This window comes from Drosophila bipectinata, chromosome 4 (genome assembly GCF_030179905.1).
Source record: "Drosophila bipectinata strain 14024-0381.07 chromosome 4, DbipHiC1v2, whole genome shotgun sequence".
Classification (NCBI taxonomy): domain Eukaryota; kingdom Metazoa; phylum Arthropoda; class Insecta; order Diptera; family Drosophilidae; genus Drosophila; species Drosophila bipectinata.
This window is the reverse complement of record NC_091740.1, coordinates 3,876,633-3,948,721: the sequence shown is the minus strand read 5'-3', so window position 1 is coordinate 3,948,721 and position 72,089 is coordinate 3,876,633. Positions and strand designations below refer to the sequence as shown.

At 38.2% G+C, this 72,089-nt stretch overlaps 1 long non-coding RNA gene across 3 annotated transcripts; it reads left to right on the top strand.

The window, feature by feature from the left end:
• Window positions 1-42,645: 42,645 nt before the first annotated feature.
• Window positions 42,646-45,078, top strand: LOC108121515 (uncharacterized). Of its 3 annotated transcripts, none has more exons than XR_001773147.3 (6): window positions 42,646-42,758; window positions 42,810-44,151; window positions 44,219-44,329; window positions 44,384-44,552; window positions 44,647-44,695; window positions 44,806-45,078. It is a non-coding gene; the product is annotated as an uncharacterized lncRNA (long non-coding RNA). The 3 variants fall into 3 exon arrangements; XR_001773139.3 differs by having other exon boundaries at window positions 44,613-44,695; XR_011443532.1 differs by having other exon boundaries at window positions 42,682-42,755; window positions 44,613-44,695.
• The last annotated feature ends 27,011 nt before the right edge of the window (window positions 45,079-72,089 follow it).

The following is a 72,089-nucleotide window of genomic DNA, read 5'->3' as shown; positions in this document are numbered from 1 at the left end:
CTTGAGAAATCAGGTTAGCGCAAACACTAGAATTGGAGTGATCTGCAGTTAAATCAAACTGCATACATTTTTTTCCCATTTGTAAATAAAACTCTTAAGTAACGTGGTCTTTTGCTTCCTACAAAACGAGGCTTTATAATGTCCGTGTAAATAAATATTGCACCGCATTCCATTTCATTGGTACCGTTTTGTATCGAAATGTTTCATAATTTACTAATTCTTCTGATTTATTTTCTTTTGTTTCTCTCCTTAACTTTTTAGGATTTTTTCGAAAAGAATTATTTAAATATATAAAACTCGTTTTGAAAAAACATTTAAAGCTCTGCAGTTAAGAATATGAGATCCAATTTAATTTATTTTTACCAATTTGGATATGGCTTTATTTGCGGTTTGCCCTTTGCAATTTTTCTAAATCACTTATTTCTCTGTTTCAGTTTCTTTTCAGTAGAAGTTCCTTTTACAATTTTTTTTTTCTCAACTAATGATTTTTTTAAAGTCTTATCTTCTGTGAAAGAAGTATCTGCGAGTTGTCGTTTATTATCAAATAAATTTGAACTTATTTTTCAGATGATTGTTCTTCTTCATCGCTGAGTAAAACGGCTAACCCCTCTCTTTTAAATGATGACTCGTTCTTATATTCTTTAGAAGTACTGGCAATGGAATCTTTCCGTGAAAGAAGTATCTGCGAGTTGTCGTTTATTATCAAATAAATTTGAACTTATTTTTCAGATGATTGTTCTTCTTCATCGCTGAGTAAAACGGCTAACCCCTCTCTTTTAAATGATGACTCGTTCTTATATTCTTTAGAAGTACTGGCAATGGAATCTTTCCAATCATCTATAGCAATTTATAGGAAATTTCTCTGCCTGAGCTCTGCCACACACACACAGTGTAAATGTGTGAAACGTCATGCTCACAGCCTACTTTCTGCTATTCGGAACTAACACTAATGCGTTAAAATCATATCAATGTATTGGGGTGCCGACCACTGATCTATAGTGTATGTTTGGGTTCCTACATTTTGATTTAATGAAAACGGGGATTTCGATACCGATTGATGAAAAACAGCTTTGTTTCTTTATACCCTTGCAGAGGGTATTATAATTTTGTCCAAAAGTGTGCAACGCATTGAAGGAGACATCTCCGACCCTATAAAGTATATATATTCTTGATCAGGATCACCTCCTGAGTTGATATAAGCATGTCCGTCTGTCCGTCTGTCTGTTTCTACGCAAACTAGTCTCTCAGTTTTAAAGCTATCGACTTGAAACTTTGCACACACCCTTCTTTTCTTTGCACGCAGTATATAAGTCGGAACGACCGGGATCGGCCGACTATATCCTATAGCTGCCATATAACTGATTGATCGGAAATGGTATAACTTTGGGATTTTTTAGAGACTTCAGATTTTGTACAAATGCTACTGTTAGCAACATAATACGACATACCAAATTTCATAAGGATCGGCCGACTATATCCTATAGCTGCCATATAACTGAATGATCGGAAATGACCCAACTTTCGTGTTTTTAAAGATAGAAAGCTGGAATTTATTACAGATTCTATTTTTGGTCAGTTGATCCAACCTACCAAATTTCATAAGGATCGGCCGACTATATCTTATAGGTGCCATATAACTGAACGATCGGAAATGACCCAACTTTCGTGTTTTTGAAGATAGAAAGCTGGAACTTGGTAAAGATTCTATTCTATATTCCGGTTTTAACTGCAAGGGTATATCAACTTCGGCTCCGCCCGAAGTTAGCTTTCCTTTCTTGTTTTATTTTGGTATGCAAATTAACTTTCCTTAACTCCTAAGCGAGTTGGTTAAAAAAATTTATTTTTTATTTAATTAACTTCACTTATCACTAACATTTCATAGGCTTTATTCTTATTAGTTCACTGCTCCGATCTTTTAGTAATTTCACTTTAGTTGTACTTATTCATTCGGGTCTTAAAAACGGACTGACTGCCATTGGGCTCAATGATTAATAATCAAACCTCGGCTTAAGATATTTATACCCTTGCAGAGGGTATTATAATTTTGTCCAAAAGTGTGCAACGCAGTGAAGGAGTCATCTCCGACCCAACAAAGTATATATATTCATGATCAGGATCACCTCCTGAGTTGATATGAGCATGTCCGTCTGTCCGTCTGTCCGTCGGTCCGTCTGTCTGTCCGTTTCTACGCGAACTAGTCTCTCAGTTTTAAAGCTATCGACTTGAAACTTTGCACACACCCTTCTTTTCTTTGCACGCAGTATATAAGTCGGAACGACCGGGATCGGCCGACTATATCCTATAGCTGCCATATAACTGATTGATCGGAAATGGTATAACTTTAGTGTTTTTAGAGTTAGAGAGTTCAAATGACTTGAGAGCTATTTTTGGCAAAACAATACGACATGCCAAATTTCATAAGGATCGGCCGACTATATCCTATAGCTGCCATATAACTGAACGATCGCAAATGACCCAACTTTCGTGTTTTTGAAGATAGAAAGCTAAAACTTAGAACAGATTATATTTTTGGTCAGATAATCCGACCTACTCAATTTCATAAGGATCGGCCAACTATAGCTGCCATATAACTGAACGATCGAAAATGTTTTTTGGTAGAAATACCAACTTTGGTATTTTTGAAGATAGAAGTTTTGGACTTTTTTTTAGATTTTATATTATAATAAATTGGGTAGTATTATTTTATTCTCATAAGGATCGGCCAACTATATCCGATGTTTGCGATATATATACGGTTTTAACTGCAAGGGTATATCAACTTCGGCTCCGCCCGAAGTTAGCTTTCCTTTCTTGTTTATCTTCAAATATTGATTAAGAGAGTGACTCAAGAGAGTCGGCAAAATAGGATGATGAAATTTGGCAATTATATCTGCAATCGAGATTCTGCCGGAAATCGGTATTAACATTATCGAGCTTCGAGGGTCGCTTAGGGGCTCCGATGTTTAGAATATCGGCTGAGGATGTTTACAAAATCCGTTCAATGCGGAGTGTGAAATGATATGGGTGGGAACCACTCGAAGGCGTAGTTGAATAAAATAGCTGACTACGGGTTTTATCTCGGAGTCAGTTCTGACTAATTCGGAAATTGGGCTTAAACTTGTTTATAAATCGGATAAGAGGCCCTTGTAAAAGTAATGCGCTATATAACTCCCCCCATCTTAAATTGAATAGTCCCGATTCATTGGAACTGAAGGGTATATTGACTGTAATTGATAAGTCAGTTCGACAATGATATTTTCTTCTAGGGTATTCTCATTGTCGGGAATATTGGTATTTTCTTTTTCGGGGTATTTTCTTCATTAATTTCTATATGGGTTTGCCATAAAGAAAAATTTTTAATTGAATATTAAACATTTTTTGTATTTAATTATAAGCATAATCAATAAATATATAAATGTGAATATGATCAATATTAATAAAATTGGTATTTGAGTTTGTTTGATTTGAATAAATGGATTTAGTATGTTGATATTATCGAATGAGAGTTCCGAATTATTTGAAATTATATATTCGGTTACTAAGAAATCGGTATGTTTACGGGCAGTGATGTATTCCAATATCTTATTTTCTACATAAGTGTAGGTAACATTATTAATAATGGAAGTGCCATTAAAAGTTACTAAATAGGGCCCTTCTAAATGGGTGTCATTGATTACATTATTTCCGTTCACAAAAATGGCTCCTTCTTGGATTACATCTACATTTTTATTTTTTTTCTGATTTTTTTACATTTTGTTTTTTTTCCATTTATTAAATTTGTAAAACACGATCCTTCTGAATTTATTGTCCCAATACTCCACCCTACCACCTCTTCTGCTCGTTGCTCCTGAGCCTCTGCATTATCGCTGCAGCAAAAGATGCTACTGCGTCCTAGAGCATCTGATTCTCCAGCATTACCTTCACAGGGTTTTCGGCGGCACTCGAAGACTACGTGCTTGCTACGTAGTTGCAGAGCATCTGATTCTCCAGCATTACCTCCACAAGGTTTCGTGGATGGATTGAGTGGCCACCTTCGTCCACCTTCCAGTCGGAGGCGCTCACGTGCAAATCGGCGGCACTCGAAGACTACGTGCTTGGCGTCCTCGACGATAGTTCTTCCACGCTCCGGGCACCAGTCCTTCTCCGCGTGGCTAAAACGCTTCAGGTATTGCCGGAAGTAGCCATGTCCACTCAAGACTTGGGTCAGGTAAAAGTCAAGCTGCCGGTGGCTTCAAAGCACCCACCTTCTAAGGTCCCTTCCCCGATGTGTCCCAGCGATCCTGCCAGGCTGTAAGCGACCTCTCTTTGGCCTCTTCCCTTGTAGGTGTATCGAGGGCGCCGCCATCCCCCCAAAAGCGAGCGCGAGTTTAATTTAGCTTCTTGAGCTCTCGAGCGCGCTCTTTCAGCGGGGCCATCCTCGCAATGACCAGCTGTGAGCTGCAACCTCAGGATCCCGTCGTACATGACGTTCCAAAGCAGTGGTCCTAGGACCGATCCTTGGGGCAATCCGCCGTATTGAAAGCATTCAGACCTCCGTCGGAAGGGTCTGCTGCTCCTTCTCCCCGGTTTTGATGTCGGCTGTCTCGCATCTGGCGCACACTGGCTTGGGCATGATGGCTGGTCGCGCATGTGTGCATGTACATATGTATGTAACGCCTATGTTCATAGCTGTACTCAGCACAAAATTGGTAGCTCCACTTATAGGACTATATCTTGCATTCTCGAGTTATCCTAGATATAAACGATTTATCAGAAGTTGCGGAATCTCAAAAGCTATCTTTAAATGAAAAGTGATTTCAATCGTTAGGCCCAATTAAAAAAGTTTTTAAAATTTTGGTACGTAATCTTAAGGTATTTAAAAAAAGCATTTTTACCATTTATGAATATAGAACACGAAACTTTAAGGATATACCTTCAAAATAAAGATAAAATTTTTTTTCCTTCCCGCCCACATTACCATACAGTTGAAATTTTCTTTTTTTTTTTTTTTTTTTTGGGCTACAAAATAATACAGCATGCCAAATTTCATAAGGATCGGCCGACTATATCCTATAGCTGCCATGTTAATGACCCAACTTTCGTGTTTTTGAAGATAGAAAGCTAAGTGTAGATTCTATTTTTGGTCAGTTAATCCGACCTACCAAATTTCATATCAATCGGCGGACTATATCTTATAGCGGCCATATAACTGAACGATCGGAAATGGTATTTGGTAGAAATACCAACTTTGGTATTTTTGAAGATAGAAGCTTGGGACTTTTTTCTAGCTTTATTGTAATTAATTGGTTTTATTATGATATTCTCATAAGGATCGGCCAAATCGGCCAAATGTATCAGATTTAAGAGATATATATCCTGTTTCAACCAGGGACCGTAATTGTTATAATTTTTAAAATAACAAGAAAGGAAAGCTAACTTCGGGCGGAGCCGAAGCTTATATACCCTTGCAGTTAAAACCGGATATATATCGCAAACATCGGATATAGTTGGCCGATCCCTATGATTACATCATAATAAAACTAATTAACTAAAATAAAAAATCTAAAAAAAGTCCCAAACTTCTATCTTCAAAAATACCAAAGTTGGTATTTCTACCAAAAACCATTTCCGATCGTTCAGTTATATGGCAGCTATAAGATATAGTCGGCCGATCGTTGTAAAATTTGGTAGGTCGGATGATCTGACCAAAAATATAATCAGTACTAAGTTCCAGCTTTCTATCTTCAAAAACACGAAAGTTGGGTCATTTCCGATCGTTCAGTTATATGGCAGCTATAGGATATAGTCGGCCGATCCCGGTCGTTCCGACTTATATACTGCGTGCAAAGGAAAGAAGGGTGTGTGCAAAGTTTTAAGACGATAGCTTCAAAACTGAGAGACTAGTTCGCGTAGAAACGGACAGACAGACAGACGGACAGACAGACGGACAGACGGACAGACTGACAGACGGACATGCTCATATCAACTCAGGAGGTGATCCTGATCAAGAATATATATACTTTATAGGGTCGGAGATGTCTCCTTCACTGCGTTGCACACTTTTGACCAAAATTATAATACCCTCTGCAAGGGTATAAAAATAAAAATAAAAATTATGATTCGCCCAAATATATCAGATTTTAGAGATTTGAAAATAAGTGTTACAATTCAATTTTTATTATAAAAATTGAAAATAAAAATTGAATGCGAATAACTTCTGAACCGAGTGGACTATCAAAAAACCGCTTACATTTTTATGATCTGTGGCGCAGTACCTTTCAAATGATGTATCGAATGTCCTTAAAGGATATAATCAAGGATTCCTCAATTATTCAATTTATTTAGTTATATTTCTAGTGTGGGTCAACAGGGGTATATTGGGAATCAATGTCCAATACTATCGAGACCACCGCATTGAAGTAAAGACGCTTGGCGTGATTGCGCTCCATGAAGCATGAAAATTGAAAATGTGCTGCACATGTGAGCACATGTTTGTGTTGGCAAATCGGTTTTAATTTTTTGCATGAGTCCATTAAGCCAAGCTCGGTCGAAAGCTTGAGTTACTTCAAGTGTTACGTAGTTACATATTCTCGCTGTTCGAAGGCTGAGCGTATTTTATTTATTTATTTCGCCAACGGATAAATCCTTACATGGCTACATAATAATAACTTACAAACTAATAAATAATACTACAATACTAATAAAAACTTAATAAGTGCACATATTATGCGCTTAAACACAACCTTATCATAGCCCCACACAATTCGGAGGCTAGGCGGCAAAGAATTAAAAATAAGAAAGAGCCCCCTCAATCGGCTCATTTAAAGTTGGCAAGGTAGTTGGCCCTGCGACACTTGATCCGAAAGGGGGCAAAGTTACGAAGGTCCTTTGAGGGACATGAAAATTAATGAGTAAAACCACCACAGTAAAAGGTAGTTGGCCCTGCGACACTTGACCCGAAAGGGGGCAAAGGTAAGAAGGTTCTTTGAGGGACATGAAAATTAATGAGTAATAAAAAAGGACAATCAATGTTATCACCGACTACATTGTTGAGAAAAGTTAAAGCTGCCAGTATACGCCTATTCTCCAACGTGCAAACATTGAGAAGAAGGCTCTGGTATGAAGGTAGATAATCCTGAAAACTTAGAGGCAGAATAGCAAATTTTAAAAATTGTTTCTGGAGTCGCTCAATTCGGTTGAAACGAACTTTACAATCCGGATTCCAAATGATTGAGGCATATTCCAGCCTCGACCGAATAAATGCAGCGTAGACATTATAAATTATAAATCGTTTGTAATGCTTATCCCTTCTATTCTTTAAGTTTTTTAAACCTTTTGTATACCAGGGAAGCCTATAGGATCTTCGTAACCTCACAGGGGCATAAGTATCAATAATATTAAAAAGGGAACCAAAAACTTAGTATAACAATCATCGATTGAGCCATCCGAAAAAAGGGAAACCCAATCAAAGGCTGAAATTGAGGCATTAATAAGTGACAAGTTAGTATCATTCAGATGATAATATGGAATGGATGAAGCAGAAGGCAAAAAACTATAAAACTCAATATGAATTACTAAAGGTTTGTGGTGCATATCACAAGGACTTAATGGTACATTGTGTAACGAACGCGTACAGTAAGTCATAAAGTTAGGTACAGTTATTTATGGCGCCCAACGTTGGGGCGGGACAAAGGCAGGAATCCGTCAGGATAATGCCAAGCGAATGCCCAGACAATTTTCCCTTTTCCTTTCTTTTGGCCACTTCCCAAATTTAATATTTAAAGTAGAGCAGCGCTTGTGTATGTAGACCAGTGGATTATTGTGACTCTGAGGATATCGGACACAGACCGTGGATATACAGTACGCAAGGAAAACGGATTCCAATCGAATCCAAATCAAAAGGTGACTGGGACAGGCATAGGATTTTTATTATTGAGCCTAATTCGATTTTATACCATGTCAGTCTAGTTTCTTTTTCTTCTTCATTTGCGAAAACAAGAGTGAGATTGTCTATATTTGGTTCATATCGAAATAGTACTCCTCTATTTCTCGTATATTTTTTGTATTGCACTTAGTTTAAAATATATCTCTACTGCCCTAAAACTTACTAATCAATGCCATGTAAGAACCGAAGGTAAGCCTCTAAAAATTATTATCGATCATATTATTTACGTCTTGAATCTTGATTAAGATTATTATCGTCAATTTCCGTTATTATAGCTTCTGTGAAGATGTCTGTTAGAAGAAGTACCGAAAACATAGCAGCCACTCCGTTGGAGAGCCAGGTGCTGTGTACCATTTGTAATGACACGAACCCTAGTGATAGTATTATGGAAACCCCATGTAAGCACAAGTTTCACAAAGCATGTCTGTTAGAATGGCTTGAAACAAACGATACCTGTCCAAATTGCAGGCAAAGCTTTCCGCGAGCTTTGATGATAGATAGAAAATGTACTCCTTCTGAGCGTAGAATGCCTAGTAACTTACAGACTGACCAGGAATCTAACCCAAATCATTCCGGAGCCATTCCAAGATCTCGAATGAATACGAGATCACAGCTCTCTAACAACCCAACTACAAATAATCAGCGAACAAGAGCAGGTAGCTCGAACCCCAGACGCGAGACCGTACAGGATAGGATTTCTAGGGAACAAAACTCAATGCAAGAGGAACGTATTCAGCAAATTATATCCAGCTCAATGGAAAGCTATAGAGCAAGTATTACAGCCTCCATTGGAGACCAAATAACTACAGCGATTAGGAATTTGAATATATTCTCTCGAGACCCGCGAGAGGAACCCCAACTTGAATGGGATAACGAATTACGAGTCGAGCCAACGAGTTCGACCACCAAATAGCAGGTCAAGTGATATTTCACTAGAGCAACCAGATAGGATTTCTAACGTCATTTCCAATTGGCGTATCAAGTTCAGTGGTACGACCAACGACCTTCCAATCGAAGATTTTATTTACCGAGTAAACTGTTTAACTTCTCAGTGTCTTAATGGTAATTTTCCTTTGCTAAGTCAGTTTGGTCATCTTCTATTTGCTGGACCAGCACTCTCATTCTATTGGCGTATCCATAGAACATCCGAACACATGAATTGGTACGAATTGTGCAGTCACTTGCAGGAAAGATACCAAGATCAGAGATCAGACCGAGATATTAAAAATGCTATTAGACGCAGAAAGCAAGGAGCGAACGAGAGTTTTGATGAATTCCTTGACTCCATCTTATCAATATCCGATTCATTGCGCGAACCAATGTCAGATGGCGACATCGCTATCGAAGTTAGGAACAACCTAAGGTCAGACCTTAAACTAGAACTACTACATGTAGACACCCCAGATTTAGCTAGTCTGCGAAAGGAGTGCCATAGGCACGAAGAATTTTATCGTAGCTTTCGAATGCGGTCAACCCGACCCGTCATGCGTAAGAATTTTGTGGAAGCACTGTATGCCCAACAAGACTCTGAAGAAATTTCCGTCGAGATCGAAGAGGAATTTCCAGGTGAGGTTTTGGCCATTAGATCACCTGAGAAAATAAAATGCTGGAATTGCGAGGAATTAGGTCATCGGTATCATGATTGCCTTAAGTCACGGCGAATTTTCTGCTATGGTTGCGGTTTGCTTGATACGTACAAGCCGAGCTGCCAGAAATGCAACGCGAATTCGGAAAACTCCGCCAGGGATGTCCGCCGCAATCCGAGAGGGGATATCCGCCAATAGCCTCGGACCCAATAGATACTCATTCCAGTGTCAATAGGCCACAAATCAGTTCTACAGTTTCAAGACAATTTAAGCCTTAGAAACGTAGAAAAGAAATATTTAATAATCCATATTCTTCTACAGGAAGAGCAAGATCATCTCAACGTATACGCGATTTTTGGAACCAAAAGAATAGTTTGCGAATCTTTACCATTTCATCTATTGTACGAAAGGGGGAAGACATACGACCATTTACCACACTTACCGTTCTCGGAAAGGAATTTTTAGCCCTGCTAGACAGCGGAGCTAACAAAAGCGTTATAGGAGGAAGCTTAGCACAACAAGTTCTATCGCGAAACCCTTTTCCTAGTAATTCAAAAGGTGTAGTTCGAACCGCAGATGGACAATCACAGTCCGTAGCAGGTCTCATTAAACTTCCTTTAACGTACAACTCCATATCAGCCGATTTCACATTTTTAGTAGTTCCTTCAATTAAGCAAGACGTGATCTGCGGAATAGATTTTTGGAAACGATTTTGAATATCCATTTTACATTCCAGTAATCTAAATGAAATTTCCGTACAAGATTCCTTGCAACCGCCTCTAAGTCTCAAACAGCAGGCACAACTAAAGACAGTTATCCATTCTTTTCCGTCGTTTGAAAAAGAAGGACTAGGATATACCTCCTTGATCCTTGATCCTCCTTGATCGAACACAACATTGAAGTCGCTGACGCAAAACCAATCAAACAACAATTCTACCCAAATTCTCCCGCTAGAGAGAAATTGCTGTGTGACGAAATAGATCGCATACTTGAAATGGACGTAATTGAAGAAGCGCCAAGTTCACCATGGTCTTCACCAGTTATGCTTCACGTCAAGCCAGGCAAAGTACGTTTGTGCTTGGACGCTCGAAAACTTAACTCAGTAACCGTGAGGGATGCCTATCCTATTCCTATTATGGAAGGACTCCTCAGCCGTCTCCCACCGGTTCACTGCATCTCTAAGATTGACCTTAAAGACGCCTTTTGGCAAATATGCCTCGATAAGGATTCTCGAGTAAAAACAGCTTTCACCATACCGAACAGACCATTGTACCAATTTAAGCGGATGCCATTCGGATTGACGAACGCACCTCAAACAATGTGTAGGTTAATGGATCTGGTAATTCCGTACAATCTTAAGCAGAACGTATTAGTTTATTTAGATGATCTGTTGATCCTATCAGATAGTTTTGAATCCCACTTGCTGCACTTATCCGAAGTAGCCACCCAATTACGTAAGGCAGGACTCACTATCAACATAAACAAAAGCCAGTTTTGTCTTAAACAGGTAGACTACCTGGGTTATATAGTTGGGGAAGGTAGCTTACGAGTAAACCCAGACAAAATATCCGCTGTTAAAGAATTCTCGATTCCACAGAATCAGCGACAACTCAGGCGATTCCTTGGAATGACTGGTTGGTACCAACGTTTCATTCCAAACTATTCCACAATCATATTTCCCTTGGCCGAACTTTTAAGAGGCACTATTGCAATGGAATCCCATGGCCCAAGCAGCTTTCGAAGAAATCAAAAAGCAGCTGTGCTCTTCTCCATTTTTGAGTCATCCAGACTATGAAAAGCCATTTATAGTGCAGTGTGACGCATCTTCATATGGTGTAGGAGCTGTCCTAGCCCAAAAAGATGACTCAGGATGCGAACGTCCCATAGCATATATGTCAAGGAAACTAAATAAAGCTCAGCGCAATTATACCGTGACAGAACTAGAATGCCTAGCAGTAGTTTTAGCAATTCAGAAATTCCGAATGTATATCGAAGGACATGTGTTTGAGGTAGTCACTGATCATGCAAGCCTAAAGTGGCTCATGAACCAATCCGACTTGAATGGGCGATTGGCCAGATGGGCTATTAAACTCCAAGGGTACGGTTTCACAATTGTTCATCGCAAAGGAAGCGAGAATGTTGTGGCAGACGCTCTTTCCCGAACTTTTGAAAGTTCAGCTGCAGATACAATCTCCGCTCTGGAGTATGAAACTCTTCCACAAATCGACCTGGACTCAGAAGCATTCAAGTCATCCGAATATACTTCATTAATAGAGAAATTCAAGAACGCCGATTTGCCAGATTATCAGGCTATTGATGGTTATATTTATCATCGAACGGAGTTTTCGGAAAACGGCCATGTTGATGATCGATGGAAACTTTTAGTTCCCAATTCACTGCGAGTCGGAGTAATATATGCAGCACACGATCAGCCAGCTTCAGCCCGGCGAAGATTCTATTGGCCCAATATGGTAGCAGACGTTAGGAATTATATCAAAAATTGCCAGGTGTGTCAAACTACTAAAGTGCCGAATCGACCTTTAAAACCACCAATGGGAGCTAAAGTGACATCTGAAAGACCGTTCCAACGTCTATACTTAGATTTTATAGGACCATTTCCACGAACAAAGAAAGGTAACATAGGAATACTGATTATCCTCGATCACTTCTCAAAATTTACATTTTTGAAAGCAGTCAAAAAGTTCACATCAAGGGTAGTCATAGACATCCTAAAAGAGGACATATTTACATGTTTTGGAGTACCCGAAACCATCGTCAGCGATAACGGTACTCAATTTAAGAGTCGCGAACTAGCTGACTTCCTTTCTAAATATGGTGTGCAACAAATCTTTACAGGTGTATACGCCCCACAATCTAACGCAGCAGAGCGCGTAAACAGGTCTATAAACGCAGCCCTTAGAGCATATATCAAGGCAGACCAACGCGAATGGGATACCTTTTTGAGCAGCATAAACGCCGCGCTTAGAAATTCCATCCACCAATCAATAGGAATTTCACCTTATTTTGCAGTTTTCGGCCAGCACATGCTTAACCACGGCCATGATTTTAAATTATTGCGAAATCTAAACCTCCTATCCGAAGGCAATGCTAGATTACCCAGATCTGACGAATTTCAGCAAATCAGATCGAGCATCGAAAAGTATGTTTCGAAAGCCTACGAACGAAACAAGCGTAGCTATGATTTGAGATGCCGACCTCGAACTTTTGAGGAAGGGCAAATTGTTACCAAAAGAAACTTTTTACTAAGCAAAGCAGCTGATCATTTTAACGCCAAGCTTGCTCCAGTTGGTATGAGAGCCCGAATCAAAAAGAAGTTAGGCCAATCTTGTTACGTGTTGGAGGACATGAATGGCAAGGAAATAGGTAAATATCATGCCAAGGATATTTGGTAATGGTGCACTCTCCTAGTGTTATCCAGTAGTGTTATTCAAACTGTAGGGGAGGGGTGTGTAGTGTGCACCCCATTCCAAAACCAAAACAAATATATAGGTAGGCCAATATTTCGTTCCTCGACTGTATCCGCCCAATAGATGGGAACAGAATTGCATATGCATGTGCAATTCCCCCCCACACTTGCATGAACGGACCAAAGTAGGTAGAAAATCATACGATTACTCCGTTAGGTAGGGAAGTTTCATGGAAGCATGGGAATGCTCAAACTCTTGGCAGTTCTTAGCATTTATTCTTTCCTGATCTTTGGCCGAGTAAGAAGTTTCCATCAGCGTATTTTACAAGCGATAGGAAATTCGGCAAACAAGTGTGGTGATTAATTAAAGAAGGAAAACCCTTGTGCAGCGAAGGCATTCGGCCTAAAATAAAATTAAAAACTATAGTTATCGTGTTGGGAAAACTAAATTTACTAGGTGAGAAAGTGTAAATAATTCCAAAAATCCCACATGACCAATTACTCGTCAGGTGGCACAGTGTACTACGATTCCGACCAGGTGCAGCCTGATAGGCTTTCCCATTGGGAATTTGGCCAGTGGATCGGACGTAAGACAGAGCTGAACCAGTAGAACCCCCAGTAACCCCCCCAAAATGGAATGAATGGGACACCCTTAGCTTGGTGATCTTCGCAGGGACCGCCGATAGAGTGACGTAACCAGCCGAAGGAGAAGCCCAAGTTAGCGTGCATTAGGGAGGATCAGGATGTAGAGGAGAAATAACAACAACAACAAATAACTGTTGCCCCTGCAGTTCAGTTTTGTTTATTTTTATGCTTCAGCGAGCAGCCAGCCACTTGTTAGTGACAGTTTCTGTATTTTGGACAATTTTCTTTTGTGAGCCTGAATAGACCACATATCAGTACTACACAGTGCAAAAAAAAACATTAACCTTGCCTGCGAGCATGTGTATGTAAACACTTTCGGAAATATTTAATTGCGCAAAAATATTCCAAAGCGAACCTCGATAGCTGCGCCAAATTAGTATTGAATCCCACCTCAACTGAAATCTTGAGTATTCTTTAACTTAACTTATTCTTAATTTTCTTTAACTTAATTCTATAAATTCTTAATTTTCTATATATTGCGTCAATGTAAACTCTAAGGAGTATGAAATTTAGCCTAGGACCTTATTTTAAGTAGTTTTCATAAGCAGACAAAATCAGAAGTATTGGCCAGGTATTTCCCCAATGTATTCTTTCTCCTTTTAATTAAGTAAACAGCATAAAGCACCTCATCTTCTTGGGCCCAACGATCGATGCAGAGTCGGAAAAGCTGAGTGAGTAAACAAGTAATTGCCGAATTCGAATACAATGGGAAATCCATGCCATTTTCTTTTACTTTTCTATTTAACATATTAGTTTAAATTGAATTTTCCTTAAATTGTATTTTTCTATGGATTATATTTCCTTATTTTTGATTATATCTAATTATATATAATGAACATGAGATAAATTCTTTTATTTAGATCACTTCGGATCAAACATGGCAGTTGAATATGGGTAGACCCCACTGTTTAGTGTAAAGTCTACATGGAAGGGAGGGTATAGACGAAGGACAACAACATCTAGTCTTTCATACAATAGGGTCAGTAGTATAAACCACCCAAAGATCGGCCGACTCCTACCGCTTTCCTTTTCCCAATTCCTTATCTCTGTCTACGACAAATTTCCGTAACGTACACAGTCTAGTTTGCCGTGCCCATACCCACGCCCCGTTCGACTGAGCCAAGCCGTCCCCCAAGTAGACAGAGGGACGCGGTAGAGACCACCCGTGCAGTGTTAGGGACAGTTTACAATTGCATAATTCTACTTAACTATTAACCAAATTATTTAAAAATATAAGATCAAGAATTTTGGATAAATCATTACAAATATTATTTACTTGGAAGAGGCCCAGACTAAAAATATCATCTAAAACTACAATTTCATGACTCTGGTGAACATTGCTAGGTAGCATGCAGGGAGATTCCGCGTCCCAAGACCAGACAATGGAGCATAAGTTAAAATCGCCAGCTACCATCAAAGCGGTAGGGTCCAACGGTAGCACAGACACTAGTGATGTTTTCCATATGCGCATGATATATACTTAATGCGCTATTCGGAGGGATGTATGATGCAATGATGACGAACGGGCCATGAACTCTCTGGATTGAAACCAAGAATTGAGGAATACCATCCGGGTCTTGGTTCTCATTCCCGATATATTTTGGAATATAACTTTTAGGCTTTTATTGGGGTCCGAGGACGACGAGTAGCTACAGTCCAAACTGGGAATTGGACGGCAAAGCTTGCAAAATAGCCGACAAGAACCCATAGAAATTTTCATTAGACTCATTAGTAGACCTGCGAGAGTCCAGTTGCAAGGCAAATCCAGAGCCAGGTGAAAACATTGAAGTTCATAGTCAGACACATCCAAACGCAGCAAAGATCCACTCACACGTCCAAAACGTAAATAAACATCTTCCGTCGGCGAAAATAGATAAGATGAGCAGTCTTGTTGCTGCTGGGCATCCACAAGTGAAGATAAGAAATAAACAACGCGCCTTGAAAAAAGTTGTTGTTGTTGAAGAATATCGATCAGCAAACGAAGCAAATTATTGGAGGAATTGAAGACAGCGTCAACCGTTACCATTAACGCTCACGCCGTTTGTTGTTGGTAGCGCAGCAGAGAACAATCGGGGTGACAAACTGAAGCTTGAGAAGAATAAGAAGTAACGGCGGTGCCGCTTACTGGGGGTTTTTTGAAGATTGCGATTGCGGTAAAGGTAGAATCGCCAGGAGGTCAATAACCTTAGCAGGCTCTCTATGGACAAAACCGGCTGACTTTTACCGACATAGGTAACTCCACGACAAAGGTAACAAGCTGACTCCACGACAAAAATCATCATTGAAGACTGTAGGGAAATGTTGCTCCGGAACTCCCAATTTAAAGTTGACGAACTTGAGAGCATCTTTTTTGATCAGCTTAGCACAGGCTAAATCACTCGGCTCCACGTTCAGCTTATCTGCGACAAACTTGAACAGTGCATCTGGTTGGGTAGACGTCGCGAATTTACCAACATGAAGGTATTTTAAGGTTGGAAGCACTTAAAGCTGAGCGCAACTGGGTGCTTGTCCCATAATGCGCCTATTAGGGTTGATTCGCTTCTTTCTCGGGACAGGACCCTTAGATGCCGTTGGGGCCTGGCACAGTGTAGTCTTTTTGCTCCCAGTGCTGGAAGGCATAGAAGGGGGAGCAACAACAAGCACCCCAGCCGAAGAGACGCGTCCAGCGGGTCCAGCCACTCCATCTACCAGGGCATGATCAACTTTGGCATTAAGGCTTTCGAAAAGGGATTCTAAATTCAGAACCCTATGATTAAGCTCATCAATTTTAAAATGCGAATCATTTCCAATAACGCAGCTATCACATTGCCACATTAGGTTCGGAATGTTAATAAGTAGTTTTATAGTCTCCGAGGGAAAATCCACACAAGCGGTGTGGTAGGCACGCCAGCAGATCGACGCGCACCGAACGGCCTCACACCCACGAAGTTGGGTAGCTGTAACTTCTGCAATGCACTCGGTGTAAACGAGAGGCGACATGAGCGAAAAAGTAAACGTCCAATTCAAAGAAAGCTAGATGCAGACTGATCTGCAACCAGATTTTGGTTGTTAATCTGTTCACTTGCTCGATGGTTCCATGGTTTCTTCGGAAGCCGAATTGGTGTGCCGGGATTATATTAAAAGCTTATATATGGGCAATTCTCTGATGTCGAACGCGACATTTGTACGCAATCAAACTGAAAAAAAATGTGCATGGTTTGTTTTTTTTTTTCTAAATGCGAATCTTAAGGCTCTTGCTTAGCACTATAATTTGTGCTAAGATAAATTTTGGTCAATTGTTTGTTATCAAGATAATCATATAAATGTGAGGCATTCGCACGCGACCAAAACAGAAGTCACTTTTTCGAAAACCAGTTCAAGCACTGATTTCAGCGAAACGTGATGGGTAATTTTAGTGCAATTAATTTTAAAATGTTAAGTATTGATTGTTCTTAATAATGCATTTTGTTTGACTTAAAAATATGAAGCAGTTTTTTTCTAAATTGAATTTGAATCACTGTCGCACGCCGCATGTCGCACGCGAAATTTTCTTCCACCATACTTTTTGTGTTGTTTTTATTTCTTTTTAGGTTCTTTTTTTTTATTTCAATGAGAAGTGCAAAGGATGCATTTAAATTATTTTTGATGGATCAATATTTTTTTTTATTATTTTTTACATAAATTTCAAACATAACAAAATATCTTCAATAAATTCAATAATTTTTGTTCATTTTTTTTATATTTTCTCGCCAATATTTGAAGTTGGATTTGATTTTTTCGTTTCCTGCATTCGTTCACACTAAAACTAGCACATAAAATAATAAATTAAAAAAAAAAAAATTTTTTTTTTAATTTTTTACATACAATGTCGCACACGACAAACTTTAAAAGAGTTCCTAACTCGAATTGCTGCTTATATTGAACCAAAATTTGTTTAATTTGTTTAGCCCAAAAATCTACGTTTGGGCACGATATTTGGTGCTCCTGGGACAAAAACCTTGAATGCACTGATAACAAATATTCTTTTTCACTGTCGAACGCGACATTGGTAAAGACAAATAAGATCATAAGCAATTCGCCCTTATTAGTAATCGCATCGTTTTTTTTACATATTTTTCATATTCTTTGAATAATAATGGAGATTTAGAAAAGCGAATATCAATTCTTAATGACTCTCTTTAAGAAAATTATTTAAAACAAAACGAGCATTAGAAACGCCAAAAGTAGAACTTTCGCACTTGGTCTACTTTGCATTGAAATATTACAAAATTTGTTATGAGTAAACATAAAATTGGCTTACATTAGTTACATTTAATAAATACATTGCACGAATATGCAAAAAAAACATACTTTTATGAACTTTGAATTTTTTGGCTGCGGTTGACCTTTCTGGAGAATTGCCCATATATGGTATTATGCGATTTAACAATTATTTTTCAAACAACTTACAACAACTTCGGTATGATGCGTGGATTTCTTCTTTTTTTATTCGGAACTAGCCAAGATTAATGATCCTATTAAATAGTTAACAGACGACCTCTATAGCGCATTTTGGAAGTTCGATCACTTGAGCCTTTTTTGGTTTTTGCCCTCTTATAACTAGTTAGTAGCTTCTGGCTGAATTAATGGGAGGAGAAATTAATTCGAGGCAGGATTTGGCTGGAAGACACTTTGAAGATGTATAGCGAATGTTTTAGCTCTGTTTTCAGCCCAGCATTCCAAAGAGTTTCTTATCGGGGGGGTCGTTTCATTTGGAGCGCTAAGATTTGGGTGGGAAAGATTCTGGATGTATCTCACCTGTGCATTTTCTTCATGATGGTGAAGAGCCTGGTCAAGAGTTTGGATTCCTTCCTTAAGGGGTTTCTTTGAAGCTGGCCATTTGTTTTGCCAATCAAGACGGTTGCGCCTCTTTACTCGCATGAGAGGTTTGATTTGCTGATTGGATTTGTAGTATCTGTTTTGGTCTACTTCATTCCCTTGAGGGGTAGGGATTTTAGCTGCCGCAACGAGTACTTCTTCCAGGGTGCTCGTAGTGTAGTCGATGTCTGATTTTAAATTAAGCTCCGGATCTAGTTCGATGTGGGCACTCAGGACGTCAGGCTGAAGGGGTGTTCAGTTATGTATGGGCTTTAAAGAAGCGTAGCACGAGTGGTCTAATGATAAGCCCAAGACTACTTTGGCACTTATTAGATTGCGAGGTATTTTTTTTGTCACAGCAAAATAAATAAAGTCTGGGAGCTTGCGTGGTTCTGTTGGCCAGTTTGTGGGACTTCCAGCGGAAAAATAGTTCAGTTTATTTCTCACATTTATAATTGCAGTGCACAATTGTCTACTTATTTTGAGTCACTAGATTGAATCCCCAGTACGTATGATTGGGATTGTAGTCTCCTACGACTATGAAACGCACCCCAAGTGAATTATAAAAGTCCATAAATTTTCCTTTCGAGATTGAGAAGCGAGGAGGGCAGTAAATGGCAGCGATTGAAAGGATTCCGTTGCTTGACTGAATTTGCATCGATGTGGCCTGCAAGAAGTTTGTTGTAAACCTTTTGTGAAAATGGTGTTTAATGCGTTCTCTGGCTAGAACTCCAGTTCCGCCGTGGGCTTTCCTATCTGGATGATTTGTGCTGTAGATTGTGTAGCCTCTTATTTGAAAGTTGTATTTGCTTGTAAGATGCGTTTCCACCAGTAGCATAACGTCAATATGGTTTTCGGTCAAGTATTGTGACAATCCTAGTTTGTACCGTGAGACACCATTTTCTTACGTGGCTTTTCTGGGCCCTGTTTGTGAATTAGGCTGAATTGGATTTTCCATTCTAGATCGTAGAGCATCGTCAGAGGAGAAGCCGTTGGTGGTGTTTAGGGACCCGAATGAGGACCTCCCAGCTTTGGCGAAGAAGACGTCTGGCATAGCTTTTGACGCAATGTACACATTCTATGGATTTTGATTGCGGGTTGCGGTCGCTTGTCGCATGCGACTCTTCAACACCTTGTACACCACACATCCTCTAAGGTTTTCCGTATGGTTGCCTCCGTAGTTTCCACATTTCTTCACGCTATTTTCCTTGTTTGTAGTGCAGTGAGCGGAGTTGTGGGCGTCCCCACAGACTACACAGACAGCCTGAAGTGTACAGTTTGACCTAGTGTGTCTATACTTTTGGCAATTAGTGCATTGCACTAATCCGTTGCGAATATGCGTCTTTTCCACAGTGATATTCCAATGCAAAAGATATTGCAGCTTTTTAATTGAATGGACTTTGTACTTCTTCATCGACCTGCTTTTTGGCTGGAGCTCAACTTGAAGAGAGGTTGTGGCTTTTTATCTTTAAATAGAATATTTATTACATTCTTGCGGAAACATCGGGTTCGATTCCCTTTACGGGCTCTTGCTGCTTTTTACTAGTAATAGTAGTAGTAATGTAATAGTTTTTATTAGCGTCGTCCAGATATTGGGACACAATACTGAAGTGCTCTTCAGTCAATTTTTGCACCATTATTTCATGGATGTTCCCTTTGAAAATTGTTACCGTACCCGATTAACGCCACAATTTGGTTGACCAGGGCATAAGAGATTTTCTCCCTGATACAAATTGGAGGGGGCTTGGGTGTTTTTCGGTATCTTGCGCTGGTTGGTTTTCCTCAACCTCCGCCAGTAGGGCAAATCTCCGGTAGGGTTTTATTGGCTACCGGATTAATTTGCGGGCTAAGCTTGCGCTTAATTTGAATGTAGCGCCCCATTCAAGTCTGTGTGGCCGGGGCTGCTTTTTCACTTTCCGAAGTTGTTATTTTTGTACTCGCTGTAATCGTTGACGTCCCGTATTTTTTATTGCAGTAGTTGTAGCTGTGGTGTCAGAAATTGTACACTCAAAATAAAATTATCCCTAAGATTTAGAAATTTGCCCTATTTTTGTCTTCAATGACACCACACAATAAAATGTAGTGTAAATTTTTCTAAAATTAATGGCATTCCCTTCATAAATCTAGGGCAAATTGTTTTAGGGCAGAAAAAAAGAAGAAAAAAAATTCTTAAATTTAGGGTTTGTTTTTTTAGGTTTTAGAAAGTACTTTTCTAAACCTAAGGAAAAAAAGTCTTGATTTCATGGCGACTTTTTGCTAAGCCCCAGGGCAAGGCGCCCTAAGAAAAATTGAGGGTTGAGAACAATTTTGAGAAATTAAGAAAACAATTTCTACAATATCTACAAAAATCCTTAAATTGAGGGTAAACTTTTCTAAATACTTAGGGTGACCAGATAGCTGAAGTGGAAAATACGGACACCACCGTTTTCTCGTTTCCTTAAAGCATAGTACTGAGTTGACGAAAATCCGCTGTTGAAATTCGCATAGCGATTTTGGACTTTATTCAACTACCGAGGTAGTGTGAACAAAAAAATTAAGAAATAAGGTAATACTGAACAGTTGGTGTTTGTAAACAAAAAACAAATAAGCCAAAATGAATTCAAAACGATTGGAAGTTGGTGTTTTGTTTATGTATTTCGCCGCTAAGGAGCTGATTAAGAAATAGAAAACTGGGTCAAAATCAAAATCATAATCAAAATCAATCACAAATCATTTCAATGCCATTTTATGACTATTTTTTTGTTTGGCCAATTGCCACACCTATAAAAATAAATTCAAATATTTCTTTTAACTCCCCCCTTTTAACACGATTAAAATCGATAACAAAAATTTTCGTCAACTCAGTACCCGCAAAATCTAGAAGGCAAAAATTTCTTTTTCTTTCCTTTTTTACACCGTTTTTTTTATATGGAGTTTGACAGCTGTCACTCGTTGGACAGCGGATTTTCGTCAACTCAGTACTATGCTTAAAACTTAAAAGTATTACTTTTGAAATGTATTAAAAAATGGCACTGTCACCTTGAGTAAAATAAAAGGAATATTTTTTGAAATTGAATTGAACCAAGATTATACTTTTCAAGTTTTTGAAAACCAAATTTTTTTTGTTCGTCGCTCCATTGAATATTAACAAGTGAAAAAACGCGTTCGCAATTTGCGTTGTGACAGGGAATCGCAAAGAAATATTGAGCAATTTTGAGTATTTCAGAACATGATTTAAGACAGCTGTTAGCAGAAAGAAAATCACAGACTTTTTCATCGCTACTTTTTTTGAAAAAATCATCTCTTGCTTCTTTTTCTCGCTTTTCTTTTTCATTCAAAAATTTTTTTTTGTTAACAAACTGGTTGAACAATTTTGAATAATCAATTTGAATATTTTTGGATGCGAGAAATGCAACAGATTTTTCAACAGATTCATACCTCAAATCTTTTCCTGGCTTGAAATTTAACCATTCGAAGTCTTCCAAATAACTGGCTAAATATAAAATAATGACTGGCTCCATTTCAACAAGATCTTTCATAACACTACAAGCATGGATTCTGTAAAGTTTTGACACTCAGTTTCTTTACCTCAAAGTCTCCCATACTTCGTCAATGGTTTGCAAAACTTCTAGAAAAGAATTGTCTTCACGTTCGATGCTTTTGATTCTATTGTGAAAGACATTCATAAGTGAACTTATAAACAGCAATTGCAATTCCGCAAAATCATCTTTGAAAAAACTCTCTAAAATAATTGGCGGATGGTCAGTAGATAAAAAAAATGCCTCCAGAGCTGGAAAAATTTGTAAAATTCGATCAACGCTTGGCTTGAGGGTTAGCCATCGTGTTTTGCTGTGAGATAGCAGTTTCCTGTACTCCACATCAACGAAATCGCAAAAATCCTTCAATTGATTAGTCCGAACAGTGTAAATCGAGAAGTGATTGAAAATTTTCATTACAATACATTCAATGTCGAAAGAACCGAACCGATCTATACCATGGTGGTTGATTTCACGCCTTAAATAAGTCAATACCTTTTCTCCTTCTTTGCCATTCAGCCCGCCAAACTTTGTATTGATATTATCGCCTCCGTATGCGACCAGTTTCTCAGTCAAAACATGTTTATCCAATTTTGTCCAAAAGTGTGCACCGCAGTGAAGGAGACATCTCCGACCCTATAAAGTATACATATTCTTGATCAGGATCACCTCCTGAGTTGATATGAGCATGTCCCTCTGTCCGTCTGTCTGTTTCTACGTAAACTAGTCTCTCAGTTTTAAAGCTATCGACTTGAAACTTTGCACACATCCTTCTTTCCTTTGCACGCAGTATATAAGTCGGAACGGCCGGGATCAGCCGACTATATCCTATAGCTGCCATATAACTGATTGATCGGAAATGGTATAACTTTGGTGTTTTTAGAGTTAGAGAGTTCAAATTTTACATGAGCGCTATTTTTGGCAAAATAATACGACGTGCCAAATTTCATAAGGATCGGCCGACTATATCCTATATCTACTATATAACTGAACTATCGGAAATGACCCAACTTTCGTGTTTTTGAAGATAGAAAGCTGGAATTTGGTACAGATTGAATTTTTGGTCAGTTAATCCGACCTACAAAATTTCATAAGGATCGGCTAACTATATCTTATAGCTGCCATATAACTGAACGATCGGAAATGACCCAACTTTCGTGTTTTTGATGATAGAAAGCTGGCACTTGGTACACATTCTATTTTTGGTCAGTTAATCCGATCTACCAAATTTCATAACGATCGGTTGACTATATTTTATAGCTGACATATAATTGAACGATCGGAAATGGTATTTGGTAGAAATATCAACTTTCGTATTTTTGAAGATAGAAGCTTGGGACTTTTTTTAGATTTTTTATTGTAATTAATTGGTTTTATTATGATGTAATCATAAGGATCAGCCAACTATATCCGATGTTTGCGATATATATCCGGTTTTAGCTGCAAGGGTATATCAACTTCGGCTCCGCCCGAAGTTAGCTTTGCTTTTGTTTGTAGGGGGGCGTTGGTTCCGCAAAAGATTCCAGGATTAGGGATGAAATGATAAGTCGGGGGCGTCTTTCGGATGGTATAACGCGGTCAGCTTTATTCGGCTGCTTACATGAGATTAATTGCTTAAAAACTAGTGCAAAAAGTAATAGAAAAACTACGATCGACGACGGACGGCGAAGGAGCGAGAGCGCAAAGAGGGGCGAGCGCGGATGCGCTCTTCAGCGCGGGTGCGCTCTTCAGTGCTGGTGCGCTCTTCAGCGCGGGTGCGCTCTTAAAGCTGCGGCACACCGGCCCCTCACGTAAACATCCTCCCCCCCTTGCAATCGCTTGGGTTGCAACATATCCCTCGTCGCTAGCTATGCGTCACTGCAGCTAGAGGGCGTACACGGTCGATGAAGGCCCCCGTGTCGAAAATCCGGGTCCCGATGTTGACACTGTTCCGTCTCAGCAGCGACGATAGGGTGGGCGCAGCGAGCGCGTCCTGCGGGGGCCCTCGAGGAGAGGCGGAAAGTTGCCTAGGCGCGGATGACGCGGGCGGAAGAGCGGTGGACGGCACCCGATGAGTGGCGGACGAAAGCAGTGGAGCGCTTGACGACTGCCAGCCAGTGGCGGAAGAATGCCGAGGAGTTGCCGACGAGCGCCGGGAAGTCGATGGCCGTGGATCGGCTTGTGAGTGCCGGAAAATGGCGGACGCAGGGCGAGAAGCACCCGAACCGCGCCGGGAGTTGGCGGATGACGGCCGACGAGAGAGCGAGACACCAGGTGTACTGTCTCCCGTGGGCGGTGACCGGTGCTCCTTGGTCCCGGGGTGCAGCAGCGTGTGGTGATCCTGACCACACGTCTTACAGCCGTCCCCACGCCGACAGGATCCGTCGGAGTGCTCGTGGGCCAGGCAGCTCGAGCAATAGCGGTTCACGAGAACCACTCGGAGCCGCTCCTCGGCACTAAGGCGTAGGAAGCGCCGACACTTCTTCAACGGATGACTCCCATTGCAGACTCGGCATCGGTAGGATAGTGTACCTCGAGTACATCTGCTTTCCAGTGACGGGGCGTTGCGTGGGCGTGGCGACATCGTGCTGAATATGACCTTGGAATCTAGAATTAGACCCGGACCAGTCGGATCATCAGCTGATTGCCACCGTGCAGCGTGATGCGATGTGTAAATCGAAGAAGGAGTCGTAACAGAATTATGCTCGCATCCGGAATCGAAACCCTGAACCAGTGAGTCACCGAGGCTGCGGGCAACTCGTGCGGAAAAAACAGACACGCTGCGGGGGTTGGCTGGAGATAATGGGCCTGTCAGCACCCATCCGAAAATGGTCTCCTGACCGAGAAGCGACCCGCAGATATTAGCCTTGGAATTACCGAGGAGAATGGACGGAAGAATGTCAGCTCCTAATAACACATCGACTTGGGAGCTCTCAAAGAAGTTGGGGTCCGCCAGGGTAATATTGGGCAGCCCCCTGAAACGATCTCGCGAAATCGGACATGATGGCAGATTTCCTGCCAACTGCGGAAGAACGTAAGCCGCAGTCTCTAATTGTAGCCCGGGTCTTGACGGCGACCGAATAGAGAAATGGCACAATTTAGTAGACTGCGCGGAAATGGTTTGATTAAGGCCGGAAACTTGGGCTTGAATCGTCTTGATGGGAGGCTTGACGAGGTTGAACAGTCGTTCCGTTATGAATGTCGCTTCGGAGCCTGAGTCTATCAGTGCTCGTGCTTGGACGGTGCACCCCAAATGGCACACGTTGATAAGGGCCGTGCCCAGTAGGACGGCTCCTGACCCGGAAGCGAAACACACCTGCACATTCGACTGATCCTCGGGGCCGTTTGTTGACGTAGGCGGACTTGGAGCGGTAAGCTGCGTAGGCGGACTTGGAGCGGTTGCGAATGGATTGCCGCGGTGCAAGAGGGTGTGGTGTCTGCTGTGGCATGTGGAGCAGGTATGGGCGCTCGTGCAGTCTCGCTGCTGGTGCCCTCGGGCAAAACAGTTTAAACATAACTGCTTCCTCCTTATGTAGTCAGAGCGCCCATTTACATCCATTTCTAGGAAACGCGGACATAAGCGAATGGGGTGGTCCTCCCTCGAACAGAGATCGCAGCCCTTTTGGCCCGGAACCACTCGAGTCTCGTATGAAGTGAGCCTCCGAGCAGGGGTAGTAGGAAGTCCCGACCTTGGCGGAAATTGCACGGAGCCACTAGGCCTGACGTCGTCGATGGCCTCCAGAGTGCGATGGCGCTCTGTCAGGAAGTTATCTAATTCCTTCCATGTTGGAATCTCGGCCTTATTATGTACGGATTGCTCCCACATAGAAAGTGTGACCTTGGGGAGCTTTGACGAAATCATAAATACAAGGAGACAGTCCCAAGCCTCAACATTAACGGAGGACATTTCTAGGGCTGTCAAACAACTCTGAATGGTAGCTTGCAGCTCCTTCAGCGCGACCCCGGACTCTTGAGAAATAGCCTGGATGTTGAAAAGGATCTTCAACTGGCTGTTGACCAATAGCCGCCGGTTCTCAAAGCGGTCTGTGAGGCTTTGCCATGCGGCGACAAACCCCTCATGGGTAAGCGGAGCCTTAGAAACAATGGCGTGGGCGTCACCACTTGTCTTCGACAATAAGTGGAACAACTTCTCTACCGGGGTGAGCCGCGAGTTTTGGATGTAAATGGCCGTAAACAAGTCTCTGAAGGTGGGCCACCGAAGATAATCACCCGCGAAGACCTCGGTATCCACCGGAGGTAACCGGCAGCCTGTAGGCGCGGGCGTGTGGACAATGACGGGAGCCTGAGTGGATTGGGACGCAATTTTCTCCCGAAGCTGGGCAATACATCTCGAATAGACGGAGTAACAGTAGCTGTACTTCGCTTCCAGCACTGTCGAGGCGGCCGCATTGTCGTCGGACACGGCTAGCAAATCGGAGCAGCTCTCATAGCTCTTCTCCACCTTCTCCCATAGTGCCTGAATTTGGTCCCGATGAACTTCGCACATGTATTGGGAGCCTATTTCCGTTTCTGGGGCGCCCGGAGTACTTATGTTAGCCTCAAATTGGATAATTCGATCTGTTGTGGCGATGAACTTTTTCAACGCCACTTCGACCGCACTTGGAGCCATTTTTGCGACGGAGTGAGTCTGCCTCTGTGAAGGACCGGGGGTTGTATTGACGGATTCGTCACTCCTTGCCCTTGGACTGGCACTGGTAGCCTTAGGCTTCAAAAGAGGCGTCCGCGGAGATGCGGATTGAGATCTGTCCAAACGGATGGCTGGGATCGAACGCGGCTTTTTGTCGTCTCCCGTGGGCATTCTCAGAGTCCAATTCGCTGATCAGCGCTTGTCGACTGACTCGCGCAACAGGTGCCCCGTACGAAGTGGTGGCCGGTCGCACTAATGTGATGAGAACGGTGAGATCGCGGATGAAAGGCAATTACAAGGAGCAAGTGCGAACTAGTGGCGCCGATGTGGAAAGGAAAGTCGTGTGCGGCACAATTCGAATGTGGAAAGAAAAACTTCAGGCACCAGAAAAAACCCAAAAGGAGACGAGGTTTGTTCGGATTGTAGGCGGATGTTGCCTGATGCGGAGTAGAAGCAGAGTTGGAGGCACGAAAAAATGGAAAAGGTACCGGAAAATTCGTGCTTGTTCGGAAAAAAATGATGCCGGTCTATATATGTATGTATATTTCGACTTGTGTGGTTCGTACTGAATTTAATATATATACTGAGATATTAAATTCTTAACTATTTTTGAATTTGCGGAGCCGGAAGGTGGACTTAACTTTGGCTTGAATTTAACACACAAAAATATAAATAATTAATTTTTGGCTAACTGTCGGATTTAAATATGATGGAGCCAGAAGATGGAATTAAAAAACCGCGGCTCTATTCGGACAGAAGGTGGATAATTAAATTAATTAATTATAATTTTCCGATAATTAAATCTTCGACTTTAATTATTGAGTGGCCGGAAAGGTGAATTAAAAAACCTGGCCCTTTGCTCGAACGGAAAATAAGAATTAAATAAATTTTCGTAGTTATAATTATAAATAAATAAATTTATAATTAATTGATTTTTTAATCTATTTTGTTATGCAGCCGGTTATGCCGTCGGCACCCTGTACGTACCTCAAAGAAAAATAAACAGAACCGAAAAACACAACACGGCTAGGTCGAGAATTTAAGCGACACAATCACGGATTTGTAGTGAAATGGCGGTTTATAATTGTTGGTTTTAGAAAATGTAAAATATTTTTTAAATTTTATCGGCTATATATTTCCTGAAATTGGAGGCAGAAAATATTTGGAAATTATATGGACATGCATGCAAGTAGGGCAAGGGCATGTGGGGCATATGATGGTACAGTAGAGCTTCGATAAGTGGACTGTATATGTTAAATTTTATCGGTTATATATTTCCTGGAATTGAAGGCAGAAAATATATGGACATGCATGCAGGTACGGATATATGCAAGGGCATGTGGGCATATGTTGGCACAGTGGAGCTTTGATAAGTGGACTGTATAATTGGGGGAACAGAAAAGTTATGTGGTGTAAAAAATGACACTGATTGAGGAAGATAAAAACAAATATTACGACAGCGGCGGACTGTTCGGTGAATTTGGAAATTCCGGAACTAATTCACACCGGTGGCCAATATTAATTATGCCTTCTTTTTGTCACCACACAATTTCACTGTTCACTTGCGATTTTTTTCGCGGATTAATTGCACCAAAAAAAATATGTATGTGCGTATGTATGCATGCGGATGCACATATGCCTCGACCGTTGGCAAGCGAATGAATAACGGAGATGCCGAACACGGCGAGGAATATGGGCAGCACACAAAACGGAGACGGATAGAAAAATTTGCCGAATTTTAAGATTATTATAGATTATTAGAAAATCTCAACCTGCCGTTGTGTCGGAAAACTCGGACTTGGAGTTGACACGGAGGGAAAAACAATCTTGCAGCAGTGTGAACGAAATTTAATGTTCGGATCACTGCTGAAGACCGGCAGAGAGATGGGGACGGAAAAATGTACTTATCTTTTGGCGGAACAATGCCGAGAACTGCTGGCAGAAGAAAATCCAGTAAATATCCGGCTCGAAGGACCAATGTTTGTAGGGGGGCGTTGGTTCCGCAAAAGATTCCAGGATTAGGGATGAAATGATAAGTCGGGGGCGTCTTTCGGATGGTATAACGCGGTCAGCTTTATTCGGCTGCTTACATGAGATTAATTGCTTAAAAACTAGTGCAAAAAGTAATAGAAAAACTACGATCGACGACGGCCGGCGAAGGAGCGAGAGCGCAACGAGGGGCGAGCGCGGATGCGCTCTTCAGCGCGGGTGCGCTCTTCAGTGCTGGTGCGCTCTTCAGCGCGGGTGCGCTCTTAAAGCTGCGGCACACCGGCCCCTCACGTAAACAGCTTTCTTGTTTTGAATGTTTTGGCGTGGCGAGGTGTTTTTCCAGCGAGGTGTTTCCAATTTCACAAGAGCAATCAGGCGATATTTCATGATGTAATTTTACAACGATGAATAGCTAAGGTAACCTAGGTAGCACTTTTCTTGTTAACTCTGAGCAATTAAATGTGAATTTTTGGCTTGCAATCTTCGCATTTTGTTACAAACTTTTTTTTACAACAAAATTAAACACATGACAGTTTTAATATATAAACTTATTCATAGAAAACATAGAGAAAAATTAAAAAAAAATCATTTTTACTGTCAGTGACAATACATGTTATTTTTTGAATTTTATAAGAAATTAGTAATTCATGCATACATATATATTCCATTTTATAGATTCATTAAAAATATTCTGATTGTATAAGTGCAACGCAATCTTTATTTTGAAAAAATTTTATAATTTCTGCAAAATTTTTAATGCAAACAATTTGCAGGAATGTGTGCTACCAGGCTCAGGGAATGTAAAACTTCGACAGCTCATGCCAAAACGCAAAAATACTTCTCAAAGCTAGGGTGACCAGGCGTCCGTATTAATACGGACATGTCCGTATTTTCAGCTCTGTGTCCGTTAGTCCGTATTTTTTTTGTAAAATGTCAGTATTTTTCGCGTTTTTGACGAAAAAACAGGTTGCACCTGCAATTTTTCCGAAATGAGTTTCTAGACTTAAACATTCGAAAGCGCCCGCGCTCGCAGTTGACGTAGAGGACGCGCAATCAATTTAGCACGCGTTATACGGTAAAATTCCCTAGAAATATGGGACGATTGCGTACGGTTTTTCGGTTTGCTATGTATGCATACTGTCGCGTACATACATTGCTTATAGCGTTGTTTTGTGTATTTCTGTAACAGCTGACTTTTTTATTCTCAATCAGTTATCTTTAACAAAACAACCAACTCGTAAGTATTCTGAATGTTTTATAAACGATAATTAGTTGAAAGCTTTATTGTAAAAAAAAAAGTGTACTTGTTGTTGCAGATCCTGGAAGTTCAGGTTTCATGTAATCGAATGGTCTGAATGTTTTCAACACGAAATTCGGTAAAGCAAAATCTAAACTGACACCCGACAGGGAAAACAAGCTTGTGACAATTAACACGGCATAATGTCCGAGTCATCCGATCACATACGCTTGAAAACCACGCCGAATTCAACCAAACGCAAGTGTACATTTACAGAGGAGTTGAGAAAAACTTATTCTCGTAGTTTTAGCGATGGGAAATCTGCATATTTTTCAGGGAAATGACTTCTCTGCGTTTTTGAATCGGTACGGAGTCCAACACCGGTGCACAGCAGCATATGCTCCTCAGTCCAACGCTGCAGAACGAGTTAATAGATCTATTAACGCGGCGTTAAGATCTTACATTCGGTCAGATCAGAGGGAATGGGACAAGTACTTGAGTAGCATTAATAGCGCCTTGCGAAATAATCTACATCAGTCGATTGGAATGCCCCCATATTTAGCCGTTTTTGGACAAAACATGATTACTCATGGTAACGATTACCAACTTTTAGAAAAATTGGGATTAATTAATGAGGGATCCACTACCCTTAATCGATTAGACAACTTTTCCAATATTCGAGGGGACATTCAAAAACATATGCAGAAAGCCTATCAGACCAACAAACGTACGTATGATTTGCGAAGCCATCACCGGACATTTAATATTGGCCAGATAGTAACGAAGAGAAACTTTAAGCTAAGCAATGCCGCAGGGAATTTCAACGCTAAGCTAGCGCCTATTGGAGTAAAAGTCCGAGTAAAGAAAAAGTGCGGACAATCGCTGTATTTACTAGAAGACTTATCAGGAAAAGAATTAGGGACCTTTCATGCTAAAGACATCTGGTAAAGATCACCCTTTTTTCAGCTTTAAGCCGAAAAATAAATTTTTCATTCCAACCTGTGGGTGTGAGGGTGATTTTCACGAGCAAATTTTAAGACAAACAATTTCAGATGTGTCCCATTGTGCAGATTGCAGTAGTCTCCAAAAGTGCACACTTGCCGTCCCCTTCGGACGAGGAGAAGTCGGACAATGAAGATGATATGCTACTCACCCCCAGCGATGACGAGAGCTTGGACGGCGCCAATGAAAGCGAGTCGGAGTTCTCTGTGTGCAGCTTCAACCAGAACGGAGTCGGTCGACCGTCGTTTCCTATGCCTTTTTTTTAGAACCGTTAAAGCTCCCTGGCATGTGCAAGTAGGTTCGTTTTCGTTGCAAAGATAAGCCCAGTTTCACTTTCAAATCGTTCTTTGACTCAAGCGGATTGACCTAAGATTTCACCTTTTTAAGAATAAAACACGTGGAAATATCTAATTACACGTGTTCCGCAATCATTATATTTGAATTAAAGTGAATTTATGAAACTAGTTGCAACCAAACAAGTGCGAGTTTCAAGTGCAATTGAGAGTTGCTGTTTAATTTTCCCTGTGGGTCGGCCAATATCAGGTGAGAAAAAGAAACTGCAATGCTTGGGGAAGTTCTAATGGCCATAAATTTCGCAGAGCCATGGTGGCCTGGTATTTCGGCCGAGCACATATATAAAATATATATAAGCCTGAAACGCAGGAATCCGAGAGGAGGATTTAGAGCTATTGAGGAGCTTTTTGGAGGAACAGTAACGGATCGTCATGAAACCCCCCCCCCGCTGTTCCCTAACATTACATAAGGACCACGAGGTTTCCATGAGGCGTGGAATCAACTCCCCCCTCTCCTCTCACCTACTATAAAAGTAGCTCTCGCGGATTTGTGTTCTGTTTTCTACCATGCTGCATCCGTTATTTCCCCAAGAGAATTAACAGAAAAACAAATACCATATAACCCCCACAGTTTTAGATGCATAGCTGATCTGCCACTGTAGGGAATGTAAAACTTTAAAGAATTTTGAATCATAATTGTTAATAATTGTTATTTTCTAGAATTAATAAGTTTTGAAAGTTTTTGCTTTTGTTAAATTAATTACCTACTACATCCTTTAATATCTATATATATATATAAATATCTACACTATTATGAAGTAAACTTTAGAAAATACATATAAATACATAGCTGCATCGGAAGTCGACAGGCCTGCTGACCTCGAGGGACGAGCTGTAAGTACGGCATGGCCGCAACAACCTACAAATATGTGTCAGAATAACATATAAACGAGATCTAAATATGTATATGAATATTTTGGATGAAGTAAAATCATGAAGTAGAGCAACATAGAGTAATTTCCTTAATTTTCTAAATTCCAATCAATATAAATTAAGTAAATCATAAAATTTAAATCATACTAAATCATTTTATGTTAAGGTTAGGTTAAACCCTTTGAATAATGATGTTGGATTAGGATTAGAATTTGTTTTAGTAGGAATAATGAACCAAACACTGAAAAATCTATTGAATATAATGAAGTAATGAAATTATAATGAATCGCGTCTAAATATTTCCGTGGGGTTTCCAGAGACAAGCTAACGTAAAATGGGTTGCCCAATGATAATGGTGCAACAAGGTAGGGCGGGTAAAGAGGAGATCTATAACACCTGAGTTCTCCAAGCTAAGATCCTCATTCTCTCTCTCTCCCCCACCACTTTGGCCACTCCCTTCCCTTAAGCACTGTCGATTTCTTTTATTTGGTAACCCTGATTTGGGGAAGCACAAGAACCCTCCCTCTGGCCCTGAGCTAGGCCGGCAACAGACAGTGCGTGCTCCCGATCAGAACCAGGGCGTTACAACGTATAAGCTGCTTAATAAATTCCTAAAAATGATAGGAACAGCATTAACGTATGAGAATAAAAATGAGGAGAATGAGGACTGTATTGACGAAATTTTGAAAATATTGTAAAGATCAGAGCAGCTGCTGTTCAAATTCTACATGTTTGAAATGTTTTAATATAACTGATTTCGTGTGCTTAACCTGATTAAAATATAAGGAATATAATGAATTGAAAAACCAGCTTTTTTATACGTTTTTTTTTCCTAATTTTTCAGCTTTTTTGCAACATTTTTTTCGACAAAAACAGCTTTTTTTTTCCAACAAACTTTGGCCTCACTGGCTGCGTCACTCCCCTATTGACACTACAATGGGTGCGAGTGAAAGAGTGTTTTCCTGAAAGTGCAAAAGAAACAGAAACAAAGTGTGTTGCTTAACCTTTATGCTATGCTTATGCTTATGCTATAAACATTTGAAATTTATTTTTTAAATTTTATTTTGAGTAGCTTAGAGTTAGATACTAATCTTTGGTTTTGCTTTTGAACAATTAGTTTTTTATTTAGTTTCTTAGTTCTAAAAAAGTTTGCAATACGACATTTTGCATTTTGTGCAATATGACAAGGCTTAAAGTTTCGAGAAATATTCGTCCGCACACAACCTCTCACTTACGACAACCCGAGCGTACTGGTCGATAGGGAAGTGAGCCCGAACAATTCTGCCGCCGACGAAACTACCTTGTATAATTGTATCATGGCCCTGTTTTTGTGGCATTAATTCATAACTTAAAATCAAACGAACATTTTTTAATTTGGTTTCTTAACAACAAGTTAATAACAAAGAAATGAATATATTAAAAATTCTGAAATTCGCTGTTTTTTTGGCATTAATTAATAAAGTGCCAACGAGGCAAGATATTCGAATGATGTTTTTTTTAGGGCTATACAAGATTTTGAAGCAAAGTGGGCGTGTCCCACCCCCACCCAAAATTTTTTTTTTGGCCCCACACTTCCAGCAGTACCGCATTTCTGATTGTAACCTTCCTTCCTAAAAATTCGAATTTCGCAAAAAGGCGCAATTGAGCCTAGATGTTCTGAATTAAGAATTTATGCCAGAGCTCGGGAAGAGAAATTTCCTATGCCCCCGAAATAGGGCCGTGCCGACCTCTGTTCTATAAGATGAATATAGACCAGTGGTCGGTACCCCAATACATTGATATGATTTTGATAGCAGAAAGTAGGCTGTGAGACAAATCTAATCATTTTTTTAAAACTCTTCCCAAAGTCGATCTTTTATTACGAAAGCTTTGTACGGGCACCACCTTCTAGAATTACAAATAGTATAAGCCTGGAGCATGACTATCAATTTTAAATTTTATTGATTTTTGCTTCGACATCCAAGAAATATTTATTTGAAAAAAAAACTACAACATATAGCCAAATGCAAACACGAAGCGTCATTTCCCAACAGCTGACTTTAATCGTTGGTATTTTAATACTTGACTGGAACAATACGATTTTTGGCTCTTCCCTCTCTTTCTCTTAAGTGAACGGTCGTGTTTTTTTGTGCGCACTGCGTTTTATTATAAATATTGGTAAACCGGTGTTTACATACTTGTGAATTAAATCTTGTGAATCTTAACAATTTTAAAGCCTAAACCGTATCGCTTCGCGAGTGCTGTGGTATATTTGGAGTCGAATTAATAATTTGTCTAAATTCTATTCCAAGCATAGCTCAGCTCTGCTTCTTCCCCGGCTTATCTATATTTCTGCATTTCTCTTTTGCACTCTTTCAAAGCTCCCGCTTCGGCTTCTTGTTTGGCACAGTGGTTCAAGGTATTGTGTTTTTTAACTTTTTAAATATTAATTTTTGTCTTATTAAATAAAAAAAAAAAAAAAAATAATAAATAAAATGTTATTTAAACTGGTCTGTGCCATTAAGTCTTGCAACAAGACAATTTCCACATCCCAGCCTAGTATCCATTGCTGGTTATGTGAAAACGTCGTGCACGCCAAGTGTGCCGGTTTCACTGCATCAGTTTCGGATGCCATTTCCCGTAGGTCTGGGATACATTATTGTTGCGAAAATTGTCGTGCTGTGCAAGGCGAAATGAGGTCGTTCATGAGACAGACAAAAAATGGATTTAAAGAGCTGATCACTAGTTTTCGTAAAATCAATGAACAGCTCTGTGCGCTTGACACTCAATTTAGTGGCCTTCATCTGCTAAATGAGTCCCCTCCGCTGTTTCTGATCCGCCTCAGCCTGCTCAGTCGACAATAATGCAGCCGCTCATATATCTGGCCACCCCAAGGGCTAGAACTGAGAACAATTCGTCCGAATTTCTCAGGGAAAATGAGCAATTGTCCGATATGTCCGCCATGGCATCTCTTCAAGTGATGCCACAGGTCCTAGTGAACGAAACCCCCGTTAGAGTCACCCAAAAGGGTATTTCACAGTCTGGACCACCGGCACCGACTGCAGTTCTAGTACCTGCGACACCAAAACACTTACAGGTGATTTCTCCATCGAAACATATATTTGTTTCTCGGCTTGCCCCTGATACTTCAGAGATTGATATCTCGACTTATATCAAAGCCAAAACAAAAGCTGATATAAAGGTGGAGGACATAACTAAATTTAAATATAATTATACATGGCGCACGTCTTCTTTCAAGATTCGTGTGCCCACGCTGATGTTCAAGACGATTTGTTCTTCCAGTTTTTGGCCAGAGAATCTTTTCGTCCAAGAACATCAGCCTAGTTCCGTAAAGAAAAAAGTTAAAAAACCAGTGGAAGTGAGACTTCCCAATATCGGAACCACTGACCAACCTTCCACCTCTTCTTTGTCCACTAACCCAAAAAACGAGTATCGTCACTAACACTTACATATCAGAATACTAGGGGGCACTGTAGCAAACTCCCCAAACTATATTCTGATAGTTCTTTCTTTGCATTCCATATTATAGCCTTTACAGAAACTTGGTTAAAGCCGGAGATCTATAGCTCCGAAGCTTTTCCAAGTAAGTACACCATATTTAGACGGGATCGACCTCAGCGAAGGGGGGGAGGAGTCCTCATTTCGGTAGACTCCACTCTTGCTTCTGAAAAGGTGAAATCACAAGAGTTTGAAGACATAGAACTTATTTGCCTTAAAATCATTTTCTTTTTCTTTATACATTACATCTTTATACATTACATGTTCATATATACCGCCTTCGTCGAAACCGCCCACATATTGGCAACATTTGTCCGCCATTCAGTCCGTTTTTATTCTTATGACTGATCGTGACCAGCTCGTAGCTATGGGTGACTTTAATATCCCAAAATCCGACCATCTTTATCACTTATTACGTAGCATGACTTCACCGCGGGCAGGTTTGACATGTCCCTAGGTCAAATTAACTATGTTAGAAATTCGTTAGGACGGCTTTTAGACTTATGCTTTGTATCTGATCCAGATGTTACCGCTCTCTCCAGAGCATTCCCCTTTCAACCCCAAAGGATCCATATAACTCCACGCTGGAGGTCTCAATCGAAACCATTCCTGGTATCGTTCATATGTCTCCATGCGTGGTAAGTAAGATTCACTGCTTCCATAAAGCTGATTTTCACAAACTTAAGAGCCTTATCGATACATATGATTGATCCGATATTCAGGCAAGCAGCGATTTTATGATAATGTCACCTAATGATACAAATTTGACTGTACTTTAAATACATTTTTTGACTCCTGTGTGCCATGGAAATATCCGTTCGCTTCAACAAATCCTCCTTCCTTGGTTTACAATGTGCCTCACTAACCTAAAAAATACTAAAAATAGGCTCTTACTGAAATATAAAAAAACCTGCAGTAGTATTGATTTACTTTAAATCAGCAAATATTATTTTCTGTCAGTTTTTCTCCGAGAACAACTTATTAGCTAGAATAGCCAGAATATCGCCAGGCCCCGATGGAGTACCAGGCTGTGTGCTAAAATACTGTGCCAGGGGTCTGTGCAAACCTCTTCTAAGACTTTTCAACTTATCATTGGAAACCTCGATTTTTCCCTTAAGTGGAAGGAATCATTCATAATTCCCCTACATAAAAAAAGGAAAAAGTCCGATGCTGCCAACTACAGAGGCATCTCTAAATTGTAGGCAATTCCAAAGTTATTTAAAAAATTAGTTATAGATGATATTATCATAGATGCCATCTTTGTCATAGATGGCTTTCTTAAGGGATTTCAAACCGATGAAATTTACACAGAATTTAGCAAAGCATTTGATTCAGTCAATAACTCACTTTTGCTGAGTAAACTGAACATGCTGCGATTTTCTACAGACCTCTTAACGTGGATCTCCAGCTACTAAGATGGAAGGACACAAAGAGTCTTATTTAAAAACACACACTTCAAATTTAAAGTATGGAATTTTTAATTTTTCTTACTAACTCCTCCTAGCTTAATAAATTACAACTAGCTTTACATATACTGTACATATACTTACATATACTAAAACTTTATTTAATAACGATCTATTATTAATCTATGTTTTATGTATGCGCAAGCATATATTAAATTTATTCAATATAATTCAGTAATGAGAATAGAAGTAACAATTAGTACAGGGGGCTATTATAATGACGGGGACTTGATAGATGGCCGTGACTGCAGCTCGATCTGCAAGGGCTCACGATTGAGTGAAGACTATTGCTCCGATCGAAAATTATTGATAAACAACCAATTTTAAAGAAGAAATTTTTAACAACTACTGTAAATTGAGTCTTGAATCAAGTTGCTTTATAAAACTTTTAAATGGCGAAAAAGCCAACTGTTCTAAAAGAAGAGTAATTCCAAGATGGTGCAATTTTAGTTACAGAAACAAACATTTTTTTTTTTTTTTAGCTTAGTTTGTTTTTATTTAAAACAAAACACTCTTTTTAAAGAGTGATCCATCTTAATGAGTCTAACAATAAGGTTGCAAATCTTAAAATAATACAATATCTAACAGTTTGTTTTGAACTGAATAGAGACTACGTGGTCCTAATAATTAGCGCTAGATTGGGAGGTCGTTGCGGCGAAGACGAGAACTGATTTGGATGATTTGGATGTACTGATAGCCTGTTGTAGTACTTTGTTTTGATTTGTGCTATCTCTTGCTCTGATTTGTGCTCTGACGAGTGGTATGTGAAGGTCCCTGTGAATGTTTTCATTACGAACGTACCACGGTGCCCCGGTGATGGTTCTGAGAATTTTTGATTGAGTTCGTTGCATTATATCCACACTGCTGTTACTGGAGTTCCCCCACAACTGGAAGCCGTACATCCAGATTTGGTTTCAAGAAGGTGTTATATAGGAGTACCTTGTAGTCCAAGCTAAGGGGCGAGCGGCTATTTATAAGCCAGTGGAGGCTGTTGGCTTTGAGCTTTAAATGCGTTCTTTTGGCTTCAATGTGGCTGCGCCAGGTAAGCCGTCTACCGAGGTGTACGCCAAGATATGTTACTACATTTGCTATCGGAACCACTGTGTTGTTAAGAATAAGTGGAGGGCAGTCTTGCATGTTAAGAGTGAACGTTATGTGTTTGAATTTTTTTTCGTTAACTTTGATTCGCCAGTCGGATAGCCATTTCTCCACTGCCACCAGGTGTATAGCAAGTTGCGCCGTTGCTTGCTTGGGGCATCTCGAGCGGCTTAGGATCGCTGTGTCATCTGCAAAAGTGGATGTGGTTAGATTCCTGCTCGTTGGGATGTCCGCAGTGTAGAGTGTTGGTCCAAGCACGCTGCCTTGAGGAACTCCGGTTCTAATGATGAAGTCATCGGACGTGGCTGAATTACATCTTACTGAGAATTTCCTGTTGTATTGGTATGACTTCAGAAGTTTGTGAGTGTTGGTTGGGAGCATTATAATTTATAATTTTGTGCATTAGACCTTCTAACCATACTCTGTCGAAAACTTGTGATACGTCCAGAAATATCGCAGTGCAGTACTCCCTTTGTTCGAATGTATTTCGGATTTCTGAGGTTATACGGTTGACTTGCTCAATGGTTCCGTGTTTTTCTCGAAAACCGAATTGATGAATCGGGATTTTGTTGTGTGTTCTGAGATATAGGGTAATGTGTGCCAAGAAGCTTGGAGCTCATTGGGGATATCTGTTCTATGTAATGTTTTTGGGACCTTTCTTCTTCATGACGAAGTTCAGCTGAGAGCCTCTCTGTAGCGTCTTTTAACCTTTGTTTTGCGGATGGTGATCTGTTGGATTGCCATTCTCGCCGTGAGCGTCGCTTTGCTAGAACGAGCTGCTCTATTTCAACGTTCGTGTATCTATTATTGTACGATGTTTTTTGCGTTTGTGGAGTTGATACGCGAGCTGCTGCGACCAAGACGGATTCAAGAGTGTTTGTGGATAAGTTGATATCAGCTTCGTCATTCAAACGTGGATTCAACTCAATGTGCGAACTTATATATTTTTTGTACCTAAGCCAATTGGTTTTATTCGTTGTTAGTCTGAATGGTTTATCTACCGCAACTGGATGTAGATTTAGATGAAGAAGTACAGGCGAGTGATCAGACGATAGATCTGGTAAGGAGTTGGCGCTTGTCAGGTTGCGAGGAATGTTTTTTGTGACTGCAAAATCTATCAAGTCTGGCAGTTTTCTAGGATCTGTTGGCCAATATGTAGGTGTAGGTGACACACAGTCTAGCTTGTTGCTTGCTTTTATTATTGCATTGTAGAACTGCCTTCCCTTAGGAGTCACAAGTGGAGATCCCCAGTGCGTATGCTTGGCATTGAAGTCTCCTGCTGCTATAAATTGTTCGCTCAGAGAGTTGAAATATTCCATGAATTGGGATTCTGATAATGTAAACCGAGGAGGGCAGTATACGGCGGCAAGATTTAAAGATCGGGAATCCATTTGCACATCTATTGATGTAGCTTGCATGAAGTTAGTGGCGAAGTTATTGTGGAAGCATCTTGATGCGATTTCTAACCAGAATCCCAATGCCTCCATGAGCTTTCCCGTCTGGGTGATTCGTGTTGTAGAATAGAAAGCCTCGAATTTGAAAATTATATTTATTTGTGAGATGAGTTTCTGCGAGTAGCATTACATCGATATGGTAATTAATAAGGAACTGAGTTAACTCGAGTTTGCGCTGAGAGACGCCGTTGGCCTTCCACAGTGCTATACGGAGTGGAGCTGTTTGGTCATTGAGCGTTTTCAATGCCGTAAATAAAAAGACGAATTTGTTACTTTTGAACGTTATAAAAAATGTTTATTCCTGCATGCAGATCAAGCCGGATGATCCGCAGATAGACCAGCTATGGTGCCTGCAGGGACTCAAGTAAAGTACAGAGAGGGCGGCCCGACTGGTCACTGCGAAGCTAAAGCTCTCGAATAATGGAGAGGGCGGCCCGACCTAGACACTACGAGCTAAAACTCTCTATAGAAAGCTTGTTGAGTCGAGCGGCCGAGAAAGAGTCGGCTTGCGATCAACAAAGCCTTTGTACAAACTTAAGCCTAATAAATAAACATTACACAAATAAATACACTAAACATTACATAAACATTATTTAAACATAAACATTAAACGCCGTGCTGCTGCTTGACCCGACAGGAGCCATTGATTATTTAGTCTGTTTTTGAGCAACAAGCAGCTCAATCAAAACGTTCTGGTTTCGCATAAGATCTTGCATAGTTGTCTGCATGAATGACATGAATTCCATCATACTTTGTTGAAGATTACATGTCAATGTTTCAAGTTTGTTCGTAGACGGTTCTTCTGGTTGATGAGGGGAAACTGATGATCTGATGATGATGGATTGGTGGGAGCGGTACTTTTAAGACCCAATTTTACTGCAGTTGCATAGCTTGCGGATTTGTCGGTGACCTCATTATTGGCTAAAGATTTAACAGCTGAAGGGGAAGACATTACGTGTAAATTTCATAGGTGGTGTATGTGAGTGAGCAGTGGTCACTCTTTGGTGTGTACGACTTTTCAGTTCCTTGTAGACTGGACAGCCCCTGTAGTTAGCCGTATGGTTGCCTCCACAGTTTCCGCAATTTTTGCTGCTGGGATCCTCTTTATTTTTTGGGCATTTGTGAGATTCATAAAGGTCTCCACAAGCAACGCATACTGGACGAAGCGTGCAATAAGACCTTGTGTGGCCATATTCCTGACAATTATTACACTGCACCGGTCCATTTCTTTTATGCGGCTCCTCTACCGTAATTCTGCGGTGTAGTAGGAACTGGAGAGTAAAGATTGGATGCACTTCATTTTTTTTTAGAGGCTTGGATTTGGTTTCGGGTTCGAGTTTTACCTTGAAAAGAGGTTGAGGCTTTCTTTCTCTATTCAAAATGTTAATAACATTTTTTACATTAAATCCTTTCTCCATCAGTGCTCTTGTAACTTCATCTGGTGTTACTTCCGGCTCGATACCTTCTAGTACTACTTGCTGGCCCTTACTGCTTTTTAATTGGTACGTGGAGAAGTTTTTATTATTGTCGTTTAAATACTTCGACAAAATTCTGTAGTTTACTTCCGTATTAGTCTGAACTTTAGTTTCATGAATATTTCCCTTTGTTAATGGAATTATGTGGAAATTGTCTGGTCCTATTAGATTCAGTATCGAGTTTACGAGAGCATTCGAACTTTTCGCATTCGAATAAGAAGACAAAAAGAAAGCACGTCTGCACTCGCCGACGTTCGCGAACGTTTTTGAACAAACATAGTAGACATAACAAAACAACAAGGTTCATATTTAATTTTGTTCAATGACTCAGTAACCATAAAAAATATTACTTATGTAAACACCGAAAGGAAAATATTAAACTACATAGCACAGCATAAATTTATTAATTATGATCTTGGCGCATATATTATTTCTAATAATTCAGAACTTACTCTTGATAATATAAATATTCTCAATCCATATTTCCTAATTAAAAATACAAAACTTCGTATTTCTTATATATTATTAATTGTAATCATCGTACATTTAATTTTTTTACTTTTTATAAAATATAAAAACTTTATTTTTGTAACAAAAAACAACGGCCAGAACTAGAAGAAAAAACTAACCATGAAAATTAAAAAAATGAAAATTCAAAACATAAAATTATTATATAAAAAAACACAAATCATCAAGAAATTTTCACAGAAAAAAATACACAGAAAATTTCAAAACTAAGAGACCGATTAATAATGAATTGGGACAATCCATTTTATAAGTTATCCAACCCATGAAACCAGGCCTCTTATGGCATTTATAAACAATTTTTCAAATTCAATCTCACCGATCTTCGCCTTAGCCTTTGCCATTGCCTATGCCTCTGGCTCCGCTCTTTGAGCCCCAAGAGAAATAAAAAAATCAAACTTAAGGGGGGACATCTGAGTAACAGGCCAAAAAAAAACTGATTTTCTGGAATTTTTTTTGGCCAAATCAAAACAGCTAATCGAAAATTTGTAAATGAGGTTTTATTATACATATTTGTAATTCATGAAAAATAAATAATTATTCAAATAAATTACTTTTGGACTTTTTATTTTTATTCAAATCAACTTTATAATTAAAATAAATTTATATTTAAAATAGTTGATTGAAATTAAATGAAAACCAATATTTTAAATTTAAAGGAAATATTTTAAAGTTCGTGTTAAGTTAATTATTTCCATTAATATCGTTGGATGATCCATAATTCACTTCGGACCCAGTACTTTTTCACTTCAGGACAGAAGTAGCAATTATAGTATAAGGATCGGGCTTTTGGGCTTTTGTATTTCTGAAGTTGTGTTTTTTTTAGAATGTGGCGATATTTAAAGGAAGGACTTTCTATACAGAGATTACAAACGAACGTTTTCATTTCGAAAATTTAAAAATAAACTGATAGAAAGCAAACCTAGAACTTCTTTTATATATTTTTAGGAGTGAATCTGTGCTATTGTATATAATTTACCTATATATTTTAAAATTAAATAACCATACAGTCATTTCTTTCATTCCTAATAAAATTTACATATTCCTAGCTATAAAGTTCTTATATACCTGTCGACGGTCAAAACATTGTTATCCATAGTTAAGTCAGTATTATTAGGAAATGTAGTATTTTAAGTTATAGGAATTACGGGCCTACTAATAGCGGTAGTGTGAATGCCGCCGAAAAGTGCCTTTCATTGTTTTGTTGATTGTAGGAGGGCACACTGTGGTAAGAAGAAGATATATATTTGAATTGTAAACTAATTTATGAATTTTACAGAATAAAACGTTCCTTTAGCCACAGCCAAGGCCTTTGAAGTACCCCTTTCTTCGGACCTACGCGTGTGGGGAGCCGTTTAAGGCAACTCCACATGAAACAAAACAACAATACCCATAATCATTTATAAGTGTCATGATGTCATCCCTTTCATTTATATAAAAATTATATATAATATTATTTCTATATATATACTTATATATATGCATATATTTTTTTTTTTTTTATCGTTTATTAACAAAGAAAGACTTAAAACTAAGCTCTAACAAAAAGGAAAGTGAAAAAGTGTCTACTAGGTGCCTGTCCCCTGCGGTAATGCCACTAGGCTTTGCTTCGCAGGGCCAGGAAATTGGCGTGCTTATGCGCCCCACTACAGTTGGCCTAGGCTAGCCTAGCCTCCGCTCGGAGTCGCTCTAGCCTTCTCAGCTCCTTCATCATGTAGGCGGCGAAGCTGCTCAAGTCTGCCCAGAACTGGGCGTCCTCCAGCAACCTCCTTCCAATGACGTCCGCCGTCGCCACTTCCCCTACACTCAAAATAAAATTTACCCTTAAATTTAGAAATTCGCCATAAAACTTAATTTTTTCTAAATACAAGAAAAAATTTCTAGTTTCTAGAAAAAATTTTCTGAAAACAAGAAAAATTTCTTAAATCAAATAAGTTTTTCTCAAATATAGAAATAGTCGCCATAAACTGAAATCGTCCTAAAATCAAGAAAACTTTTTTATAATTAAGGCAAATTATGACTTATTTTCAGGAAATATTTTCTTAATAATAGAAAGGCTCACCATAAAATTTACTAACCCTAAAAAATAGAAAACTGTTTCTACAATATAGAAATCCTTTTCCTAAAAAGATACTAACCCTACAAAATAGAAAACTGTTTCTACAATATAGAAATTCCTTTCTAAAAATGCACAGTGTTACCCTTTAATTTAAGTAACCCTAGAAAATAGAAATATTTTGTTTAATATAGAATTTTTTTTATATTTTATCTCTGTCCGTGGTCGGCACCCAATACATTGATATGATTTTAACGCATTAGTACTAGTATAGCAGAAAGCAGAAAGTAGGCTCTGAGCATGACGCGTCATGACGTTTCACACATTTATACTGTGTGTGTGGCAGAACACGGGCAGATAAATGCAGACTGATCTATATTATATTTTATGTATAAAGTTTTAACATGTTAAATAAAAAAAATCATGTTAAGAAATAATGTAACGATATTTAAACTATCTCTAAGATGTTGACATTACAAATTTATTAAAAAGTTTATTTAAAAAGTGCTAATTGATTCCTTGCTGAAAAAAGATAAACTGAGAAGCCTTTTCTTTTTTTTCGCTGGTAAGTTACTAAAAACGTTACTAATTTCATAAGTAATTTAATTTAATTACTAATTAAATTAATCTAGAGCTAATTGTGGAAAGACATGATAGATCTTAACATCGGAAAAAAGCCAGAAGGTCTGCTGCATATGGCAAAATTTATCATTTGAAGGCTAAGGAGAAAAAGTTATCAACTGGTAAAATACGCCCCACTTCAAAGGTTAAAAATAATTTCCCAAATACATTTTCAGGTAATATGGCTGATGTTCAATAGTGACAAGATGAAGCCCAGCCTTGTGAAGAGGTCAACGAAAAATTGGATCTTAGTTTTGAGTGGCGCAAAAGTTTATTTTTCTCGGACGCTACACTTAGCTTATCGAGGAATGGCCCATTCTTAAGCAGAATTTTGAACACAAATTGGTAATGTTTTTTATATATTCATTTTGTTTTATTGAATGCATTTATTGAATAAATTCTTAGATTGTGTCAATTTTTTCTCTCATTTCTTTAAAAGGAAGTCCAGTGTTTTATCTTACTAAAAACATTCCCTCAACAAAGCGAAGGTAAAAAGGCAATAATTATACTACCTTAAAACATTTTTTAAAACATTCACAATTAAATTGTAAATTGCTATATTTATATCGCAATATTAATTGACGTGATTTTTCCACAGATAAAAAGGACGCAGATGATTCACGCTATTTTAGTCCCCACCAAAAGGGGAAAACGTGGTGCTTCTGGAAATTTAAAAGTCAAGTATACAATTCACGATTCGAGGGTCAACTTTATTATATACCATAAATAAAGTCTTATGTGAAAGGAAGAACTGAAGAGAGCTTTAAAATGAAATAAATGTAAATGTAAAAATAATTTAAAAATATGTAAATGTAAGATGTAATATGTAATTTAAAATGTAAAAATAAAATGTGTAGTATTTATAGGGTGACCAGGCGTCCGTATTAATACGGACATGTCCGTATTTTCAGCTCTGTGTCCGTTAGTCCGTATTTTTTTTGTAAAATGTCAGTATTTTTCGCGTTTTTGACGAAAAAACAGGTTGCACCTGCAATTTTTCCGAAATGAGTTTCTAGACTTAAACATTCGAAAGCGCCCGCGCTCGCAGTTGACGTAGAGGACGCGCAATCAATTTAGCACGCGTTATACGGTAAAATTCCCTAGAAATATGGGACGATTGCGTACGGTTATTCGGTTTGCTATGTATGCATACTGTCGCGTACATACATTGCTTATAGCGTTGTTTTGTGTATTTCTGTAACAGCTGACTTTTTTATTATCAATCAGTTAATCTTTAACAAAACAACCAACTCGTAAGTATTCTGAATGTTTTATAAACGATAATTACGATTAGATTAGTTGAAAGCTTTATTGTAAAAAAAAAAGTGTACTTGTTGTTGCAGATCCTGGAAGTTCAGGTTTCAAGTAAGCGAATGGTCTGAATGTTTTCAACACGAAATTCGGTAAAGCAAAATCTAAACTGACACCCGACAGGGACAACAAGCTTGTGACAATTAACACGGCATAATGTCCGAGTCACCCGATCACAAACGCTTGAAAACCACGCCGAATTCAACCAAACGCAAGTGTACATTTACAGAGGAGTTGAGAAAAACTTATTCTCGTAGTTTTAGCGATGGGAAATCTGCATATTTTGCTCATTGCATTGTTTGTGATTGTGAGGTGTCAGTTGCAAATAGTGGTTTGTATTTTTACTTTTTTCCATTTTTTTGGTTTTGCTCGTTTTGGTTTTTCACTCTCTTCCGCCGCTTTGATTAGGTTGACCAGATAGCTGAAGTGGAAAATACGGACACCACCGTTTTCTCGTTTCCTTAAAACTTAAAAGTATTACTTTTGAAATGTATTAAAAAATGGCACTGTCACCTTGAGTAAAACAAAATGTATGCGTATTTGTCATTACTCCCGATTTGTTTCAACAAAGCAGTGTTCTTTTTCAAATATGTATGAAACTGTTGAAAGGAATATTTTTTGAAATTGAATTGAACCAAGATTATACTTTTCAAGTTTTTGAAAACCAAATTTTTTTTGTTCGTCGCTCCATTGAATATTAACAAGTGAAAAAACGCGTTCGCAATTTGCGTTGTGACAGGGAATCGCAAAGAAATATTGAGCAATTTTGAGTATTTCAGAACATGATTTAAGACAGCTGTTAGCAGAAAGAAAATCACAGACTTTTTCATCGCTACTTTTTTTGAAAAAATCATCTCTTGCTTCTTTTTCTCGCTTTTCTTTTTCATTCAAAAATTTTTTTTTATTAACAAACTGGTTGAACAATTTTGAATAATCAATTTGAATATTTTTGGATGCGAGAAATGCAACAGATTTTTCAACAGATTCATACCTCAAATCTTTTCCTGGCTTGAAATTTAACCATTCGAAGTCTTCCAAATAACTGGCTAAATATAATATAATGACTGGCTCCATTTCAACAAGATCTTTCATAACACTACAAGCATGGATTCTGTAAAGTTTTGACACTCAGTTTCTTTACCTCAAAGTCTCCCATACTTAGTCAATGGTTTGCAAAACTTCTAGAAAAGAATTGTCTTCACGTTCGATGCTTTTGATTCTATTGTGAAAGACATTCATAAGTGAACTTATAAACAGCAATTGCAATTCCGCAAAATCATCTTTGAAAAAACTCTCTAAAATAATTGGATTGTCGGGTGTCAGTTTAGATTTTGCTTTACCGAATTTCGTGTTGAAAACATTCAGACCATTCGCTTACTTGAAACCTGAACTTCCAGGATCTGCAACAACAAGTACACTTTTTTTTTTACAATAAAGCTTTCAACTAATCTAATCGTAATTATCGTTTATAAAACATTCAGAATACTTACGAGTTGGTTGTTTTGTTAAAGATTAACTGATTGAGAATAAAAAAGTCAGCTGTTACAGAAATACACAAAACAACGCTATAAGCAATGTATGTACGCGACAGAATGCATACATAGCAAACCGAATAACCGTACGCAATCGTCCCATATTTCGAGGGAATTTTACCGTATAACGCGTGCTTAATTGATTGCGCGTCCTCTACGTCAACTGCGAGCGCGGGCGCTTTCGAATGTTTAAGTCTAGAAACTCATTTCGGAAAAATTGCAGGTGCAACCTGTTTTTTCGTCAGAAACGCGAAAAATACTGACATTTTACAAAAAAAATACGGACTAACGTACACAGAGCTGAAAATACGGACATGTCCGTATTAATACGGACGCCTGGTCACCCTACCTAGGTAGCACTTTTCTTGTTAATTCTGAGCAATTAAATGTGAATTTTTGGCTTGCAATCTTCGCATTTTGTTACAAACTTTTTTTTACAACAAAATTAAACACATGACAGTTTTAATATATAAACTTATTCATAGAAAATATAGAGGAAAATTAAAAAAAAATCATTTCTATTGTCAGTGACAATACATGTTATTTTTTTTTTTTTTTTATATTAAGTTACTTCCTGTAGTGGAAGGATTATTTGGCCTCCCCGTTTAGACGGGTTAACGCCACAGCCAATGTATGAAATCTTATTTCAGGAGATCTAAAAAATTGCGCTTGTATTAAAGCAGAGGTCGGCACGGCCCTATCTCGGGGGCATAGGAAATTTCTCTGCCCGAGCTCTGCCACACACACACAGTATACATGTGTGAAACGTCATGCACACAGCCTACTTTCTGCTATTCGTTACTAACACTAATGCGGTAAAATCATATCAATGTATTGGGGTGCCGATCCCTGTATTAAAGACAATAATTTTTATAAATTAATTTTGGCTTGCTTTAAAAACGACGTTATCGATATGTAGTTGTCGATTGGTTCATTTACAAAGAAGCGATAAATATCATTATATTTTAAAAGTGTTGGAAAATGGCGGCGAATGCTTGAGTATTTTGTACAATTTAAAATAAGATGTGAAACATTTTCCACTGCATTGCATGTGTCGCAAAGAGCATTGTCAAAAATATTCATTTTGGATAAAGTGAACTTATCGAACGCATGTCCGCTAAGGATTCTATTTAATTGTTTTGTGTCTAAACGGTCGAAAATATCCGTTTTATAGAACCAGGGTTTCTTGGTGATGAAAGGCCTAAAGTTTGAATAGCCTTTATTACGTTCCATAGAGAAAACGTTATAGTCTCTTTCCCAATCATCTTGAATATAATGAAAAATATAGTTGATCGCATCACTCAATGTCCATCTAACATATTTGAAGGAGCCGTGTATAGAAGCGTTTTATGCTGCTTTATCAGCAATTTCGTTTTCCCAAATATTTGCATGGCTGGGTATGTGGTGAACTACAACCTTTGAGAGCGTGGGACAACTTTCGATTTTGGAGAATATTTCCTGGGCAATATAATTGTTGGAGCCGTTATTTTGTAGAGTTTGTATAGCGCCAAGGCTATCCGTCAGTATGGCTATCTTTGGGAAGCAGTTGGAAATTGCAAAATCAATGTCTTTTTCCAAGGCTAAAAGTTCAGCGGTCATAGACGACAGCTTTTTGTTAGTAAAGAAACTATCAACAGTATTTGACTTTGAATGAACAAATGCATAACCTGTAAAATTTTCCGAGACTGAACCGTCAGTGTAAAAAATTTCCATGTGTAAGTTATTAAAAGAATTCAATTTTTCGTTCAACAAAGTAAAAACAATGACTTCATTAGCTTGCTTTTTGTTAACGCAGGTACCTTTAAAAAAATTTGTGTCTAGGGATAATTTGCGAGGAAAAGTAAAAATAGGGTTGATGGGAGCAATATGATTAAAAAGGTTTATATATTTAGAATAAATTCTACTATAGCTGGTTTTAGTGTATGAGTATGAAAGAGGTAAGAGTGAAGCAGATGGAAGTTTGTACGCGAAGGATTTGGCTAACTCTTTAGTTGTAGCGAATTAAATTCTGTAAATGGGAGGTAGTTCAGCAGCGAGATGATAAATAATTTTGACAGGAGTTGACTTAATAAGGCCTAATGCTTTTCTCAGGTGAAAATTAGCGTGGGAATTAATAATATTTAGAGCTGCTTTAGACAAGTTAGCGAATGAGGAACAGGCGTACTCAAACCTAGATCTTATAAAAGCTTTATAAAAAAGAAGCGATTTACCTGGATGAACTCCGAAGTGGCAACCACTTAGCATTTGTAGAAACATATTTATTTGATTTGATTTTGAAATAATTTTTTTAACATGTGGTACAGACGAGTTGTTAGAACTTATGATTCTACCCAAATAGTTGACACTATTTACATTATTTAAGGTGATGTTATTACACTGTACGTTAAGAGGTCTTCTCCTAAGATTAAAGTGTATAGTGGCTGATTTATTTTCATTAAATGAAAGATTGATTAAATTGCACATTTCCCTAAAAAGATTCACTTTCTGCTCTAATTTAGATTCAGCCAACGAAAAAACCTTGTCATAGCAGACTAAAAAAAAATCGTCCGCGTACTGGAAAAGAGTACTGTCATGATTGTTGCTTAGATTATGAAGCTCAAGAGTGTAAAGATTAAATAAAATTGGGCTAAGACAGCTTCCCTGACTAACCCCTTTGTCGACTGTAACCTCTGCCTTGCCCAAAGTTAAAATTCTTTTATTAAGGAAATTGATAATGAATTTAATATGGGAGTGGTTAAAACCTAAATTAACTAATTTTTTACCTAGGATAGGAATTTTGACCGCGTCAAACGCTTTGTTTAAATCAAGAACAGCTGCTGTAACATGGAAGCCACGAGCTTTTAAATTAGCTATAGTGTTGATCACATCATTGATACATTGCGATGTTGAATGGTTTTTCCTAAAAGCATAGGACCTTGGAGAGAGGATTTCGTGTCTATTAATGTGATTCTCCATACTCGATTTAATTAGGCCCTCTAAACATTTGAAAATTACACTTAGAAGGCAAATAGGTCTATTGTTTGTAATTATAGAAGAGTCAAGGTTTTTCTTTGGCACAGGAATAACTTTTATTCTACGCCAATTATCTGGAATATTACCTTGGTCTAAAGTAGAATTAAGCAAGGAAACAAGGTTTTCTAATTGCACAGTAGGTAAGGCTAGGAGCATTCTATATGAAATCTTATCGAGTCCCTTAGCAGAATCAGGGTTACGGGATTTGAGAAAGACAAGAAGTTCATGATATGTGAAGTTTGAGATAGAATTTGTGTAAAGTAAGTCGTCAGGGAAAATAACATCAGAACAAGTATCAGTGTTAGGAGCTGTGGCTATTTGACTAAGAAAAGCTTGGTGGTCCGAGTCAGAAAATGAACTTTTGGAAGGTTTTATTTGTTTATAAAGTTTAAGGGAATGAATTTTTCCCCACATATCTTTCATTGAGGTAGGGTCAGATAAATCATCTAAAAGCCTGTTTAGGTTATTCTTTCTCATTTTATAAAAGTAATTATTAAGTTTTCTATTACTGTTAATATAGGCAATAGCATCTGTATAAAGCTTGGATTTAAAATATTTTTGTCTGCACGCGTTTCTTAGCCTAAATAGTTTTTCACAAACCTCATCCCAATATTTTTTAGGAACGTATCTATTATTCCCATTTAATTTTATCGTATTATTGGCGTGAATGTTTTGAGAAGAAGTAAAAAGGGTGTCTAGAGAAGTAATATGAACATTTGAGAAATCTTTAATAATTTTTGGGTGATTAAATTTATAAGAGTTGAAAGAAGCCGAAACATTATCAACTTCAATTAAAACCGGAAAGTGATTGCTATTCGAAATTTTAGAATTAACTGAAGCCCATTTAAATCTAAGATGATTATTATTTGTGAAAGTGACATCAAGGGTAGAGAAATAGGACGGATTAGGTGAGTAGGTTGGATCGCCATTGTTAATGCAGAAAAATCCTGAATTTAAAAGAGCGTTTTCCAAGATGACTCCTCTGGCATCAAGCGTGTTGTTACCCCAAATACTAGATTTGGCATTAAAATCGCCACCTCTAATAGAAGTACCGTTCAGTTCAGACGCAATAGAAAATAAATCGTTACAACCTTGTTCAAAAGAATTAGCGTTAGGATTGGGTGCGGCATAGATACTAAAAATGTTTATATTGTTTTTTAGATTCGTTGTACAGACACCAACTGCTTCAATATTAATGTTACATTTAATTTTCCTAAAACGTATATGTTTTTTTAAATAAATACCAACGCCTCCATACCCGTCGGCACGAGGTTTACACACAAAATTATAATTAGCTAGGCTACACATAGAATTGTTTGGAATCCAGATTTCTGACAAAATTGCTATGTCTATATTATTATTAACTAAAAATAGTTCTAACAGATGTTTATTGTTATTAGCAGTTAAGCTCTGAATATTGTATTGGAGGATTTTAAGAGTCATTATTATTTATTATTATTATTTTTTTTAAGAAAAGTATATAGACAAGCAACATTAAAGACTATTGTAACGATTGGTTAATTTTAATTAAATCAATTTTTGAATTTGTAATAGAAATACGATCTTTTAAATTAACTAAAAAGTTTCTTGATTCTGGAACTAATATCGAATTTTCGTTGACTAAAAAAGAGGAAATGTCTAGGGCTAGTTGGTTTAAACTTTTTTCTGCAGCTTCTAGAGCTGGGTTGTTGCAATTATAAATTTCAACTTGTTGAGCAGAGAAAGGATCTTTAGATTGGGTATTAATGAATTTTTCTTTGAGAGAGTACTCATGTTTTTTAAGAGCAGCTTTCCAGCTGATCATTGTGCCGTTGGCATTGTTTTCCTCATTTTTTTTGTTAAGAGAGATCTTAACCACTTTGTTAAAAGGGTTATTTTCAAATAAATGTTGCGTGGCTAATTTGGTGTTATTTTGTAAAATTGGTGTAGTAGATTTCCTTTGCCATGATGGCTGTGGGAAAAGAGTTATGTCGTTAGTATCAACTTCATCTAAAATTTGAAACAGAGAGGGATATCTAATTTTCGCTTCTGATTTTGATAAGTTTTCAAGTGTCATGCACTTTTTAATTGCATAGGCTCTTTTACGAGCAGGACAATCAAGAGAGGTGGCTACGTGAGATTGTTTGCAGTTAGCGCAAACCAATTGGCTACATTGCTGCTCTTTGGTATGAGATAATGAACAGCTACTACATTTTTGATCAGCTTGTTTGCAATTTTGAGCAAAATGATTAAACCTAAAACAGCGATAACATTGGCTGAAAGGTACATACGGACTAACGTTAACTTTAGTGTATAAAAAGACGACTTCATTGGGAATTTGTGTACCTTTAAAGAGAATTTTAACCCTTGAAGTGTTAATAAATTTATCTTTAACCTCTTTATCCCTAGTTTTAACTCGAATGATCTCGTGAATCGGTACAGAAGAGGAAATGTACTCTTTCAGTTCGGAGTCGGAGAACTTTGTAGGAATATTAAAAATAATACCCATTTTAAAAATAAAGTGTTTTAAAATCTTGGGTTCATAGCCATTATTTTTCAAATCTGACAATAAAATGTCATTAGCTGCCGCAGCAGACTTAAACTCAGCTTTGCAGCGTCCAAAGCCAATCTTACTGACGGATATAATGTCTTTGATTTTGAGTTTCAGAAGTGTAGCATTCAAATCTAGCGGATTAATTGGGACTCTGTTCTGTCGGCTCTCTAAGCCAGTATCTCCGATTTTGTCAATATAGACCACAAAGGGCCCTTTGTGAGAAATGTCATACAAAATTTCATTTTTATCCAATTGCAAATTTTCTTCCAAGCAAACATTTTCTAACTTTCTCTTCTTTTCTTCTTTTTGACTTTGATTCGTTGAATTGTTCCCATCGTGTCCAGTCAAATCCTCCATATCCGAAATAACTACTTCATCACTTACTTGCACATTGTCTTTATTGAAACAAATTCTTTTTGGTCTCTTGAAAGTGGCCTGCTCCGAGGAAGGGATGGGACCCTTGGCCTCGTGGGCCATTTTTGTTTTAATTTTCCCCGTAACAAACAAAAGAAGCGAATATTTTTAGCAAAAAAAAAAAACAAAAAAAAATAATTTACAACTTTCAACTTTTTTAAAAAAAACTTTTTTTTTTTTTTTTTCTCTCTGGTTTTTTTTGGAAGTACCGTTCCGAATCAAAGTAAAACGAATACTGGACAATAAATGTTATTTTTTGAATTTTATAGGAAATTAGTAATTCATGCATACATATATATTCCATTTTATAGATTCATTAAAAATATTCTGATTGTATAAGTGCAACGCAATCTTTATTTTGAAAAAATTTTGTAATTTCTGCAAAATTTATAATGCAAACAATTTGCAGGAATGTGTGCTACCAGGCTCAGGGAATGTAAAACTTCGACAGCTCATGCCAAAAAGCAAAAATACTTCTCAAAGCGGCGGAAGAGAGTGAAAAACCAAAACGAGCAAAACCAAAAAAATGGAAAAAAGTAAAAATACAAACCACTATTTGCAACTGACACCTCACAATCACAAACAATGCAATGAGCAAAATATGCAGATTTCCCATCGCTAAAACTACGAGAATAAGTTTTTCTCAACTCCTCTGTAAATGTACACTTGCGTTTGGTTGAATTCGGCGTGGTTTTCAAGCGTTTGTGATCGGGTGACTCGGACATTATGCCGTGTTAATTGTCACAAGCTTGTTGTCCCTGTCGGGTGTCAGTTTAGATTTTGCTTTACCGAATTTCGTGTTGAAAACATTCAGACCATTCGATTACATGAAACCTGAACTTCCAGGATCTGCAACAACAAGTACACTTTTTTTTTTACAATAAAGCTTTCAACTAATCTAATCGTAATTATCGTTTATAAAACATTCAGAATACTTACGAGTTGGTTGTTTTGTTAAAGATTAACTGATTGAGAATAAAAAAGTCAGCTGTTACAGAAATACACAAAACAACGCTATAAGCAATGTATGTACGCGACAGTATGCATACATAGCAAACCGAAAAACCGTACGCAATCGTCCCATATTTCTAGGGAATTTTACCGTATAACGCGTGCTAAATTGATTGCGCGTCCTCTACGTCAACTGCGAGCGCGGGCGCTTTCGAATGTTTAAGTCTAGAAACTCATTTCGGAAAAATTGCAGGTGCAACCTGTTTTTTCGTCAAAAACGCGAAAAATACTGACATTTTACAAAAAAATACGGACTAACGGACACAGAGCTGAAAATACGGACATGTCCGTATTAATACGGACGCCTGGTCACCCTAGCTTTGAGAAGTATTTTTGCTTTTTGGCATGAGCTGTCGAAGTTTTACATTCCCTGAGCCTGGTAGCACACATTCCTGCAAATTGTTTGCATTATAAATTTTGCAGAAATTACAAAATTTTTTCAAAATAAAGATTGCGTTGCACTTATACAATCAGAATATTTTTAATGAATCTATAAAATGGAATATATATGTATGCATGAATTACTAATTTCTTATAAAATTCAAAAAATAACATGTATTGTCACTGACAGTAAAAATGATTTTTTTTTAATTTTTCTCTATGTTTTCTATGAATAAGTTTATATATTAAAACTGTCATGTGTTTAATATTGTTGTAAAAAAAAGTTTGTAACAAAATGCGAAGATTGCAAGCCAAAAATTCACATTTAATTGCTCAGAATTAACAAGAAAAGTTTTACCTAGGTTACCTTAGCTATTCATCCTTGTAAAATTAAATCATGAAATATCGCCTCATTGCTCTTATGAAATTGGAAACACCTCGCTGGAAAAACACCTCGCCACGCCAAAACATTCAAAACAAGAAAGCAAAGCTAACTTCGGGCGGAGCCGAAGTTGATATACCCTTGCAGCTAAAACCGGATATATATCACAAACATCGGATATAGTTGGCTGATCCTTATGATTACATCATAATAAAACCAATTAATTACAATAAAAAATCTAAAAAAAGTCCCAAGCTTCTATCTTCAAAATTACGAAAGTTGATATTTCTACCAAATACCATTTCCGATCGTTCAATTATATGACAGCTATAAAATATAGTCAACCGAACGTTATGAAATTTGGTAGATCGGATTAACTGACCAAAAATAGAATGTGTACCAAGTGCCAGCTTTCTATCATCAAAAACACGAAAGTTGGGTCATTTCCGATCGTTCAGTTATATGGCAGCTATAAGATAGAGTCAGCCGATCCTTATGAAATTTCGTAAGTCGGATTAACTGACCAAAAATTCAATCTGTACCAAATTCCAGCTTTCTATCTTCAAAAACACGAAAGTTGGGTCATTTCCGATAGTTCAGTTATATAGCAGATATAGGATATAGTCGGCCGATCCTTATGAAATTTGGCATGTCGTAATGTTTTGCCAAAAATAGCTATCATGTCAAATTTGAAGTCTCTAACTCTTAAAACACTAAAGTTATACCATATTCGATCAATCAGTTATATGGCAGCTATAGGATATACTTATATATACTTATATACTGCGTGCAAAGAAAAGAAGGATGTGTGCAAAGCTATCGACTTGAAGATAGCTTTAAAACTGAGAGACTAGTTTGCGTAGAAACAGACAGACGGACAGACGGACATGCTCATATCACCTCAGGAGGTGATCCTGATCAAGAATATATATACTTTATAGGGTCGGAGATGTCTCCTTCACTGCGGTGCACACTTTTGGACAAAATTGGATAAACATGTTTTGACTGAGAAACTGGTCGCATACGGAGGCGATAATATCAATACAAACTTTGGAGGGCTGAATGGCAAAGAAGGAGAAAAGGTATTGACTTATTTAAGGCGTGAAATCAACCACCATGGTATAGATCGGTTCGGTTCTTTCGACATTGAATGTATTGTAATGAAAATTTTCAATCACTTCTCGATTTACACTGTTCGGACTAATCAATTGAAGGATTTTTGCGATTTTGTTGATGTGGAGTACAGGAAACTGCTATCTCACAGCAAAACACGATGGCTAACCCTCAAGCCAAGCATTGATCGAATTTTACAAATTTTTCCAGCTCTGGAGTCATTTTTTTTATCTACCGACAATCCAATTATTTTAGAGAGTTTTTTCAAAGATGATTTTGCGGAATTGCAATTGCTGTTTATAAGTTCACTTATGAATGTCTTTCACAATAGAATCAAAAGCATCGAACGTGAAGACAATTCTTTTCTAGAAGTTTTGCAAACCATTGACTAAGTATGGGAGACTTTGAGGTAAAGAAACTGAGTGTCAAAACTTTACAGAATCCATGCTTGTAGTGTTATGAAAGATCTTGTTGAAATGGAGCCAGTCATTATTTTATATTTAGGCAGTTATTTGGAAGACTTCGAATGGTTAAATTTCAAGCCAGGAAAAGATTTGAGGTATGAATCTGTTGAAAAATCTGTTGCATTTCTCGCATCCAAAAATATTCAAATTGATTATTCAAAATTGTTCAACCAGTTTGTTAATAAAAAAAAATTTTTGAATGAAAAAGAAAAGCGAGAAAAAGAAGCAAGAGATGATTTTTTCAAAAAAAGTAGCGATGAAAAAGTCTGTGATTTTCTTTCTGCTAACAGCTGTCTTAAATCATGTTCTGAAATACTCAAAATTGTTCAATATTTCTTTGCGATTCCCTGTCACAACGCAAATTGCGAACGCGTTTTTTCACTTGTTAATATTCAATGGAGCGACGAACAAAAAAAATTTGGTTTTCAAAAACTTGAAAAGTATAATCTTGGTTCAATTCAATTTCAAAAAATATTCCTTTTATTTTACTCAAGGTGACAGTGCCATTTTTTAATACATTTCAAAAGTAATACTTTTAAGTTTTAAGCATAGTACTGAGTTGACGAAAATCCGTTGTCCAACGAGTGACAGCTGTCAAACTCCATATAAAACAAGAAAGGAAAGCTAACTTCGGGCGGAGCCGAAGTGTATATACCCTTGCAGTTAAAACCGGATATATATCGCAAACGTCGGATATAGTTGGCCGCTCCTTATGGGAATATGAATATATAATCCAATTTATTACAATACAAAATCTAAAAAAAGTCCCAAACTTCTATCTTCCGATCGTTCAGTTATATGGCAGCTATAGGGTATAGTCGGCCGATCGTTATGAAATTTGTTAGGTCGGATAAACTGACCAAAAATATAATCTGTACCAAGTTCCAGCTTTCTATCTTCAAAAACACGAAAGTTGGGTCATTTCCGATCGTTCAGTTCTATGGCAGCTATAGGATATAGTCGGCCGATCATTACGAAATTTGGCATGTCGTATTATTTTGCCAAAAACTTTGAACTCTCTAACTCTAAAAACACCAAAGTTATACCATTTCCGATCAATCAGTTATATGGCAGCTATAGGATATAGTCGGCCGATCCGGGCCGTTCAGACTTATATACTGCGTGCAAAAGAAAGAAGGGTGTGTGCAAAGTTTCAAGTCGATAGCTTTAAAACTGAGAGACTAGTTTACGTAGAAACAGACAGACGGACAGAGGGACAGACAGACAGACGGTCAGACGGACAGACGGACATGCTCATATCAACTCAGGAGGTGATCCTGATCAAGAATATATATACTTTATATGGTCGGAGATGTCTACTTCACTGCGTTGCACACTTTTGGACAAAATTATAATACCCTCTGCAAGGGTATAAAAAACGGTGTAAAAAAGGAAAGAAAAAGAAATTTTTGCCTTTTAGATTTTGCGGGTACTGAGTTAACGAAAATTTTTGTTGTCGATTTTAATCGTGTTGCCGGATCAAAAAAAATAAACAGCTGCTCTCGGGGAGTTAAAAGAAATATTTGAATATATTTTTATAGGTGTGGCAATTGACCAAACAAAAAAATAGTTATAAAATGGCATTGAAATGATTTGTGATTGATTTTGATTTTGATTTTGACCCAGTTTTCTATTTCTTAATCAGCTCCTTAGCGGCGAAATACATAAACAAAACACCAACTTCCAATCGTTTTGAATTCATTTTGGCTTATTTGTTTTTTGTTTACAAACAACAACTGTTCAGTATTACCTTATTTCTTAATTTTTTTGGTCACACTACCTCGGTAGTTGAATAAAGTCCAAAATCGCTATGCGAATTTCAACAGCGGATTTTCGTCAACTCAGTACTATGCTTTAAGGAAACGAGAAAACGGTGGTGTCCGTATTTTCCACTTCAGCTATCTGGTCACCCTAAGTATTTAGAAAAGTTTACCCTCAATTTAAGGATTTTTGTAGATATTGTAGAAATTGTTTTCTTAATTTCTCAAAATTGTTCTCAACCCTCAATTTTTTCATGAAATCAAGACTTTTTTTCCTTAGGTTTAGAAAAGTACTTTCTAAAACCTAAAACAAGAAAGGAAAGCTAACTTCGGGCGGAGCCGAAGTTTATATACCCTTGCAGTTAAAACTGGATATATATCGCAAACATCGGATATAGTTGGCCGATCCTTATGATTACATCATAATAAAACCAATTAATTACAATAAAAAATCTAAAAAAAAGTCCCAAGCTTCTATCTTCAAAAATACGAAAGTTGATATTTCTACCAAATACCATTTCCGATCGTTCAGTTATATGGCAGCTATAGGATATAGTCGGCCGATCCTAATGAAATTTGGTAGGTCGGATTAACTGACCAAAAATATAATCTGTAGCAAATTCCAGCTTTCTATCTTCAAAAACACGAAAGTTGGGTCATTTCCGATCGTTCAGTTATATGGCAGCTATAAGATATAGTCGGCCGATCCTTATGAAATTTGGCATGTCGTAATTTGTCGCCAAAAATAGCTCTCATGTTAAATTTGAAGTCTCTAAATATAAAAACACCAAAGTTATACCATTTCCGATCAATCAGTTATATGGCACCTATAGGATATAGTCGGCCGATCCCGGCCGTTCCGACTTATATACTGCGTGCAAAGGAAAGAAGGGTGTGTGCAAAGTTTTAAGACGATAGCTTCAAAACTGAGAGACTAGTTCGCGTAGAAACGGACAGACAGACAGACGGACAGACAGACGGACAGACAGACGGACAGACGGACAGACGGACATGCTCATATCAACTCAGGAGGTGATCCTGATCAAGAATATATATACTTTATAGGGTCGGAGATGTCTCCTTCACTGCGTTGCACACTTTTGGACAAAATTATAATACCCACTGCAAGGGTATAAAAACAAACCCTAAATTTAAGAAATTTTTTTCTACATTTTAGAATTTTTTTTCTTCTTTTTTTCTGCCCTAAAACAATTTGCCCTAGATTTATGAAGGGAATGCCATTAATTTTAGAAAAATTTACACTACATTTTATTGTGTGGTGTCATTGAAGACAAAAATAGGGCAAATTTCTAAATCTTAGGGATAATTTTATTTTGAGTGTACAATTTCTGACACCACAGCTACAACTACTGCAATAAAAAATACGGGACGTCAACGATTACAGCGAGTACAAAAATAACAACTTCGGAAAGTGAAAAAGCAGCCCCGGCCACACAGACTTGAATGGGGCGCTACATTCAAATTAAGCGCAAGCTTAGCCCGCAAATTAATCCGGTAGCCAATAAAACCAAAATCAACCGCGTCCAGAAGATCAACGAAGAACCAGGCAGATCCAGTAGCAAGAGATTTGCCCTACTGGCGGAGGTTGAGGGAAACCAACCAGCGCAAGATACCGAAAAACACCCAAGCCCCCTCCAATTTGTATCAGGGAGAAAATCTCTTATGCCCTGGTCAACCAAATTGTGGCGTTAATCGGGTACGGTAACAATTTTCAAAGGGAACATCCATGAAATAAAGGTGCAAAAATTGACTGAAGAGCACTTCAGTATTGTGTCCCAATATCTGGACGACGCTAATAAAAACTATTACATTACTACTACTATTACTAGTAAAAAGCAGCAAGAGCAAGTAAAGGGAATCGAACCCGATGTTTCCGCAAGAATGTAATAAATATTCTATTTAAAGATAAAAAGAAACAACCTCTCTTCAAGTTGAGCTCCAGCCAAAAAGCAGGTCGATGAAGAAGTACAAAGTCCATTCAATTTAAAAGCTGCAATATCTTTTGCATTGGAATATCACTGTGGAAAAGACGCACTACAAACAAGGAAAATACCATGAAGAAATTTGGAAACTACGGAGGCAACCATACGGAAAACCTTAGAGGATGTGTGGTGTACAAGGTGTTGAAGAGTCGCATGCGACAAGCGACCGCAACGCGCAATCAAAATCCATAGAATGTGTACATTGCGTCAAAAGCTATGCCAGACGTCTTCTTCGCCAAAGCTGGGAGGTCCTCATTGGGGTCCCTAAACACCACCAACGGCTTCTCCTCTGACGATGCTCTACGATCTAGAATGGAAAATCCAATTCAGCCTAATTCACAAACAGGGCCCAGAAAAGCCACGTAAGAAAATGGTGTCTCACGGTACAAACTAGGATTGTCACAATACTTGACCGAAAACCATATTGACGTTATGCTACTGGTGGAAACGCATCTTACAAGCAAATACAACTTTCAAATAAGAGGCTACACAATCTACAGCACAAATCATCCAGATAGGAAAGCCCACGGCGGAACTGGAGTTCTAGCCAGAGAACGCATTAAACACCATTTTCACAAAAGGTTTACAACAAACTTCTTGCAGGCCACATCGATGCAAATTCAGTCAAGCAACGGAATCCTTTCAATCGCTGCCATTTACTGCCCTCCTCGCTTCTCAATCTCGAAAGGAAAATTTATGGACTTTTATAATTCACTTGGGGTGCGTTTCATAGTCGTAGACTACAATCCCAATCATACGTACTGGGGATTCAATCTAGTGACTCAAAATAAGTAGACAATTGTGCACTGCAATTATAAATGTGAGAAATAAACTGAACTATTTTTCCGCTGGAAGTCCCACAAACTGGCCAACAGAACCACGCAAGCTCCCAGACTTTATTTATTTTGCTGTGACAAAAAAAATACCTCGCAATCTAATAAGTGCCAAAGTAGTCTTGGGCTTATCATTAGACCACTCGTGCTACGCTTCTTTAAAGCCCATACATAACTGAACACCCCTTCAGCCTGACGTCCTGAGTGCCCACATCGAACTAGATCCGGAGCTTAATTTAAAATCAGACATCGACTACACTACGAGCACCCTGGAAGAAGTACTCGTTGCGGCAGCTAAAATCCCTACCCCTCAAGGGAATGAAGTAGACCAAAACAGATACTACAAATCCAATCAGCAAATCAAACCTCTCATGCGAGTAAAGAGGCGCAACCGTCTTGATTGGCAAAACAAATGGCCAGCTTCAAAGAAACCCCTTAAGGAAGGAATCCAAACTCTTGACCAGGCTCTTCACCATCATGAAGAAAATGCACAGGTGAGATACATCCAGAATCTTTCCCACCCAAATCTTAGCGCTCCAAATGAAACGACCCCCCCGATAAGAAACTCTTTGGAATGCTGGGCTGAAAACAGAGCTAAAACATTCGCTATACATCTTCAAAGTGTCTTCCAGCCAAATCCTGCCTCGAATTAATTTCTCCTCCCATTAATTCAGCCAGAAGCTACTAACTAGTTATAAGAGGGCAAAAACCAAAAAAGGCTCAAGTGATCGAACTTCCAAAATGCGCTATAGAGGTCGTCTGTTAACTATTTAATAGGATCATTAATCTTGGCTAGTTCCCAATAAAAAAAAGGAGAAATCCACGCATCATACCGAAGTTGTTGTAAGTTGTTTGAAAAATAATTGTTAAATCGCATAATACCATATATGGGCAATTCTCCAGAAAGGTCAACCGCAGCCAAAAAATTCAAAGTTCATAAAAGTATGGTTTTTTGCATATTCGTGCAATGTATTTATTAAATTTAACTAATGTAAGCCAATTTTATGTTTACTCATAACAAATTTTGTAATATTTCAATGCAAAGTAGACCAAGTGCGAAAGTTCTACTTTTGGCGTTTCTAATGCTCGTTTTGTTTTAAATAATTTTCATTAAGAATTGATATTCGCTTTTCTAAATCTCCATTTATATTCAAAGAATATGAAAAATATGTAAAAAAAACGATGCGATTACTAATAAGGGCGAATTGCTTATGATCTTATTTGTCTTTACCAATGTCGCGTTCGACAGTGAAAAAGAATATTTGTTATCAGTGCATTCAAGGTTTTTGTCCCAGGAGCACCAAATATCGTGCCCAAACGTAGATTTTTGGGCTAAACAAATTAAACAAATTTTGGTTCAATATAAGCAGCAATTCGAGTTAGGAACTCTTTTAAAGTTTGTCGTGTGCGACATTGTATGTAAAAAATTAAAAAAAAAAATTTTTTTTTTTAATTTATTATTTTATGTACTAGTTTTAGTGTGAACGAATGCAGGAAACGAAAAAATCAAATCCAACTTCAAATATTGGCGAGAAAATATAAAAAAAAATGAACAAAAATTATTGAATTTATTGAAGATATTTTGTTATGTTTGAAATTTATGTAAAAAATAATAAAAAAAAATATTGATCCATCAAAAATAATTTAAATGCATCCTTTGCACTTCTCATTACCTAAAAAGAAACAAAAACAACACAAAAAGTATGGTGGAAGAAAATGTCGCGTGCGACATGCAGCGTGCGACAGTGATTCAAATTCAATTTAAAAAAAAACTGCTTCATATTTTTAAGTCAAACAAAATGCATTATTAAGAACAATCAATACTTAACATTTTAAAATTAATTGCACTAAAATTACCCATCACGTTTCGCTGAAATCAGTGCTTGAACTGGTTTTCGAAAAAGTGACTTCTGTTTTGGTCGCGTGCGAATGCCTCACATTTATATGATTATCTTGATAACAAACAATTGACCAAAATCTATCTTAGCACAAATTATAGTGCTAAGCAAGAGCCTTAAGATTCGCATTTAGAAAAAAAAAAACAAACCATGCACATTTTTTTTCAGTTTGATTGCGTACAAATGTCGCGTTTGACATCAGAGAATTGCCCATATATAAGCTTTTAATATAATCCCGGCACACCAATTCGGCTTCCGAAGAAACCATGGAACCATCGAGCAAGGGAACAGATTAACAACCAAAATCTGGTTGCAGATCAGTCTGCATCTAGCTTTCTTTGAGTTGGACGTTTACTTTTTCGCTCATGTCGCCTCTCGTTTACACCGAGTGCATTGCAGAAGTTACAGCTACCCAACTTCGTGGGTGTGAGGGCGTTCGGTGCGCGTCGATCTGCTGGCGTGCCTACCACACCGCTTGTGTGAATTTTCCCTCGGAGACTATAAAACTACTTATTAACATTCCGAACCTAATGTGGCAATGTGATAGCTGCGTTATTGGAAATGATTCGCATTTTAAAATTGATGAGCTTAATCATAGGGTTCTGAATTTAGAATCCCTTTTCGAAAGCCTTAATGCCAAAGTTGATCATGCCCTGGTAGATGGAGTGGCTGGACCCGCTGGACGCGTCTCTTCGGCTGGGGTGCTTGTTGTTGCTCCCCCTTCTATGCCTACCAGCACTGGGTCTTTTTGCAGCACTCGCAAAAAGACTACACTGTGCCAGGCCCCAACGGCATCTAAGGGTCCTGTCCCGAGAAAGAAGCGAATCAACCCTAATAGGCGCATTATGGGACAAGCACCCAGTTGCGCTCAGCTTTAAGTGCTTCCAACCTTAAAATACCTTCATGTTGGTAAATTCGCGACGTCTACCCAACCAGATGCACTGTTCAAGTTTGTCGCAGATAAGCTGAACGTGGAGCCGAGTGATTTAGCCTGTGCTAAGCTGATCAAAAAAGATGCTCTCAAGTTCGTCAACTTTAAATTGGGAGTTCCGGAGCAACATTTCCCTACAGTCTTCAATGATGATTTTTGTCGTGGAGTCAGCTTGTTACCTTTGTCGTGGAGTTACCTATGTCGGTAAAAGTCAGCCGGTTTTGTCCATAGAGAGCCTGCTAAGGTTATTGACCTCCTGGCGATTCTACCTTTACCGCAATCGCAATCTTCAAAAAACCCCCAGTAAGCGGCACCGCCGTTACTTCTTATTCTTCTCAAGCTTCAGTTTGTCACCCCGATTGTTCTCTGCTGCGCTACCAACAACAAACGGCGTGAGCGTTAATGGTAACGGTTGACGCTGTCTTCAATTCCTCCAATAATTTGCTTCGTTTGCTGATCGATATTCTTCAACAACAACAACTTTTTTCAAGGCGAGTTGTTTATTTCTTATCTTCACTTGTGGATGCCCAGCAGCAACAAGACTGCTCATCTTATCTATTTTCGCCGACGGAAGATGTTTATTTACGTTTTGGACGTGTGAGTGGATCTTTGCTGCGTTTTGATGTGTCTGACTATGAACTTCAATGTTTTCACCTGGCTCTGGATTTGCCCTGCAACTGGACTCTCGCAGGTCTACTAATGAGTCTAATGGAAATTTCTATGGGTTCTTGTCGGCTATTTTGCAAGCTTTGCCGTCGAATTCCCAGTTTGGACTGTAGCTACTCGTCGTCCTCGGACCCCAATAAAAGCCTAAAAGTTATATTCCAAAATATATCGGGAATGAGAACCAAGACCCGGATGGTATTCCTCAATTCTTGGTTTCAATCCAGAGAGTTCATGGCCCGTTCGTCATCATTGCATCATACATCCCTCCGAATAGCGCATTAAGTATATATCATGCGCATATGGAAAACATCACTAGTGTCTGTGCTACCGTTGGACCCTACCGCTTTGTAGCTGGCGATTTTAACTTATGCTCCATTGTCTGGTCTTGGGACGCGGAATCTCCCTGCATGCTACCACTAACCATACAGCATATAGACAACCCATTTCATACAACGAAAATGGACGCGAAAATTTCTTGCGACAGGCCCCAGCAGGCCCCAGAGCGGATTTCTTACGCTCTTTTACGCTCATCGTTCGTTCATCTTACGCTCATTCTCGCATTAAATGTTTTCTGTTTCTCAGTCTCTAAACGGAGCGCGATGAAGAAGGTTGGCCTGCGCTTCGGTTGATCTTTGTGTGTATGCGTGTCACACATTCACATACACGGGTTATATTATATTACAACAAAAACTTAAAAGCAATCGGCGTTTTAAGTGACTCCGACTGAAATATACTCTGAAATTTTCTCATTTCTCATTTTCTCATATTCATTTTTAATGATTCGTAAAAATATATATAGAGAAATCATTTACTACTAACACTCAATCTTATTCCTAAATAAATTAAAAATGTATGCTGAAATAATAAAAAATATAATATAAAAAATAATATAATTTCTTTCGTCATTTCATCAAATAACGAATACCCGAATTTGGTTAGGGTAGCAAGCCTGAAAAGTAAGAAAAATCAAAATTTTGTGCGCTGGCTTCGAAACGAAATCGCACGCACACATACACCCGTGTATGTGAATGTGTGACACGCATACACACAAAGATCAACCGAAGCGCAGGCCAACCTTCTTCATCGCGCTCCGTTTAGAGACTGAGAAACAGAAAACATTTAATGCGAGAATGAGCGTAAGATGAACGAACGATGAGCGTAAAAGAGCGTAAGAAATCCGCTCTGGGGCCTGCTGGGGCCTGTCGCAAGAAATTTTCGCGTCCATTTTCGTTGTATGAAATGGGTTGTCTATATGCTGTATGGTTAGTGATGCTACCTAGCAACGTTCACCAGAGTCATGAAATTGTAGTTTTAGATGATATTTTTAGTCTGGGCCTCTCCCAAGTAAATAATATTTTTAATGATTTATCCAAAATTCTTGATCTTATATTTTTAAATAATTTGGTTAATAGTTAAGTAGAATTATGCAATGTACCATTAAGTCCTTGTGATATGCACGACAAACCTTTAGTAATTCATATTGAGTTTTATAGTTTTTTGCCTTCTGCTTCATCCATTCCATATTATCATCTGAATGATACTAACTTGTCACTTATTAATGCCTCAATTTCAGCCTTTGATTGGGTTCCCCTTTTTTCGGATGGCTCAATCGATGATTGTTATACTAAGTTTTTGGTTCCCTTTTTAATATTATTGATACTTATGCCCCTGTGAGGGTACGAAGATCCTATAGGCTTCCCTGGTATACAAAAGGTTTAAAAAACTTAAAGAATAGAAGGGATAAGCATTACAAACGATTTATAATTTATAATGTCTACGCTGCATTTATTCGGTCGAGGCTGGAATATGCCTCAATCATTTGGAATCCGGATTGTAAAGTTCGTTTCAACCGAATTGAGCGACTCCAGAAACAATTTTTAAAATTTGCTATTCTGCCTCTAAGTTTTCAGGATTATCTACCTTCATACCAGAGCCTTCTTCTCAATGTATGCACGTTGGAGAATAGGAGTATACTGGCAGCTTTAACTTTTCTCAACAATGTAGTCGGTGATAACATTGATTGTCCTTTTTTATTACTCATTAATTTTCATGTCCCTCAAAGAACCTTCTTACCTTTGCCCCCTTTCGGGTCAAGTGTCGCAGGGCCAACTACCTTTTACTGTGGTGGTTTTACTCATTAATTTTCATGTCCCTCAAAGGACCTTCGTAACTTTGCCCCTTTTCGGATCAAGTGTCGCAGGGCCAACTACCTTGCCAACTTTAAATGAGCCGATTGAGGGGGCTCTTTCTTATTTTTAATTCTTTGCCGCCTAGCCTCCGAATTGTGTGGGGCTATGATAAGGTTGTGTTTAAGCGCATGATATGAGGCACTTATTAAGTTTTTATTAGTATTGTAGTATTATTTATTAGTTTGTAAGTTATTATTATGTAGCCATGTAAGGATTTATCCGTTGGCGAAATAAATAAATAAAATACGCTCAGCCTTCGAACAGCGAGAATATGTAACTACGTAACACTTGAAGTAACTCAAGCTTTCGACCGAGCTTGGCTTAATGGACTCATGCAAAAAATTAAAACCGATTTGCCAACACAAACATGTGCTCACATGTGCAGCACATTTTCAATTTTCATGCTTCATGGAGCGCAATCACGCCAAGCGTCTTTACTTCAATGCGGTGGTCTCGATAGTATTGGACATTGATTCCCAATATACCCCTGTTGACCCACACTAGAAATATAACTAAATAAATTGAATAATTGAGGAATCCTTGATTATATCCTTTAAGGACATTCGATACATCATTTGAAAGGTACTGCGCCACAGATCATAAAAATGTAAGCGGTTTTTTAATGGTCCACTCGGTTCAGAAGTTATTCGCATTCAATTTTTATTTTCAATTTTTATAATAAAAATTGAATCGTAACACTTATTTTCAAATCTCTAAAATCTGATATATTTGGGCGAATCATAATTTTTATTTTTATTTTTTTTATAAAAATTGAAAAATAATTCTTATTCTTAATTATTATTATAAAAATTGAAAATAAGAGTTATATTTCAATTTTTGTCATAAAAATCAACAAATAATTTTTATTTTATAATTTTTATTTTAAAAATTATAACAATTACGGTCCCTGGTTGAAACAGGATATATATCTCTTAAATCTGATACATTTGGCCGATTTGGCCGATCCTTATGAGAATATCATAATAAAACCAATTAATTACAATAAAGCTAGAAAAAAGTGCCAAGCTTATCTTCAAAAATACCAAAGTTGGTATTTCTACCAAATACCATTTCCGATCGTTCAGTTATATGGCCGCTATAAGATATAGTCCGCCGATTGATATGAAATTTGGTAGGTCGGATTAACTGACCAAAAATAGAATCTACACTTAGCTTTCTATCTTCAAAAACACGAAAGTTGGGTCATTAACATGGCAGCTATAGGATATAGTCGGCCGATCCTTATGAAATTTGGCATGCTGTATTATTTTGTAGCCCAAATGTAAAATTTGAACTCTCTAACTCTAAAATCACCAAAGTTGAACCATTTCAAACCATTTCAATTTTCAAGGTATCCAAATCAACTTTATAATTTGAATTTGCTGAGAATATGTTTATTAAATACATTTAGTGTACATTTTTTAAATTTATTACGTATAAATAAAAAAAAAAAAAAAAAAAAAAAAGAAAATTTCAACTGTATGGTAATGTGGGCGGGAAGGAAAAAAAATTTTATCTTTATTTTGAAGGTATATCCTTAAAGTTTCGTGTTCTATATTCATAAATGGTAAAAATGCTTTTTTTAAATACCTTAAGATTACGTACCAAAATTTTAAAAACTTTTTTAATTGGGCCTAACGATTGAAATCACTTTTCATTTAAAGATAGCTTTTGAGATTCCGCAACTTCTGATAAATCGTTTATATCTAGGATAACTCGAGAATGCAAGATATAGTCCTATAAGTGGAGCTACCAATTTTGTGCTGAGTACAGCTATGAACATAGGCGTTACATACATATGTACATGCACACATGCGCGACCAGCCATCATGCCCAAGCCAGTGTGCGCCAGATGCGAGACAGCCGACATCAAAACCGGAGAGAAGGAGCAGCAGACCCTTCCGACGGAGGTCTGAATGCTTTCAATACGGCGGATTGCCCCAAGGATCGGTCCTAGGACAACTGCTTTGGAACGTCATGTACGACGGGATCCTGAGGTTGCAGCTCCCAGCTGGTCGTTGCGAGGATGGCCCCGCTGAAAGAGCGCGCTCGAGAGCTCAAGAAGCTAAATTAAACTCGCGCTCGCTTTTGGGGGGATGGCGGCGCCCTCGATACACCTACAAGGGAAGAGGCCAAAGAGAGGTCGCTCACAGCCTGGCAGGATCGCTGGGACACATCGGGGAAGGGACCTTAGAAGGTGGGTGCTTTGAAGCCACCGGCAGCTTGACTTTTACCTGACCCAAGTCTTGAGTGGACATGGCTACTTCCGGCAATACCTGAAGCGTTTTAGCCACGCGGAGAAGGACTGGTGCCCGGAGCGTGGAAGAACTATCGTCGAGGACGCCAAGCACGTAGTCTTCGAGTGCCGCCGATTTGCACGTGAGCGCCTCCGACTGGAGACGAAGGTGGGCCACTCAATCCATCCACGAAACCTTGTGGAGGTAATGCTGGAGAATCAGATGCTCTGCAACTACGTAGCAAGCACGTAGTCTTCGAGTGCCGCCGAAAACCCTGTGAAGGTAATGCTGGAGAATCAGATGCTCTAGGACGCAGTAGCATCTTTTGCTGCAGCGATAATGCAGAGGCTCAGGAGCAACGAGCAGAAGAGGTGGTAGGGTGGAGTATTGGGACAATAAATTCAGAAGGATCGTGTTTTACAAATTTAATAAATGGAAAAAAAACAAAATGTAAAAAAATCAGAAAAAAAATAAAAATGTAGATGTAATCCAAGAAGGAGCCATTTTTGTGAACGGAAATAATGTAATCAATGACACCCATTTAGAAGGGCCCTATTTAGTAACTTTTAATGGCACTTCCATTATTAATAATGTTACCTACACTAATGTAGAAAATAAGATATTGGAATACATCACTGCCCGTAAACATACCGATTTCTTAGTAACCGAATATATAATTTCAAATAATTCGGAACTCTCATTCGATAATATCAACATACTAAATCCATTTATTCAAATCAAACAAACTCAAATACCAATTTTATTAATATTGATCATATTCACATTTATATATTTATTGATTATGCTTATAATTAAATACAAAAAATGTTTAATATTCAATTAAATATTTTTCTTTATGGCAAACCCATATAGAAATTGATGAAGAAATTACCCCGAAAAAGAAAATACCAATATTCCCGACAATGAGAATACCCTAGAAGAAAATATCATTGTCGAACTGACTTATCAATTACAGTCAATATACCCTTCAGTTCCAATGAATCGGGACTATTCAATTTAAGATGGGTGGAGTTATATAGCGCATTACTTAGGGCCTCTTATCCGATTTATAAACAAGTTTAAGCCCAATTTCCGAATTAGTCAGAACTGACTCCGAGATAAAACCCGTAGTCAGCTATTTTATTCAACTACGCCTTCGAGTGGTTCCCACCCATATCATTTCACACTCCGCATTGAACGGATTTTGTAAACATCCTCAGCCGATATTCTAAACATCGGAGCCCCTAAGCGACCCTCGAAGCTCGATAATGTTAATACCGATTTCCGGCAGAATCTCGATTGCAGATATAATTGCCAAATTTCATCATCCTATTTTGCCGACTCTCTTGAGTCACTCTCTTAATCAATATTTGAAGATAAACAAGAAAGGAAAGCTAACTTCGGGCGGAGCCGAAGTTGATATACCCTTGCAGTTAAAACCGTATATATATCGCAAACATCGGATATAGTTGGCCGATCCTTATGAGAATAAAATAATACTACCCAATTTATTATAATATAAAATCTAAAAAAAAAGTCCAAAACTTCTATCTTCAAAAATACCAATACCATTTCTACCAAAAAACATTTTCGATCGTTCAGTTATATGGCAGCTATAGTTGGCCGATCCTTATGAAATTGAGTAGGTCGGATTATCTGACCAAAAATATAATCTGTTCTAAGTTTTAGCTTTCTATCTTCAAAAACACGAAAGTTGGGTCATTTGCGATCGTTCAGTTATATGGCAGCTATAGGATATAGTCGGCCGATCCTTATGAAATTTGGCATGTCGTATTGTTTTGCCAAAAATAGCTCTCAAGTCATTTGAACTCTCTAACTCTAAAAACACTAAAGTTATACCATTTCCGATCAATCAGTTATATGGCAGCTATAGGATATAGTCGGCCGATCCGGGCCGTTCCGACTTATATACTGCGTGCAAAGAAAAGAAGGGTGTGTGCAAAGTTTCAAGTCGATAGCTTTAAAACTGAGAGACTAGTTCGCGTAGAAACGGACAGACAGACAGACGGACAGACAGACGGACCGACGGACCGACGGACAGACGGACAGACGGACATGCTCATATCAACTCAGGAGGTGATCCTGATCATGAATATATGTACTTTGTTGGGTCAGAGATGTCTCCTTCACTGCGTTGCACACTTTTGGACAAAATTATAATACCCTCTGCAAGGGTATAAATATCTTAAGCCGATGTTTGATTATTAATCATTGAGCCCAATGGCAGTCAGTCCGTTTTTAAGACCCGAATGAATAAGTACAACTAAAGTGAAATTACTAAAAGATCGGAGCAGTGAACTAATAAGAATAAAGCCTATGAAATGTTAGTGATAAGTGAAGTTAATTAAATAAAAAATAAATTTTTTTAACCAACTCGCTTAGGAGTTAAGGAAAGTTAATTTGCATACCAAAATAAAACAAGAAAGGAAAGCTAACTTCGGGCGGAGCCGAAGTTGATATACCCTTGCAGTTAAAACCGGAATATAGAATAGAATCTGTACCAAGTTCCAGCTTTCTATCTTCAAAAACACGAAAGTTGGGTCATTTCCCATCGTTCAGTTATATGGCAGCTATAAGATATAGTCGGCCGCTCCTTATGAAATTTAGTAGGTTGGATCAACTGACCAAAAATAGAATCTGTATTAAATTCCAGCTTTCTATCTTTAAAAACACGAAAGTTGGGTCATTTCCGATCATTCAGTTATATGGCAGCTATAGGATATAGTCGGCCGATCCTTATGAAATTTGGTATGTCGTATTATGTTGCTAACAGTAGCATTTGTACAAAATCTGAAGTCTCTAAAAAATCCCAAAGTTATACCATTTCCGATCAATCAGTTATATGGCAGCTATAGGATATAGTCGGCCGATCCCGGTCGTTCCGACTTATATACTGCGTGCAAAGGAAAGAAGGGTGTGTGCAAAGTTTCAAGTCGATAGCTTTAAAACTGAGAGACTAGTTCGCGTAGAAACAGACAGACAGACAGACGGACAGACGGACATGCTCATATCAACTCAGGAGGTGATCCTGATCAAGAATATATATACTTTATAGGGTCGGAGATGTCTCCTTCACTGCGTTGTACACTTTTGACCAAAATTATAATACCCTCTGCAAGGGTATAAAAATCATTAGTTGAGAAAAAAAAATTGTAAAAGGAACTTCTACTGAAAAGAAACTGAAACAGAGA